Source organism: Salvia hispanica, chromosome 1, assembly GCF_029641045.1.
Source record: "Salvia hispanica isolate PSC_SH4W2 chromosome 1, Shi_PSC_v1, whole genome shotgun sequence".
Taxonomy (NCBI): Eukaryota; Viridiplantae; Streptophyta; class Magnoliopsida; order Lamiales; family Lamiaceae; genus Salvia; species Salvia hispanica.
In genome coordinates, this window is record NC_142692.1 from 62,049,390 (window position 1) to 62,121,478 (window position 72,089).

The 72,089-nt window shown below is 39.0% G+C and overlaps 4 protein-coding genes, 1 non-coding gene and 4 pseudogenes across 5 annotated transcripts; 4 read left to right on the forward strand and 5 right to left on the reverse strand.

Annotated features, from left to right (window-relative positions):
* Positions 1–1,096: 1,096 nt before the first annotated feature.
* On the reverse strand, positions 1,097–1,199 carry LOC125185728 (U6 spliceosomal RNA). The gene has a single exon (XR_007170230.1). It is a non-coding gene; the product is annotated as a U6 spliceosomal RNA (small nuclear RNA).
* A 5,913-nt stretch (positions 1,200–7,112) lies between these two features.
* Positions 7,113–8,036, reverse strand: LOC125217900 (uncharacterized; annotated as a pseudogene).
* A 90-nt stretch (positions 8,037–8,126) lies between these two features.
* LOC125220271 (F-box only protein 6 pseudogene) lies at positions 8,127–11,763 on the forward strand (annotated as a pseudogene).
* A 15,625-nt stretch (positions 11,764–27,388) lies between these two features.
* On the reverse strand, positions 27,389–30,802 carry LOC148934325 (uncharacterized). The gene is made up of 3 exons (XM_089062269.1): positions 29,783–30,802; positions 29,080–29,216; positions 27,389–28,046 (listed from the first exon to the last, which is right to left on the reverse strand). The coding sequence occupies exons 1-3, from the start codon at positions 30,800–30,802 to the stop codon at positions 27,389–27,391; spliced, it is 1,815 nt and encodes a 604-aa protein (XP_088918395.1).
* Positions 30,803–36,035: 5,233 nt separating this feature from the next.
* LOC125220270 (uncharacterized) lies at positions 36,036–36,805 on the reverse strand. The gene has a single exon (XM_048122430.2). The coding sequence runs from the start codon at positions 36,780–36,782 to the stop codon at positions 36,036–36,038; it is 747 nt and encodes a 248-aa protein (XP_047978387.1). The 5' UTR covers positions 36,783–36,805.
* A 1,735-nt stretch (positions 36,806–38,540) lies between these two features.
* On the forward strand, positions 38,541–39,635 carry LOC125220269 (F-box only protein 6 pseudogene; annotated as a pseudogene).
* Positions 39,636–40,910: 1,275 nt separating this feature from the next.
* Positions 40,911–43,162, forward strand: LOC125219296 (P-loop containing nucleoside triphosphate hydrolases superfamily protein). The gene is made up of 7 exons (XM_048121236.2): positions 40,911–41,245; positions 41,388–41,534; positions 41,615–41,689; positions 41,805–41,992; positions 42,071–42,233; positions 42,317–42,727; positions 42,819–43,162. The coding sequence occupies exons 1-7, from the start codon at positions 41,009–41,011 to the stop codon at positions 42,948–42,950; spliced, it is 1,353 nt and encodes a 450-aa protein (XP_047977193.1). The 5' UTR covers positions 40,911–41,008; the 3' UTR covers positions 42,951–43,162.
* Positions 43,163–43,246: 84 nt separating this feature from the next.
* LOC125220268 (F-box only protein 6 pseudogene) lies at positions 43,247–44,452 on the reverse strand (annotated as a pseudogene).
* Positions 44,453–61,247: 16,795 nt separating this feature from the next.
* Positions 61,248–62,147, forward strand: LOC125220272 (uncharacterized). The gene has a single exon (XM_048122431.2). The coding sequence runs from the start codon at positions 61,280–61,282 to the stop codon at positions 62,024–62,026; it is 747 nt and encodes a 248-aa protein (XP_047978388.2). The 5' UTR covers positions 61,248–61,279; the 3' UTR covers positions 62,027–62,147.
* The last annotated feature ends 9,942 nt before the right edge of the window (positions 62,148–72,089 follow it).

Below are 72,089 nucleotides of genomic sequence, written 5' to 3' on the forward strand. Positions count from 1 at the left end.
CCGCAACTCCCTCCCTTCCAACATCCCAGGCTGCGGGCCACGAACCAAGTGCGGTTTGGGCAGTAACGTTAAGGACGCTCTTCTGATTTATGAAGGGGGAAGACTGATTTCCATCAAAAATATTTAGGATCTAAATTACATGTACTTATACTAATGTTTTATGAATTGATTTTCATAATATGTTTAATGGAATCATTTTTAGTTATTATTTGTAGTTTATCTTTTTTCATTTTTATTTAGTTACATCGATAATTAATACTCCCTCCATCTCGAAAGAGTATGAACTTTGGGTTCGACATGAATTTTAATGCATTATTGGTAAAGTAAAAGAGAGATAAGATAGAGAAACCTTTTTTAAATATTGTTAGTGGAGAATGGATCGAAAAAGGAAATAATGCATACTCTTTAGACGGAGGGAGTACAATAATTGATTTTAGTCCGATAAACTATTTGTAAGTACTATGAGTTTTTTTAATTTTAATTATAGGAATGTCAATCGGATTAACTTGTTCGAGTTGTCCATAACCATGGGTTTCAATGCAAGAGATCTTGTAGAACTTATCAATGAGGCCCTATCGACTAGTATTACACATAAGAAATCAATTATAGACACTAATACAATTAGATCGACTCTTCATAGACAAGCTTGTGAACTATTTAGATACGGGATATTTGGGTTATGAATTTTTCAGGTTGTAAATTTTCAACGCTAATTCTTATCTATCAGGTTTCGGTCTAACCCATCAGACTATTTGGGCCAAAAAATCTTTCAAAAACAATATTTCGTAATCAAAATATTTTCTTTATAAAATAATTCTAAATTTTAAATATTTTTTTCTTCTTAGTTTTAGAATCACATAAAATCTTAAAATTTTCATGGTTTTCAATAAAAATTGGAGATGGGATAAATAAAAATCAAAGCAATCAATCGAAATTAAAACTTTTGTTCGTGTCATTATTTTGGCATTGGTTATAATCAATTTTTCATGAAAATTAAAAATCATACCTTACATAAATACGAAAAGTGCAATAAAACCCCTAAAACTTATTACTCTCTCATATGTGAATAGGAGTCACGGTTCATTATTACTATAAAAAAAAATTGGACCATTTCTCGATTTATGCATGTTATACTTGCTTAGGGGACATGCTAATCTTCTCTGTATCGTTCCAATTTTATCGGATGTCCCCGAAGGGACTTCATTATTACTATGAATTGTAAAAAGACCTCGCATTCATTAACTCGTTCCTGTCATATATTATTTAAAACTAGAGTGAACTACATAAATGGTACTTGATCTTTCACACATAAATGATACCCGATCTTTATTTTATATTATTTTTTGTATCTATAAATCACATTTCTTTTACCTATGCGATTTTAACCCAAAATACCCTCTAAACAAATATTTTATCCCATATGTGTCATAGAGGGTATTTTGAGCATACGCAAACCTACTACCAAAAGTGATATTATAATATCTTCTTTCATTCTCCTCACTCTTTATACTATTATTATTAATCAATATTAATATTATTATTTTGATGTTATAAATTGATAATTAATTTTTTTTAATATCATTCAAATATAGTACTTAATTATAATTATAGTTATAATTATATTTAATTATTAATAATATTATTGTTATAATACTCCCTCCGTATTAAAAAAAATAGAAACATTTGAAAGACACCGATTTTAATGCACAATTGGTAAATTAAAAGAGATGAAAAAAAATGAGTTAAGTAAGAGAGGGGAAGAGAAAAAGTAGTGAAAGTAGAGTGGATTGTGGGGTCCATTTTCTAAAAATGGAAATAGTTGCTATTTTTAAAAAAACGGAGGGAGTACTAACTGGTACTCCCTCCGTCTCAGCTAAGATGACACAATTTCCTTTTTAGTTTGTCCCAAATAAGATGACATGTTTCTATTTTTGGTAACCTTCTCTCTCCAATTAATATATACAACCACTCTTTCTCACTCCTATTAAAATATTCAACTCTCTTTCTCTCTGTATTTATTACTTACACCCACTCTTTATCTCTCTAATTATACACATTAACCAACAACTCATAAAATCTTGTGCCGAATAAGAAACGTGTCATCTTAGCCGGGACAGAGGGAGTAGTAATTAATAAATAATTATAGTATAATTATTTAAATTATGAATCATATAATATTATATAATAATATTATTTAGCCCTTTTTGTATATGGGTTGCGAAATTACAGCTCCAACCCACTAATTTTTTCGGGCTATTCGGACCGATCAACGGATTTCGAGTTAGATTGACATCCCTACATGCCTCAATAATCTCATTTACTACATTAAGAAATTTTTTGACTTTGTGACTCCGTCCGTTATTTATAGTCTCATTTTGACTCGGCACGGGTTTTAAGAAATTGTTTGACTTTGTGAAGAAAAATGGGGAAATGAGTTAGTGGAATGTGGACCCCCCTTTTATATATTACCTCTGTCCGGCATTAGGAGTCCCGGTTGACCATTTTCATCCATCCGGCATTAGGAGTCCCCCGGTTAGACATTTTCATAAAAAATGAAATAAAAATATTATAAAATAAAATACTAAAAAGCACAAGTAAAAACACATGCATAGAATAAAGCAAATAATAATGCAAATAATAAACACATCCACAGAGGGAGTATTGATTATATAATAGAATGTGAATGAAATGTGTTAGGTGAATGGTGGAGTCCATTTGCTTATAACGGAAAAAGGTAAATGAGACTATAAATTGCGGACACCACGAAATAGCAAAATGGATCATTATTTCACAGATGGAGGTAGTAGTAATTTTTAATCACTTAAATACATTTCTCGTTTTATCACAACTGATTGATTTCCCTTTTTGATTGTCTTATTATAAGTGGTTAATTTTCATTTTAGCTAAAAACAAATGCTAATCCCTACACACAAATTACATGCACTACACACACTGTATGTGCGCGCGCGCGCATTGTGTGTTGTGTGTTTGTGCACGAATTCTTTAATTTTATATCAATTCTTTCATTTTAGTAGACATAAAATTTAAAATTAAATTATAATTTAATTATTTTTAATTAAATTGCATAAAATTCTAATTCCAACTCCATCTAATTTCATGTACCAAATATCCCTTCTAAGGAATTTTGACTCGTAAATACTTTTGCTTCATAAAATATTTTAGCTTGATTTTGTAGGAAAAACAATTTATAGTAGTACTGCACCCCTTTGGTTCCATACTTTTGATTCCAGTTTCCAACCAAATCGATAAAATGGTACTGCTTGTACCTACTTATTTTTATTCATAAACCAACATATCCTTTGTTTCATCCTTTTAGGTGAACTTCTTATACGAGATCACACGCACCAACATTATTGTACTCAACATTACATTCTTAGATTCATATAAGTTGACTCTAGTTAGATATACTCTGTGGATAGAGATGAAGTTAAGATAAGATTTGGTCGGCAAGTATCAGGGGCGGAGCCACGGTGGGGCCAGGGGGGCCCTTGGGCCCCTCACCCATTTTTAGAATTACTATATATATATATTTGTATGCTGGTTATAACATATAAACATTCTAGTGCAGTTGGTCTAACTTTCGGTCACTTGCTTCCGCGGTGCTGGGTTCAACCCTCTCCAGCACCAGTTTTCATATTTAATTAATATATGCTCCTTCCAACTTTGAATCATCATTTAGTAAGATTTATGCTTGTAGTTCATTTGCTTTTCTTTCTTCTCAAATTAGTATTTTTGTTTACTTTCTCATATTCATTTATACTCATTTTCTTACATTAAAAACTTTTGTTAATTTTTTTTCATCTGTAATTTTGTATAAATCATTTTAAATTGTAATAGTAAGAGATGGTTTTCAAAATTTAAGAGTAGAAAATAATTCTTTTGACTATAAATATTTTTACTATTAATAAAATCAATTTTAATATTATTTCCTTTATTATAAAAAATTTGGAATAATAACTCTTTGATCTAATAAATATATAAAATCATATTTAATTAGTAAAATTGGTATTATACTCTAAAAAAATTCATCATCCATTTTTCACGCTTGGCTTTTTATATTGCTTATGTCCGAGTTGTTTTCGTGTCATTAGCACTGAAAACAATCAACAAATTTTAATGCTCGTATGGGCCCCCCACAGTAAAATTTCTGGCTCCGCCACTGGCAAGTATAGATATATTCTAAATGAATCATTTCTTTTCATAGACTTATTTTGTTCGGTATTGTTTTACGTGTTGAATGTAAAATTATTTTTTGAAACTAGAAAACACAAATTTAGTTCACTATAAAAGCGATTTAGTTCACTATAAGAAGGATAGAACCAAAGCGCCATTACAGTGAACTAAATTCTTTACAGAGTAAATACTTCACTATAATGGTGTTTTAGTTCACTCCTTGTTTTCAAATTCATATTGTAAACTAAAACGCTCATATAGTGAATTAGATCGTTTTGATCTAATGGCTGAGATTTGTTCTCTAATTATTGTTGGAATCGTAGTCCGGTCAACGCAATTGACCGGGTCGTATAAGTGACAGATTATTTAATTATTCAAAATTAAATAATCGATCTACGCTCCGAGTAGATGATTGGACACTTAGATAAAATAATGTGGCAAATGAGCATACGGAGAAAGCTTCGTAGAATGCATGCACATTGATTGAGTCGTCCATATACATTTCTGGAATGAACAACTACGTGAAAGGTGTCTAGGTACATCCGTCCAGGTTCATGCTCCATGGTTGACGTTTGTGTTAAAATGACAATACCTCTTAAAGTGACACTGTGACACCACGTATCCAGCAATATTATAAACGCTATACAACAATATTATAAACGCTAGACAACAATCTATAGCGTATTGGATATTGCTGGCCGAGAAAATTTACCCTTGAGCATTTTTTATGATTGTCGCATGGCAGCTGATTATTCGTCCACGTGTATAAATGATTGGCTAGGAATAATGGTATGGTGTTACTTTAAGAGGTGTTGTCATTTTACTGCACCCCGATATATATATCCATATAATTGTAGTAGGATTAGAAATTATATTAGGATTAGGATTAGAATTATATTTTGCCTATATAAAGAACACGTGATACGTTGTATGAAATAGATCCAAGAATAATACAACGTGATCTTTAAATTTCTTTCGTCTTTTATTTTAGGTATTAGTATTTTTCCGCATTATATTTTCTTACAAAGATATGGGTTAGAAGTTAGAAGTGATGATGATTGAATGAAGACAATAGATGAATCTTCATTATTTTTATAATTTGCTTTTTAGATCAGCAATCTAAGTATCTGTATATCACAGAGTCTAACATGGCTGGCAGCAAGATCACAGTTGCGGACCCAAGGCTAACAATTGTACCCCAATTTTTTTTCCTTCAATACTATGTTTGTACTTATATCAGTACTATTGATCATTTAATCATGTATTATATTTAATATTTGCAACGAATATGTAGAAAATTAAGATAAGGAAACCAAACATAAAATTTGGTACCAAAAAGCATTAAAAATTGTAGTTAATGTGCAACAGAAGTTTAATTATGATTTTTTGTTTAGAGTGTCATTAGTAGGTTCGCATGATACTAGTCATTGATTTTGTAGCATGCGTTTTCATTTTTTAGAAGAGTTGTCTAGTATATCATCTTTAAATAGTAGAGATTTAAATAGTAGAGATGAAGAGTTTTTTGTAAGTTTAATCATTTTCAAATCAATTCAAGAATAAGTTTTTCTCCTTGCAAAAACTCATCTTCATAATAGCTCCTAGAACAGAAACTATACAACCATTATCTCAATCAAAACAAAGTGAAATCCTAGTGCCAACAATCCAACATTTGGTATCAGAGCCTAGTTAAAATACTAGGATTTCTCCAGCAAAGAAAAGCCTCAAGAAGGTGAAAGAAAGAACAATAGTTGCTTACAAGTTTCAGCAGAGTACTCTTACAAAATGTAGAACTCACAACATAGGGCTGACAATTTTTGGCATGACACGATAACCTGCCATCAATTCGCATGAAATTAATGGGTTTGGGTCAAAGCTTATTGGGTTCGTGTCCTCATCAGGTCGACCCGTTAAGAACACGAAAAATTTGTGTCGCGTTCTTGGTGAAGATAAGGGTTACAAAGTGATGATGATTGAATGAAGAGAATTGTGACGCCTCCAACAGAAACTTTGCTAACTCATCAATGCAATGTTTTAATAATGTCAACACAATATTTTAATACATTGTGTTAGACTTTAATATTTAAAATGTTGTGTTGACATTTTAAAGTGATTGTGTTGAAAATTTTAATACACTGCGTTGATGAGTTAACAAGTTAGCAATCGGAGAAAACTTAGCATTATTACGCATCCCAAGAAACAAGTTTGTAATGTTTCAAAGCATAGTGCATCGTCAAGTAATTAAAATAAGGACGCAAGTTGGTGAACTGAGTCTTGGAATTGAGTAGATGAATGACAATTTGTGATGTTTCAAAGCATAATGCGTCGTCTCTATACATAAGAAATCTACATTATCTCCTCAACCATAGGTCGTGTTATGATCAATGATTATGACGATGTCTACGCAATGTTCCCTCCCATCAAAGTTAATATAATTGTATATTGTTGAGAAATCTGCATTTTGATCCACATTATTAGCCACTGTAGGTGTATTGTTTCTCTATCCATTAATTTCCCATTTCTTCAATGTGATCATACAATTTTAAATTTTCTAATAGGTGATTGGTGGTTTTTATCTTGTGAAAGCATGTGATACAAAATCAATAATAGAGACAATTGGAATCTCAAAAAATGTGATGACATTAAACTATGTAAGTCCCTCGTGTTCATGAATTCATCATATTTGTTGTGTTATTATTAATTATTATTATTATTATTATTATTATTATTTTAATTTTTATCTCCCGTTCTAAGTACATTTATCATTTCTAGACAGCAATTTAGAAGCATGCAGATAAGAATCTAAATGAGAGTTTAATGATTTTTTTACCATTTTTATCTAGATATTTAGAAATTCTTTATCTTGGTTTAATGAGAAAATAAAGAAAAGAGAAAGCAAGAAAATATAAAGACAAGCCATGTAGTAGAAATCTTTGATTATTTTGTTAGGTTAAATGATCAAGGAAAAATATACAACTATACATCATACTGTTTCTTATTTTTCTAATCTACAAAATTGTTGTTCTCATAATGAGTCTAATTGTTGAGAATGTTCAGAAGGGAAACTCTGGTTTTGATCAGCTGCCTGAAGATTGATTCGAGATCTTCTTCAACAACTTGAATGTCTGAATCCATCTCTTTTATCCATCTCTTTTATGTGATTCACGAGCTCGTTTTCTTGGTTCAGTTGCAAGAATGATTCCACCTTGTTGAACTCATTTTCGTCAGCAGAATCTTTCTTTGAATGCATCAGCTTTGATAGCAAAGATCTCTTGCTTTCGTGCACCTTCGTTCCCAGCACGTAGGACAACAGAGACTCGAGCATGGAAATGGCAACAGACTCTGCATCCTTCAATATGGACCCATTATCACAAGTGGCCGAGGTGTTACGCCTCAAGTTCTTCAAACACTTTTGTATCATTTTCTTCGACTTCTTTCTGGAAGAAAGGTAGGCATTGATGCCTTGAACGTCCTTTCTCCTTACTGCAGACAGAAGATCTCTTAAATCTTCCTTTGCAAGAGAGATGACATCTTTAACTGAACTGCAAGCATCCAATAGCTTAATGTAATCATTCACACATTCCTCAGAAACAATCTGTTGAATGTGAGACAAAAGAAGGAAATCGTCAATGCTCTCATACAATTTTCTCAAGCCATTTATTTTTCCATTGAATGATGAGAGCGATGAACAAGTAGCTTCTGATGACCTCAATCTGGATAAGTTGTCTTCGAACTGTGAAACAGCAGGATGGGATGAAGATGGGAAACTAAGAGAGCGGCCGTGATGAAGAGCCATTGTTTTCTTTTTTGTTTTTTGTTCTTGGTGAAAATAAGGGATAGAATTGAATTGATGATTGATTGAAATAAATTGTGATGTATCTGCTAAATATATAGTAGTAGGGAAGAGGACACGAGGAATCTTCATTATTTTCTCAATGACAGATGATGGTGAGTTTGATTGTCTTAAAATATAGTTATCATAAAAAATGTAACGCATGAGGGTATTGCCGGTTCTGCTCTTGTGGAAGAAACAAAGGATCAGAATATAACATTATATTGTCTGTAGATCAACAATCAAAGTCTCATCATTATCTCTACAGCACAGTTGACCTTGCAATGAATGAGAGAGGGGGCGAGATCACACCTGTATATCGTTCATTCATGGCGTTGTGTACATATTATATAGTTTTGTACCCTCCAACAGATGCACAGATCTGCCAAATAGTAGTAATATTTTTTTCTTTGTTTTGTCTGAGATGCACACAAACTTCGTTATTGTTTAGCCAGCCTGTAATACTCCACTTTGGATCTGAATTCATGCATGAAAATGTGTTTGTCATAATGGTGGGAAACAATGCATAGACATAGCCCTATATGATGCGTGATTTTCATATGATTTGGCATCAAGAAAATTGTAAACAGCCAGATCATAAAATAAATAGTTTGAGATTGTGCTCTTGGAGAAGAAACGTATGATCAGAATATAGTGTTATTTTGTGTACAGATGAGCAATTCAAGTAGTCTCATTATCAATGAATATCCTTTAATACCTGTATTTCATGTTCTGTAAAAATATATTGTCCATCCATCTGTATATGTATATATATATATATATATATATACAACCATTTCTAGGCAGATGGCTGCAGAAATATGTCAGTTTAGTTTGCAGCCCTGTTTTGTACATTGAACAAGAGCAAAAACTGGCAGTTATTGCTTCAGCTTGACTCTAATTTCTCAAGAGAATGTGTGATAAGGTGCAAATACCGGAGTTTTTGAGGCCACAATTTATGGTCAAGGAGAAAACTGAGTAAGTTGAGTTGAAGAAGATAGAAAGAAACTTTATCAAGGCAAGGAAATCAGTTCAATAGAACTCACAGATTCATGTGTGATATTCCATCAGCCTCTAAGGGCTTAGAGATTTTCTTCCTAGAATTTTTTGAAGCCTTTAGATGAGGAGCTCCAAGAAGGCATGAGAGCTAAGTGAGCTAGACACATAGATAGGATGCAAGTTTTTTGAATCTGATTAACATTTATTTTCTTGCATCCTACACAAGTCAAGTTTTCTGAAGAAGGCTTCAGAGCGTTTCTTCTCATCAGAGCTCTTCCTGCAGACTTAGTTTGCTTGTTAGAGTTTTTGACGCGTTTACAGGCATCCAAACAAGGAGGTATTCTATAAGCTCCCCTTTTTCCTGTCTCGATTTTCGACAACTTGATGGCTACCTCACAGCCCATTTCTAGCTCCTATACAGTAGCAACAAATGATTATATATATCTATAACCTCTTTTTCCTGTCTCGATTATTAGTTATATTGTGTATATCAAACATGAATGAAAATTGTCGAACGAAGGATAGATTGTAAATTTGATGGATTTAGCCAAATGTGATAGTGGAATGAAAGATGACATAGTGAGATAATGAAAATGTGTGTGCAAGAAATGGCACGTGCAGTGAGACCGTAGAGCGTCCTTGGCCGAAGCAGCTAGCCGGCATTTCTTGGGATGCAGAGCTCTCTATCCTCGGAGTTCTCTACCAAGAGTTGAAGTAAATGCTCAGTTAATAATCGAGAGTTGATCGAGGAAGGTTACCTATGTCTATTGATATTGAAGTCATGATATTATGTATCTATTGTTTGTTAGTGTAATACAATAGTTATGGTTATTCATTGTTGTTATAGTTCATTTTAGTTGTGGGGCGGTAGTGATGTTTCTTAAATTGCATATATTGTTTTAATATTTATTTGATTTCTTAGTTAATTAAAATTGTTGTGACAAATAGGGCAATTGTGAATCAAGAAACAAAAGAATGTAAATAGAAACAGAATTTCCGTGGTTCACCAACGTTGTGTTGGCTACGTCCACGGACAAGAACGGAGAACAAATTGTATTATGACTGCGGTTTTTCAAATACAATGATTTCGTACCCTATTTCTATTTAAATAGGTACAAACGACGAACTGGGCCTAATACAACAATTAAGGCCCAAACAGAAAACATATCATACCGTCGGGTTGAAGTTTGGTTAGCGTCAAACAGTAATGATTCTTCCTAACAAAAATAAATATATATATTGAAAGTTATGATTAGATTTTCTTTCCATTCTACTTACTAATTGGGGTTGAAGTTTACGCTATTTCCTTATATCTTTGAGATAGGGCCTATATAAATAAAGACTTTATAATTAGTACTAATATTTTTGTTAGTAGTCTTTGAATTCACGGAGTACTAATATATTAAATTCCATAAACTGTGTTGATATTTATTTAATTACCTAGTTAATTAGAATAAATATATGGAAAGTTGTGATTTGATTTTCTTTCCATTCTAGATTAGGGGTCTTAGAGCCTATATTCTAATATTTTTGTGAGTATTCATTGAATTCACCGAGAAAAATATAAAAATGGTTGAATCGGGCAAAGCTAGAGCCTCAAAGAAAGGTAGAAAGGGGCGTAGTTGTGGAATTGGAAACGAGATCTGGAAAGATTTTCCTGAGGATCTGTTTGAAGGTGTACTAGCCAGAGTTCCTATAGCAACGTTTTTCCGGTTGCGTTCAGTTTGTCGGAAGTGGAATTCATTGCTTACTTCTCAAAGCTTCACCCAGCTATATGGTGAAGTAAAGCATGAAAAGCCTTGGTTCTATGGCATCACATACGAGAACGTATATACAAGAACGGGAGCAATGTAGGATCCTTCATCGAACAAGTGGCACCATCCAACTTTGCCTGCTTTTCCAACCGATGTGATCATGTCACCAGTGGCATCAGCTGGAGGTCTCATCTGCTTCGCTGACTACAGCCACATAAGCTTATACGTGTGTAACCCTCTGACAAGGTCATACAAGGAGTTGCCAGCCAGCTCTGTGAAGCCGGAGTGGCAGCGTATAGTTGTAGGGATGACGCAGACGCAGAATGGTGGGTATAAGATCCTTTGTGTTGATAGTGAGGCGGACTACCATGTGTACGACTCTGCAAATAACGCTTGGATTAGTCCAGGAAGCATGCGCCCGCATATCAAGCTTCCACCAGGGCTCCCGGTGTTCATGTGTGGGCGGTTGCAATTGAGGGGAGGCTGTATTTCATGCAGTCAAATCCGGACGGGCTCCTATCATATTATGTGGACACCGGGATGTGGAGGCAGTACATAGTCTCTGCCCCTCCTTACATGAATCTGTATGATTACGCATTGGCAGAGAGCAGGGGCAAGATCATGCTGGTGGGGCTGCGGAAGGATGATGCAGCGTCATGCGTATGCATGTGGGAGTTGGATATGACGACTCTGCTGTGGAAGGAGGTTGACAGAATGCCAAAAATATGGTGTGGAGAACTTTATCGAAAGAAGTACGTTACAATGAGTTGTCTGGGTAACAAAGCCTTCCTTATGCTAATCCTCACAGTAAACCAGATGGATCGATTTTTTACGTACGATCTATCCACCCGCGAATGGCGCAAGCTCTATACCCGGACCCAGAAGTCCCCTTCGATTGACGCCGGCTCTACTTTTCACCCTTGTTTGACTGCACTTTTATTTAATTGTTGGATAACGCTGCACTTTTATTTAATTGTTGGATTGTGATCCTCTACTGATAAAACTAGGAATTGTATTTCATTGAGATGATTTTGTGATACATTGTACATCCAATTTATAATACTAGAGAAATAAATGCATCTAGAAACTATGCACTTGGAACTACAACATTATTAATGTTATATACCTTGAAACTCTAAAGTGCCTCTTACCAATATTCTTGAGACCCCAATATTCTATTTCCAACACTCCCCCTCAAGTTAAGTTATGGGATTTCCGATACTTAACTTGCGAAGAGTCTGTGAGAAATCTTTTGCTTCAACTGCCTTTGTCAGAATATCTGCAAGTTGATCTTTAGACCGAACAAATGGGAACTCAATAATTCCCCCTTCAATATTCTCCTTGATAAAATGTCTATCTACTTCAACGTGCTTTGTTCGGTCATGTTGAACTGGATTTTCTGCGATACTGATCGCGGCTTTATTATCACAAAAAATCTGGCAGGTCTTCTGTGATAAAAAACCTAGCTCACCCATCAATCTTCTAAGCCATAAAACTTCAGTTAATCCATTCCGAATTCCTCTAAATTCAGCCTCTGCACTTGACAATGCTATGACCTTTTGCTTCTTGCTTTTCCAGGTGACCAGATTCCCTCCGACAAACGTGAAGTACCCTGAAGTGGATCTTTTATCAATCGGATTTCCAGCCCAGTCAGCGTCTGTGTAACCATGGATTTCTAGATGTTTTCCACGTCTGTACACTATCCCATGATCAAAAGTTCCTTAGAGATATCTAACGACTCTCAATGCTGCTTCTAGATGATCATCTTGAGGTTGGTGCATGAATTGGCTTATCACGCTAACTGCATAAGCTATGTCAGGTCTGGTATGTGAAAGATAAATCAGTTTTCCTACCAGTCTTTGATACCTCTCCTTATCTGCCAAATTAGCTCCTTCTGTGATTTGAAGCCCATGATTAACAGCAATTGGCGTGACTGCTGGCTTGCATTCCATCATGCCAGTTTCTGCCAGTAGATCTAATGTATACTTCTTCTGATTTATGAAGATTCCCTCTTTTGATCTTAGGACTTTGATAAGTCGAATTCTAAGCCTTGGTTACTGGTCAGTATGTCGTGAATTGCATGTATTATCTGCAAAACAGTTGCTTAAGTGTGCAGGATTGAAGGATCCAAGTCAGTAGGTGATGATTCGGGTGACGCAAGTGAAAAGGGCGCCAGAAGGGTGCGATACTGACCAGGATGCATGCCAGAGAAAAGGCTCGAGATGGAGAAGGAGGATAGCTGGGATGATCATTGACAAGGGCAAAAAGGTCAAAATGCGGGAGAAGTCTACCCTAAAAGCAAGGGCAAGCCTCCCTATAAAAGAAGCCACTTGGAGAGAGAGAAAGAGTTGGGTTAGAAGCTCTCCGTTCGTAATTCGAAATTAACACTTAGTAGAATTCTCTCTAGAAGATCCATCCTTCAGCATTATCCACCCTCTCGTTCCTCGCCACAGCCATGGTTACTTGACGTCCGGAGTCTGCCGGAGAAGTCATCAGTCCGCGTTCCAGCCAGTTATCGTGGCAGTGTAGGAGTATCATCGCCCGGAGTGGCACAAACAATCTTAATCGCTTTCCTAGTTTAAGTTTACTTGTTTTCATCGTTGGTTATTTGCAAACACTCATCGCTGTTGCTCTTTTGAAGTACTTTGTTATATTCTAACATTTACGTTATGAAGTTTCTATTTCGCATGTCGCTTTGGTTCGAGTTTGCTTCATTCTGCCTAGGAAAGTTAGATCTAGTTATTGCTTTCAATTTCTAAGTGTTTTCTTATCGAGGGTTGTTGATTCAAGGTGTAGCCATGTTTAGTCAAGCTTTCGTGCATGAGTTCTTTTCCGCGTTGTGATTACCACCTTGCATATCAGCCAGTAGAAGTCAAGTTACAGTTTCATTGTTTAATCTGAGTTTGAGCGTTTTAATCGATGGATCTTGAGTTTTAATTTACGAATCTGAAGTTCAGTTATGGTGTTTGTGCTCATATGATTTCTGTCAATACTTGGTGAAGAAGAAAACGTGGAAATCAACTTTACTTGGACCACTTTACTTTTAAGTTACTTTTGCTTTTGTTCCCTACTTTTCAGATGTACTGCCCAGACCTGTCAGAAGCCCCAGCCATCAGATATACCTTGTTGTCTAATTTTCCTCTTTTAGTAACTGTCTACTTTCCATAAGTCTCTGATACACCTTGTCCCCTATTTTCACGAACACTCCCACATGTCTGTTATTTTTCCGCCGACTAGTCAGTAGAGTACTACCTTTACTTCCTGCCTAGGTAAAATCTCAACCCAAGCGTGGTAGCTAACCAAACACCCAGGAAAGTCACCAGAGTTATCTAAACGTGTCCATCCTCGTGGGATTCGACCCTTACCTCCACTATACTAACCAGTAGAAGTGGGTTGAGGAAATTTGTTTGAAGCCAGGTCCCGGTTATCGTACCAACGACTCAGCTGGGTCGGGAATCACTTCCTAATTAGTTGGATACACTCAAATTTTCATACGAAAAACTAGGGAACAAACCTAACGAGCATCAAAATGGCACCGTTGCCGGGGATGGATGGCGTTCATACCTGTTATTGTGTGTGATCTTTTTGGTGTACATACTGTTTATAATTTTTCTTTTCTTTTCGTTTTCAGTTTATGAGAAGTGGCTCGGCTCCTGGCCAGTGGAGACCAAGGATACTTCCCCGAGGAACAATACTCGTTACCACTCGTTCTGGCCTGTCAACGGCACTGTCCGACCTAGGCACGAGTAGCGACGAAGAAAAGGAGGAATTAGAGTACCAATTCCTGGAGCTTCCACCCCAACCAGTAAGAACACTCGTAAGGATGGCTGATCAAGGTGAGGACGATCCCGAGCTAGCAACACTTACCGCACACGCTGACGGAGATCTCCCACAAGCCATAGTGGTCACCCCAGGCCAGACCGACTGTGATGTGAAACCCCACGTGATTGCAATCCTACCGACGTACTGTGGGAAGAGTTATGAAGGACCCTACGAGTTCTTAAATGAGTTCTGCAAGATCTGTAAGGCGCAGAGACGGCCAGCAGGAGCGAGCGAGGATGATTACAGACTGCAGGCCCTACCTTTTGTCCTAAAGGGAGAGGCCAACACTTGGTTCATGCGCCTGCCAGCCGACTCTATCATTACATGGGCCGACTTCAAGTCAGTTTTCCTAACCGAGTTTTTCCCGTCTTCGAAGACAAGTGCATTGAAGAGGAAAATATCGTGCATAAGGCAAGAATATGATGAAACCCTGAGCGAGTACTGGGAGAAGTACATGAGCCTTCTGGAGTCATGCCCCAACCATCGCATGAAGGAGATAGAGGTGCACCACACCTTCTATGAGGGGATGAACAAGGAAACCAAGGATATGGCGAATTCATCATCTGGAGGAGATTTCACCCAGTTAAGAGTAAGTGAAGCCAAAAAGGTGTTACGCAAGCTATTGAATGCGAAGAAGACGTACGACAACGCGAGAGATGGGTACATCAGAGAAAGGGTAGCGAGTGCTTCGGCTACTGACCAGGAGGAATGGATGGACTTGAAGATGGAGGAATTAAAGAAGGAATTGCTGACTGCAATCAAACAGAACACTCCACCACCTTCTCCAACTGGAGGCCAAGAAGCCCCAGCACTACTATACGATCAGCCGGACAACTCACTGGATGTGGAGCAAGCAAATGCCGCAGGATACTACAATTCCAACGGCAATTGGATTCCGGGGAAACAAAGAGATGCACCATGGAGGGACCACCAAAATTTCCGATGGGGAGATGGAAATCAGAATCAGAACCAAAATCAAGCTCCAAATCAACCCAACCCCCAACCGAACCAATATCCCAACCGCGGACCAACAAACCCTGACTACCAGTCTAACTGGGTAGGAAGAAACCAGCATCCTTAGAACCAAAACTCTCAAAACCAGAACCTGAACCCTCCGAACCCTACCTATGTGCCACCCCATCAGCGAAACTCTCAAAACCAAAACCAAAACCAAAACCAGCACCAATTTAACCCAGGGCCTCAACATAACACCCACCACCAAAACCAAAGTCAGTACCAGCACAACCACGATCAGTATAACCCTCCTGCCCAGTATAACCAGTACCCACCGAACCAAAACCAACAAAATTTCTCAGGCTACCAGTCAAACCCACCACCTCAGTATAACCAGCATCAGAGCTCGAACCAATTCCATCACCCAAACAGGTCGAGGAGGTCCGTGGAGGACATGATGGGAGAGATGCTTGCCTCGCAGCAAAGCATTAAAAATGACTTGCAGTCCAGTAATGAAACAATGCAAGGAATGCAAAGTGCCCAGAAGGTGCATAGGGCAAATATGGATATGATGAACAGGCAGTTGGCCCAGCTCGCTAACTCGGTGGGCGAAATGAAGGGGAACTCAGGGAAACTCCCGTCTACATGTCCATGTACCGGAAAAGGCAAATGTGAGCAAGATTACACTGCGGTCCGGAACAGCTTACAACGGACCTCAGCTCAAGAACCCTGTTGGGGAGTCTAATAGAGAAAGGGTGTTGAGCGACGTCATTCCAGCGGAAGAGCTCAAGAGGCCTCTACCTCAGATGGAGGATCCATTTTTTCTAAACAAGGAACCCACCGTGGAAGAAAAGGAGGGAGAAACACAACCTGGAAATGAGCAACCGGGAGGAGTAATGCCCACATCGGAACCTCAAACCCAGGAGGAGCCAAAGGGAATTCCACAAGGACTGACTGGAGAGGCTAAAGGAGAAAAACCGTTTCCATATCGGTTTGTGACGAAGAGGAAGAAAGAAAACCCTGTGGATTTCATGTCGATCTTTAGGAAGCTGGATGTCACCATACCATTCCTCCAAGCCGTGAGACTGCCCCCTCTGGGGAAGTTTATAAAGGAGTTCATAGCTGGGAAGGCCCAGGAGGATGGAAAGATCATGGTGGAGGGAATAGCGTCAGCCATTGTACAGGAGAAGCTACCACCCAAGAGAGCCGACCCAGGTATGTTTACCCTGCCCATAACGATTGGAGATGTGAAAATCGAGCATGCAATGTGTGATTTAGGAGCATCCATCAATGTTATGCCGTTATCCATTTATAATCGGTTAAAGGGGGTAAAATTGTCGAATACTAGGGTGTTGATCCAACTGGCTGATAGGTCATGTATCAATCCTGAGGGTGTGTTAGAAAATGTGCTGGTCAGGATACAGAACTTTACTTATCCCGCTGATTTTTATGTCATTAAAATGAGTGAACCAGAAGCTAGGGAGTCTAGCGGGATATTGTTAGGTAGACCATTTTTAAGAACGGCCAAAACAATTGTGGATATGGCCGAGGGGACAATATGCATTGACTTTAATGGTGAGAAATTTGTATTTGACATTAATGAAGCCATGAAAAGACCAATAGATTCTGAAAATCTATGTTATGTTGATGTAATTGACCCCCTAGTCCAAGAATTTCTTGAGACCGAATTATTGCAGGAAAAGCTCCAAGCCTTGGATGTGTATGCCCAGGCTGATGTGGAAGCAGCCGCATGGTGTGATCTGATCAGTAGCCGAGGGTTGACTGACGAAGAGATCGAAGAAGCAATTACGGAATTCTGTCAGAAGTCAGAACTAGCAGGATCCGTAGGGGCCGTGATACCGGCCAGTGTGGAGGAATAATCAGATGCTGAACAGGAACAAGAGGAGGATTCAAAGAAGAACCCTCTACCTACGGACACACTACCCCCGCAAGTGGAGTTGAAAAAGTTGCCAGCAACCCTTAAGTATGCCTACCTAGGGGAGGAAGACTCATTCCCCATAATCATCAACAGCGGGTTGACTGAAGAACAAGAGGCAAGACTACTGACCGTGCTGAGCAAAAATAAGAAGGCTATTGGATGGAGCCTTACGGACCTGGTAGGTATAAGCCCGGACGTCTGCATGCACCACATTAGGCTAGAGGATGGAGCCAAGGTGCATAGGGACTCTCAAAGAAAGGTGAACCCAAACATGCTCTCACTGGGCATTATATACTCGGTGCCAGACAGTGAATGGGTTAGCCCAATCCATATGGTCCCCAAGAAGTCAGGGATCCAGGTGATTAATAATGAGAGGAATGAACTAGTGCCCACCAGACTAGTTACTGGGTGGCGAATGTGTATAGATTACCGGAAGCTGAACGCTGCAACCAGGAAAGACCACTTCCCCCTGCCATTCATCGATCAAATGCTGGAGCGACTGGCTGTGAGGAAGTACTTCTGCTTTTTGGATGGGTACAGTGGATACTTTCAAATTTATGTGAACCCGGAGGACCAGGATAAGACCACGTTCACGTGCCCGTTTGGAACCTATGCGTATAGGCGTATGCCATTTGGTCTATGCAACGCCCCCGGTACTTTCCAACGGTGCATGATGAGCATATTCTCGGACATGATTGAAGATTGTATAGAAATCTTTATGGATGATTTCACTGTCTATGGAGACTCTTTCGACTCGTGCTTGCAACATTTGGATATGGTGCTAGGAAGGTGTCAAGCAAGGAGTCTGGTCTTGAACTTTGAGAAACGCCACTTTATGGTTACAGAAGGAATTGTTCTAGGACACGTGGTATCAGAAAAAGGAATCTAGGTGGATCAAGCTAAATTGGATGTCATATCCAAACTACCCTTCCCTACTGATCAGAAAGGAATAAGAGGTTTCCTTGGCCATGCTGGATTTTATCGAAGATTTATCAAGGATTTCGCCAAGATTGCCCAACCGCTTACCAGGCTTCTCCAGAACGAGGTGGAATTCGTCTTCGATGAGCATTGCAAGGCTGCTTTCAACCTCCTCAAGGAAAAATTGATTTCTGCACCGATCATTCAGGCTCCTGACTGGGATCACCCCTTCGAGGTGATGTGCGATGCTAGTGACTATGCAGTGGGGGCCGTGCTGGGTCAGAAAATAGACGGAAAAAGATACGTGATATTCTATGCATCAAAAACCCTGAATCAAGCCCAACGGAATTATGACACCACCGAGAAGGAGATGTTGGCGGTTGTCTATTCGTTCGAGAAGTTCAGACAGTACCTACTGGGATCCAGAGTCATCGTCTATACTGATCATGCGGCGATCAAGTATCTCACCGCGAAGAAGGAGTCAAAACCCCGACTGATCAGATGGGTGCTGCTTCTACAAGAATTCGACTGGGAGGTAGAAGACAAGAAGGGAGTTGAGAACAAGGTAGCAGACCACTTGAGTAGAATAATACAAGAAGGGAACAGTGAAGATGTAAGGGATCGATTCCCGGAAGAGCATTTATGTGAAGTAATTTTCTCCGCGAAAAAAATCGATTGGGAAGAGGTAATGAGACTTACTGGTCAGGACGCAACAACCAAGGGCAAGGAGAAAGTGGGACAGGAACCCTGGTATGCGGACTTGGGCAAACTACTTAGTAACAGGAGAACTGCCAATGGTGCCAAACGTAACAAAGGCTCAGAGGATGAAGATCAAGAGCGAAGCAAGGTATTATTTCTGGGACGATCCATACTTGTGGAAGGTAGGAGCAGACCAGGTCATTAGAAGATGTGTTCCTGACTGGGAGCAACGGGATGTACTGACGCACTGCCACTCCTTGGCATGTGGAGGACATTTCGGGCCAAGAAAGACTGCCAGGAAGGTGCTAGATAGCGGATTCTACTGGCCAACCCTGAATAGAGATGCATACGAGTTCTGCAAAGGTTGTGACCGTTGCCAACTGACCGGTGGAATCTCCGCGAGAGATGAAATGCCACAAGTTCCAGTGATAGTTTGTGAGGTGTTCGACATCTGGGGTATGGACTTCATGGGTCCTTTTCCCTCATCTTATGGGAACTCCTACATCTTAGTGGCAGTTGACTACGTGTCAAAATGGATAGAAGCCAAGGCCACAAGCACTTGTGAATCTAAAGAAGTCACCAAGTTCCTCAAGAGTCATATATTCAGCCGATTTGGGATACCAAGGGCAATCAACTCCGATCCAGGGACTCACTTCTGCAACCGAACGGTCGAAGCTTTGATGAAGAAATACGGAGTTCATCACCGCCTATCCAGTCCTTACCACCCCCAAGCCAACGGGCAGGCAGAGATCTCAAACAGGGAAATAAAGAGCATTTTTGAGAAGACAGTCAACCCCTCCAGAAAAGATTGGAGCATAAGGTTGGAAGATGCTCTGTGGGCATATCGGACAGCATACAAAACTCCTATAGGGATGTCCCCCTATCGCATCGTCTTTGGGAAGATTTGTCACTTGCCAGTGGGAATGGAACACCGAGCATACTGGGCAGTACAACAGGTTAATATGGATGCTAAGGCCTGTGAAGAGGAAAGGAAGCTACAACTACAAGAACTGGAAGAACTCAGATTGGAGTCGTTCGACTCAGCCATGTGGTATAAAGAGAAAACAAAGATGTGGCACGACAAAAATCTGAGAACCAAGGATCTCCAAGTTGGTCAGAAAGTACTACTCTTCCAGTCAAGACTGAAGCTAATGCCTGGGAAACTCAAATCCAAATGGGCAGGACCTTACATTATCACTGCATTACGTGCTAATGGAGCGGTCGAAATTTCAGGGAGTATCCCTAACTCTGAACCTTTTGTCGTTAATGGACATAGATTGAAAATATACAGGGAAAATGAAGAGGTGTGTGTAGTGGAAGAAATTCCACTACATTTTAAGAGCGTCTAAATGACCAGTAGGAAAGGGATTTGAAGTTTCACTTGGTCAGCGGCATATGTAATGTACTTACTGACTAGGTAAAACATCAAATACCCTTAGTAATTATGTAAACATTGTAAATATTTGGTAATTTAATTTAAGTCAAGAAAGAAAAACAACAAAAAGATTTTTTTTCGGATCTTAAATATTAATTCGGAGTTCGTACTGACCACGAAAATACCACTTGGGTGAAACTTTGAATTATATTAAAGAGCCATTTATTTACTTTTTCTATTTCTAGATAATTGAGAAGAGGGAGTTGAGTAAAGTTTGAATTTTGGGTGTGTTGCAGCTTTGCAGGCGAGTGCAGAGACTGGGAGGCGCGTGAGGCAAGGACGTGACAAGCAACGTCCAATCGGCTGCCAGCAAGCACAACCGCCTCCCACACGAAGCGTCTCAACCGAGCGACCGCCTACAACCGGTCAAAACCCTCAACTGCCCACCACTCTATAAAGCACCCCACCGCCTACTCCCCTTCACTTTACAAACCCTCACCCGCACTCTCTCTCCCACAACCGCAACCCCCACTCCGAAAAACTACCACACACTAAAGAAACCACCGCAAACCACCACCGGTACAGCCATGGCAAAGAAAAAGGCAACCATCAACCGAGCATCTACCACCGGCGGGGCCTCGTCTGAACCTCAGCCAACAGTCGAACCGCGGCCGCCAAGCCCACAACGATCACAACCACCGCCGACGACACAAATTCCGGCGATGATTCCTCTAGACGCACTGGCGGCGTTTCTAAGCCAACAGGACCCCAATAGAGACTGGACAGCAGCCCTAGCCGGATTTGGCTTAACCGGAGGAGCACCGGCGACATCAAACCCTACCCCAACCACAACCACAGAACAACCACCCACTACTACCCCAAAAACCTCAATTCCAACGTCCGAAAATATTCCCTCAACAATTGCTGCACAATCAGAACCCTTCCACCCTTCTCCCATACACCAACAAACAGAGCCGCTGGACGTCAGCCCTCTTTCAGCCTATTAGGATCCCAACTGGAGAGAAACAGAAGACAAGGAGAGTGAAGGGAGAGCAAGCGAGAGCGAGAAAGGTGAAGCAGAGGAAGAGATAGATCTGAACGAGACGGCAAGGAAGCAAGGAATAATGACGGATGAAGAATTCCAAAAGGTTTTAGGCAAAGGAGATCGAATCGTGATAAACCCTGAAGGGGTGGCTGAGGTACTGGACCTCGCATCCCAGGCAGTAGGAAAGGGGGAAGCAACAAAGGAAACGGAAAGGTCGGAAGAGGTAGCCCACCAATCAGTAGAGGAAAAGACAGACGAACAACCGAAAGGGGCCGAACACATTGAAGAGAAGAGACAAGAACCAGAAGCACATCAAGTGGAAGCCTCAGTGGCAACAAAATTGAAACCTGTAAAGAGGAGGCTAGTGTTGAAAAACGACCCCAAGGCAGAAAGGCAGAAACCCCAAAGAGTGTCACAGAGATGCTTAGGGAAATGGACGTCCAACAAGGCAGGAGCAAACACAGCAGCGGACGCAGTGGAGGTTTCGAGTGATGACGAGAGGACTACTCCTACAAAACCTGGGGAGGAGCCCTCGAATGCTAGCCAGGAGGACACCCAATTGGCAACAGGGACAGTATCAGCAACGCCGACTGACCAGGAGGAGAATACTGACAAGGTGGCTGAGGGTCTGGACCTCGCATCAGAGTCAGTAGGTCGGGAGGAGGCAGCAAAAAGTGATACTAGTGCCCGCATGGTGGCCGAGCCTACCGCCCAGGAGGACACTTCAACAAGCCGACGAGGAAGCAGAGGCAATGGATGTCGAAGAGACCAAATACATTCAAGAAAGGGAGAGGAAGGGGAAAGCCCCTGTCAAGAAGAAACAAGTCATGAAGAAGCAGCGCACTGCCAATGCAAGCATAGTGATCAGAGAGCCGGAAGAGAAAGAGAGATCAAGCGACACAGACTACAATTCCAGCGAGGATTCTGACTTAGAAAGTGATATCTCTCTGGAAGAAGAAGACTATCACGAGCAACAGCTCCCAGACGACCACCTTGAACTAGTCCACCCTCCGGTAGAAAGGATCGTGTACCGGCGGTGGAGGGTAACGCTCAATGATGAGCTTATGGAGGACATGAAGCACTACGACACCCAAAAGCTTCAAGATGCATTTGACGACAAGGATGACAGTAGCAAGCAAGTCAAGTGCGGAAAGGTACTCCATATACCCTCTTTGGATGAGTTGTTTGTTCGTGATTCATTCCTGGCTAGTATGGAAGCATTGGGTTTTGAATGGCTGTTAGAGAATAGGGACCCAGAGATATCTGTGAGATTGGCGAAGGAGTTCTTCACCACGTTTAGGTTCCAACTCACTACGGACCTAGACGAGGTGTCAATCTCTTTTAGGATATTTGGTGGAGAACTGTCGATGAGTCTGATAGAGTGGACTGTGCGATTGGGTATGTGTAGCCTGGAGGAGGCTATAGGGCCGGACTGGAGAAGCCGTGAAAGGGGGGGTACCGAGGCGACATATAGAATTTGAGCCCCAGGAAGCCTGGGAGGAGTTAACCCACCCCAATGCTGGCCAGTTCGCCTCCACAAAATCCAGATCCACCCACTTCAACAATTCCATGCTGCGATTGGTGCAGCTCTACTTAGGTTACAACCTACTGGGGCAGAGCAACTCCGCTGCAAGAACGTCCATGACCGAACTATACTTGGTATGGTGCGCTAAGCATGGAAGGAAACTGCACCTAGGGTTTTGGACAGCCTACCAATGCCACCTGATAGCCACCTACCCAGCTAGAAACTTGTCGCTCTGCCACATACTAGGAGCCTTCGTCCGCAACAATATCATCATAACAGAGGCAGAGGACCTGTCTCCAATGTACATGGTCGACGCTCCTGGCCTATTTGATATACCCTTCTTCGTCCGCACCAACTTGGTGTACTACAGAGAAGGTGTACCCCAGTTCTACCCTATGGGAGAAGCCCCTGGAGGAAGGGCACAACAAGGCCAGGAAGTGCAAGCTGCCCAGATCGACCAAGCGCAGAGGCTGAGACAAGAAAACCTGGAGCGGGCAGTGACTGAGCTGGCTGAGGAGAACAGACAATCGCGGGCAGAGATGGCAAAACTGACAGCCCTAATGCAGAGTATACTAAAGGAGTTGGCACGAGGGAAAGCAAGCAATGGAGCTGGACCAAGCGGACATGGAGGACAGGAAGAAAAACCCACCGGACCTGAGGAAGAAGACGGCGAGGGACAACAAGAGGATGGTGACAACCAAACCGGACCTACTGAAGAAGAACAACCGGACCCACCTGCACAGAACCCTGCCCCAAGAAGGAGCAGGAGGAACATCTGACCGAACCACCCCCAACTGACCAGTTAGTTTTCTTTTTAATTTTTAAGTTTTTTTTCTTTTGTTTATGTTTTCGTACTTTTATTAAATAGGTAGATTTATGTGTTTTAATTGTATGCAAACCCCATTCATAACACTTAGCCTATTTAATAGTCTAAGTGTGAGAAGTAAAGGGTTTGCTACTTCGGTGCATGTATTTTATTATGTTTTTCTTTGTGTTTTGTAGTGGCATGTCACCTCACACTTAGCCTACTGCGTAGTCTAAGTGTGAGGAGTTTATATGTTTATAGTTCATGTTTGTAAATATATTGCTCTGTTGTGTTTATAAATCTAGGTATATATCTGAAACTCTCCCACTAAGCCTATTGCATAGTCTAAGTGTGAGAAGTTTTTAGATATAATATGTGTTTGTTATAAGTGTGTGTCTATCATACTAGCCATTCCCAATTTTCACTTCACATCACGTATCTGGGGCAGACACCTGTGAAGTGAGGGGGGAGCAAATGGTCAGTATGACATGTATATATGTGTTATTTGAGTCAGTGCATGTTAGTTTTTTTTAGGGTTTGTTAGGTCTAGGAATTATGTGTTATGTTTCATGAATGGGCTTAAAACTCAACTGCCTCGAACTGACGGTGAGGGGAATTGAGGGAGATAGGGCATGCCGGAAAACAAAAAACCACCCCCTTCAGTAACCCCTAGTCAGTATAGATGATGCGAGTATGAAGGAAAAACTCATCCCTTAGGACAGACACGAAAACCCTCTTAAAAGGTGAGTTAAAGGCCTAAAGAGGAACCACTTTCCACTAAATACTGAAAAAAGAAGAGAGGCTACCACATGATGTCTAGGGTAAGGTGACCGCGTGTAGCAAACCCCGAAGGCAGTAGGAAACCCCCTCCCAAAAAAAAAAAAAAAATAATCTACCCTTAGAACCCCATTTTCTAGCCTAACTTATACCCCGAAATAACCCATCAGCCACTGGAACTGTGTGCGTGCAAGGCATGAGGCAAGGAAGCAACTGCCCAGGAGGACATACAAAAGAGACCAACTGAAGAAAAGAAAAGCAAGGAAAGAAGGAGAAAATCGATCTGAGATTTCCAGATCCAAAAAATAGAAGAAGGAATAAGGGTGGCAAAGCCACAGAAAAGGAATTTGAAGAAAATGGTCGCAGATACTTGACCACAAAAAGAGAAAGGAGAAGAAGGAATAAGGGTGGCGAAGCCACAAAGAAGCTACTGACCAGTTGGAAGCCAATGTCAGAGATTGTCCAGCCGAAGAAGAAGCCCTAGCTAGAAGCCCGAATGCACACAGTTCTCCCTCATCAAATAAGTAGTTATTGTTTGAACCTTAGAGCCTTAGGGACAACTACCCCAAACACTACAAGCCACTAGCCCCATTACAAGCCTTAAAGACCTTCGGGAGCTGCATGTGAGATCTGAGTCCGAAACATCTGTGGTTAAGCATTGAGAGAAAACACTCCTAACACCCCCTGTGAGGAATGAGTGACTGAGTGAACCCAATGTTTGGCCTAGAATTGGGTGATCCTGACAAGCGGATATACTGATTGGGGAAGAAAAGGGGGGCGGCGGAAGTTCAAGGCTGCCTAAGGCCGGATTGCACCTGATCTAGAGGGGAAGGGTGGTTGAAAATATAGCCTGTTCTATGTGTTTAAGTTGACTATATGTGTTATGTGTTTGTGCCGTTATTTTGTTTTTTTTCTTGTGCGTCAGAGTCTTGGGTCTAGTTAGGTAGAGTCGGTCAGGGGGAGTAACCAAGCTCGAATTCGACTTATTTCTTTTTGTTTGTCTTCACGCTTGAGGACAAGCATGTGGTAAGTGTGAGCAGTTTGATAAGTCGAATTCTAAGCCTTGGTTACTGGTCAGTATGTCGTGAATTGCATGTATTATCTGCAAAACAGTTGCTTAAGTGTGCAGGATTGAAGGATCCAAGTCAGTAGGTGACGATTCGGGTGACGCAAGTGAAAAGGGCGCCAGAAGGGTGCGATACTGACCAGGATGCATGCCAGAGAAAAGGCTCGAGATGGAGAAGGAAGATAGCTAGGATGATCATTGACAAGGGCAAAAAGGTCAAAATGCGGGAGAAGTCTACCCTAAAAGCAAGGGCAAGCCTCCCTATAAAAGAAGCCACTTGGAGAGAGAGAAAGAGTTGGGTTAGAAGCTCTCCGTTCGTAATTCGAAATTAACACTTAGTAGAATTCTCTCTAGAAGATCCATCCTTCAGCATTATCCACCCTCTCGTTCCTCGCCACAGCCATGGTTACTTGACGTCCGGAGTCTGCCGGAGAAGTCATCAGTCCGCGTTCCAGCCAGTTATCGTGGCAGTGTAGGAGTATCATCGCCCGGAGTGGCACAAACAATCTTAATCGCTTTCCTAGTTTAAGTTTACTTGTTTTCATCGTTGGTTATTTGCAAACACTCATCGTTGTTGCTCTTTTGAAGTACTTTGTTATATTCTAACATTTACGTTATGAAGTTTCTATTTCGCATGTCGCTTTGGTTCGAGTTTGCTTCATTCTGCCTAGGAAAGTTAGATCTAGTTATTGCTTTCAATTTCTAAGTGTTTTCTTATCGAGGGTTGTTGATTCAAGGTGTAGCCATGTTTAGTCAAGCTTTCGTGCATGAGTTCTTTTCTGCGTTGTGATTACCACCTTGCATATCAGCTAGTAGAAGTCAAGTTACAGTTTCATTGTTTAATCTGAGTTTGAGCGTTTTAATCGATGGATCTTGAGTTTTAATTTACGAATCTGAAGTACTTGGTGAAGAAGAAAACGTCAAAATCAACTTTACTTGGACCACTTTACTTTTATAAGTTACTTTTGCTTTTGTTCCCTACTTTTCAGATGTACTGCCCAGACCTGTCAGAAGCCCCAGCCATCAGATATACCTTGTTGTCTAATTTTCCTCTTTTAGTAACTGTCTACTTTCCATAAGTCTCTGATACACCTTGTCCCCTATTTTCATGAACACTCCCACATGTCTGTTATTTTTCCGCCGACTAGTCAGTAGAGTACTACCTTTACTTCCTGCCTAGGTAAAATCTCAACCCAAGCGTGGTAGCTAACCAAACACCCAGGAAAGTCACCACAGTTATCTAAACGTGTCCATCCTCGTGGGATTCGACCCTTACCTCCACTATACTAACCAGTAGAAGTGGGTTGAGGAAATTTGTTTGAAGCCAGGTCCCGGTTATCGTACCAACGACTCAGTTGGGTCGGGAATCACTTCCTGATCAGTTGGATACACTCAAATTTACATACGAAAAACTAGGGAACAAACCTGACGAGCATCAGACTTCAACTCCCAGAAAATAATTGAGGGCCCCCAAATCCTTCATTTCGAATTATGTCGCCAAATTCTTCTTAAGCTGCTTTATCTCTTCAAAATCGTCTCCTGTGATGATCATATCATCGACATAGATTAGTAGACACGTGATTTTATCCTCTCTCTTCTTCAGGAATAGAGTGTGATCGGCATTACTCTGCAGATAGTCGTACTTCTTCATGGCTTCTGTAAATCTCCCGAACCAAGCTCTCGGAGACTATTTTAACCCATACAAGGTTTTCTTCAATTGGCAGACTTCTCCATCTTCAAAGTCATCTTCGAAACCTGGCGGAGCTTCCATGTAGACTTCTTTTTTCGGTTCACCATGCAAGAATGCATTGGTGACATCGAACTGGTGCAGGGGCCAATCCTTGTTTGCAGCTATAGAAAGCAGAACTCGGACAGTATTCATTTTTGCCACTGGTGAGAAGGTTTCAGAGTAATCAACTCCATAGCTTTGAGTATAACCTTTAGCCACGAGGCGAGTCTTGTATCTCTCGATGGTTCCATTAGGTCTTCGTTTGATGGTAAAGACCCACCTGCACCCCACAGTTCGTTTCCCTTTTGGTAACCGACATTTCTTCCACGTCTTATTTCTTTCCAGGGCTCTCAATTCTACCATCATTGCTTCTATCCAGTGTTCGATCTTTAGGGCTTCTTTTGCAGTCTGTGGGATTTCTTCTTCTCCATATAAGGCTGCCTCAAAAGCTCTTGCCAGTTTTGTTAGATTTGCCTTTGCCACACTTCCAATTGGGTATCTTGCCCGTTTACTTGGTCTCTCTGGTGTGTATCTTTTGGGAGGAATACCACGGGTACTCCGAGGTGGCATAATATACTGCCCCGTATCTTCGTCTATAATCTCTTCATTCTTTTTTCTGTATTGACAGGGTCAGCAGTAGCAGTAACAAAGTTCTCGACAAGATTGTTTACCTCAGATATCGGAGAGGACGGTGTTGGAGCGCCACCTTGAACCACAGGTTGAGATGTGTTTGAGACAGACTCGGCGGCAGTATTATCTGGCTCTGGTGGACCTTTAGTGGGATTATGGTTATTTGACATAAGCAGCCAACTTATCGAGTCAACACTAGTTATTTCCCTCTCCCCCTGACTGGTAAGTTGGGTAGTGTAGAAAATTCAAATTCTAAGAAGGTGCAGTTTATTGTGGTAATCATTTGATAAGTTTTTGGATTGTAGCACCTATATCCTTTCTGATTGACCCCATATCCAACAAAAACACATTTGGTCGCACACAGGAACAGTTTTGTCCGCTCGTGTTTTGGAACATGGGTAAATACCGAACAACAAAAAATGTATGGCTTAAGAGATAGGGGTGGAGGAACTTTAGACAAGCTAGATATCATCTGGATAGGATTTTTTAAGGCCAAGGGCTTTGGTAGGAAGGCGGTTGAGGGTGTAAACCGATGTAGCCACGGCTTCAGGCCAGAAAAAATTTGGTACTTTTGAATCTAGGATGATGGCTCGGGTCATTTCAAGGATTATTCGGTTTCTCCTTTCGGCTACTCCATTCTGTTCGGGGGTGTAGGCGCATGAAGTTTGATGGATTAGACCATTGGTGGTGCAAAATTCTTTCATTTGGGTATTGACAAACTCTCCCACATTATCAGACCTAACACATCTGATTTATTTTTAAGAAAATACACCCATGTCATGCGAGTGCAATCATCAATAAATAAAACAAAATATCTAAAACCATTTCCACCCACAACTGGAGACGGACCCCACACATTAGAATGAATTAAGGAAAAAATATCATCAACTCTAGAATTACTGGGTTTGAAAGATTGTCGATGGATCTTAGCCAAAACACAAGTCTGACAGTGCAAAACAGAATTTGTATCTAGATGCGGAAATAAAATTTTTAAATAACTAGAAGACGGATGCCCTAACCGCCTATGCCATAACCAAGCTTCCCGTTCTGAAGTTCCGTGAGCCAGCATTCCTTTGCCAGTTTGAGCCGTCTCGTCCACATAGTATAACCCATGATGCTCAGTGCCACGCCCAATAGTCGTCCCCGTCCGGATATCCTGTAGAAAACAAAATTTTGAATGCATTAGGAGAGTGCAATTGAGTTCTCGTGTGACGTGACTGACAGATAGTAATTTCTGAGACAAAGCCGGCACAAAGAGACAATTAGAAATTTTCAAGGATGGTGATATCTGAATAGTTCCATATCCCTCGACAGATGTAAATTACCCATTGACTGTTTCAATGTAAATCCTTTTCGATTTAGTCAACTCTTCAAAGTCGGACCTATCGTAGGACATTGTGTCAGTTGCCCCACAATCAAAAATCTATCCTTTTTCATCTATCGGATCTATTTTTGTGACTTTACAGGCAGTGGATATTTCGGGATTATCTCTCAACACAAAAACAATTTTGGATTGAAATAGGGGTGTTATGGCACTTAACACTAATTCTGGGGTTATCAAATGATTTTGGATAATTATGGGGTCTGTCATGTAAAAGGGTGGGGCAGAAATATAATTATGAAAAGTTGAAGTTTTTGAGGGCAAAGCCCCAAACCCTTTACACTCCTTGGTCATCGCCTCCTCCATTCACACCCCACCACCCGCCGGCCGCCGGTCGAGACCTCCACCGATCCGCCGCCATCGTTTTCGGCGTGCGTAGCCCCTTGGCTGTCCGTCGGGGCGACAAATCCGTTGCCCTCTTCTCTCCCTACCGCCATTTTTCCTTTTCCGGTTGAGCTCCGATTCAGTTTATGCCCATCCTCCCACCATTCCGGAAATCCAACCAATTTGATACACGTTTCTTTGGTGTGCTTCGTCATCCCGCAATGGGTACAATACAACTTTGATTTGTCGATTCCTCTCCGATTTGAAGAATTGTTGCGAGATTGTGGTGGTGGCAGTGGTCCCCGATGAGGTGGCGGTGGCTGCGTTGCTCTGTTTTGGCCGCCGAACTGAGGCGACGGTGCTCCCTGGCGAGCACCAAAGCCCGCGCCAATGTCGGCGTTGGTGGGCTTGGCAGTCGGTCTCCAGATTCCAGCCCTTGCTTCTTCTTGTTTGATGATGCCGAAGGCTGTCTCGGCAGTCGGTTCATCCTTCAACATCTCCCTTCCGAGGTTGTCATACTTGTCATCCAATCCGGCAAGAAATTGGTAAAGGCATTTAATTTCTTGTTCCTTTCGGTAAGTATTGATTGCTTTGTTGCAACAATCATACGGACAAGGTTTCCGGGCATCTGTGTTCACCCACAGATTTTGTAAATCGCTCCAGTAACTTTCAAGGGACTCGTTCCCTTGTACTAACTTGTTCGCCTTGATTTCCAGATCGTAAACTTGCACAGGGTCAGCCCTGACTCCAAATGTAGTGTTGAGACTTTTCCACATCTCCTTTGTTGTCTGATGTTGAGCGAATTGAATCACCAATTTTTGATCCATATTCTGGATCAACCATGAGATAACCGTGAAATCTGCTACCTGCCATATTTTGAACTTTGGGTCGTCGGCTTTTGGAGGATCCTCATCTCCTTCGAGATGATGGATTTTCCCTCGACTGCCAACGTTGATTCGCATGATTCTTTCCCAAACAGGGAAGTTACTCCCATCGAACTTGAATCCAGTTGAGACGTTTTCAAAGGTGTTTGTCATGTTAAATGATACTCACTTGATTTTGGCTGTTTTTGGGTGTAGGTTTGAAAGATTTCTACCGAATCTGTAGTTGAAAGGTTTGGGAGGGTTTGAACAATGATGAATCTTAATTCTGAGTTCGATTGAACCACAGAACCGTTGCTGCTCTTGATACCATGATAAAACTAGGAATTGTATTTCATTGAGATGATTTTGTGATACATTGTACACCCAATTTATAATACTAGAGAAGTAAATGCATCCAGAAACTATACACTTGGAACTACAACATTATTAATGTTAAATTCCTTGAAACTCTAAAGTGCCTCTTACAAATATTCTTGAGACCCCAATATTCTATTTCCAACATCTACAAGCTATCAATTGTTTGTTTCTTATTTGTTCTTGGTGAAGATTGTTAGAAGATATACATAAATCAATAGAAGATGAGAATAGATTTATTTACCTTATGGATATATCCATATAATTCTACTAGGATTAGGATTAGGATTAGGATTAGGATTATATTTTTCATATATAAAGAACATACGTGATTCGTTCTATGAAGTAGAATCAAGAATAATACAATGTGATCTTTAAAGTTTATTAGCCTTTTATATTTTGTATTAGTATTTTATTTCCACATTATATTTTTGAACAAAGATAAGGGTTAGAAGTTAGAAGTGATGATGATTGAATGAAGAAAATTGTGATGCATCAAACAACCATGTATAGGCGTGGGAAAGAGGACACAATAGATGAATCTTCATTATTTTCACTATTTGTTTATTAGAATAGCAATCAAAGTATCGTCATTATCTGTATGTCACAGAGTCTATCATGGTTGGCAGCAAGATCACAGTGGCGGACCCAATGCCAACAATTGTACCCCAATTTTTTTTTGTCCTTCAGTGCTATGTTTGTTATTATATTATTATTATTAATCCTTTAATCAAGTATTCTTATTTAAGATTTGCAATGTGTCGGGGATCGGTGGTGCAAACCCGAACTCCATATTAGCATGATATTGTCCGTTTTGGGCAAAACCCTTACGATTTTGCTCTTAGGATACTCCCAAAAAAACCTCATACTAATAGCGTTGGAGTAACCCATATATATATGCTTACAATTTTTGTTCATTCTCCAATGTGGAATATTGTTTGCACTTCCACAATGAATCGGTTACAAATTAAGATAAGGAAACTAAACATAAAATTAGATATGAAAAAGCATTAAAAATTGTAGTCAATGTGCAACACAAGTTTAATTATATTTTTTTTGTTTAGAGTGTCGTTAGGAGGTTGACTAATTATGACACAAGTCATTAATTCTCAAGCATAGGGATGACAAATCGTGCGTGTTGTGTCGTTATCGTGTCGAACGGCACGATAACAAAAAACACGAACACGACCCGTTAAGAAAACTCCAAACACGAACACGAACACGACCCGCTACCCTTAGACACGAACACGACACGAATCCATTAACGACACAAACCAATACGGGTCAACACGACACGATAACAATAAATTTATGACACGACACAATAACGACATTGTAATAATAATATAATAATATATAAATATTATTTCTTATATTAAATTTTAAATTTTAATTTTAAAATTTTAAATAAATAAAATAATAATAATATTATAATATATTAATATTATTTCTTAACATGTAACACGAACACGACACGAACACGACACAAAGTTTTCGTGTCGTTATCGTGTCGACACGATAAGGACACGAAACCAATAAGTCTTGACACATACCCATTAATTTCGTGCGGGTTCGTGTCGTGTTATCGTGTAGTGCCAAAAATTGTCAACCCTACTCAAGCATGCGTTTTCATTTCCTAGAAGAATTATCTAGTATTTCATCTTTAATTAGCAGAGTTGAAGAGTCTTTTGTAAGCTGAACCATTTTCAAATCAATTCAGGAATCAGTTTTTTCTCCGTGTAAAAATTCATCTCCGTAATAGCTCCTAAAACAAAAGGTATACAACCATTATCTCAATCAAAACAAAGTGAAATCCTAGTGCCAATGATCCAACAGTTTGGTGTCAGAGCCTAGTTAAAATACTAGAATTTCTCGAGCAAAGAAAAGCTTGAGGGAACTTTGAGTTTTGGTGTAAGAAGATGAAGACACTATTTGCCTCATTGGACTTGTGGGAGCTCGTCGATGAAGGCTACGACGAGTGCTCAAAAGTGATCGGAACTCCTAATGGCGGACGGAGGGAGTAGTATGTAACTAGAGACACGCATCTTCAAAGTGAAGAGGTGGGAGTTGTTGGGTCGCAAACCCATACCACATCGGAGAATGGATGAAAGTTGGAAGCACTAAAAATTGTTACTCGACCTTAGTTTAAGTTCTTTTGGGAGCGACCCAAATAAAAATCTACGCGGGCATGGCTCCGCCAAAAATGGACAATGTCAAACTGATGCGCAGTTGACAATCCTAACTATAGGTTGGCTTCGGGTCAGGCCTGGATGAACCTAGTTTAGGAATCAGGTTAGAGTCGGACTCAGGATGACCTAGGGGGGATTAGCTGAAATAACTTACTCCCTCCGTCCCAGATAATTCGACCCAGTATTCCATTTTGGATCATCCCACATAATTTGTCCCACTTCACTTTTACCATTTTTGGTAGTGGACCCCATATTCCACTAACTCATTCCTACTCACATTTTATTATAAAACTAATACTTTAAAAGTAGGACCCACATCCCACCAACTTTTTCAACTCACTTTCCATTAGATTTCTTAAAACCCGTGCCGGGTCAAAGTGTCCCAAATTATCTGGGACGGAGGGAGTATATTCTAGTTAGCGGAATATGAAGTTCAGGGCCGGATCTAGTAGGGCCTCACGAGGGGCATTTGCCCCTCCTCAATATATTTCATGTAGTACTAATTTGTTACTCCCTCGTCCCCTATAATTCGTCACCATTTGACCCAGCACGAGTTATAAGAAATGTAATAGAAAGTGGGTTGAAAAAGTTAGTGACATGTGGGTCCTACTTTTATATATTAATTTATAATAAAATATGAATGAGAATGAGTTAGTGGAATGTGAAGACTACTGCCAAAAGTAGTAAAAGTGATAGATGACAAAATTTTAGGGACGGACGAAAATGGAAATAAGTGACAAATTTTCAGGGACGGAGGGAGTATATAATTTTAAAATATTTTTTATTTCCCTTATAAATGCCCGACCTCAAACTTTTAATATTTCTTTTAATATACTCCCTCCGTCCTCCATTAGGAGTCTCATTCATGGGCGGCACGGGTTTTAAGAAATGTTATGAAAAGTGGGTGGAAAAAAGTTAGTGGAATAGAGGTCCCACTTGTATATATTAGTTTTAAATGAAATGTGAGTGGAATGAGTAAGTGGAAGGCGAGACCCTCTTACCATTTAAGGTAAAAATGAACCGGGACTCTTATTCGCGGATGGACTAAAATGAGAAAACAGGACTCCTATTCACGGCAGAGGGAGTATATTTTTTCCCACGTTGAATTAAAATCCTGGATCTGGCCAAATCCAAGCCCAGAAAATGGAGGGGGGATTTAATATTTTAAATATTAATAAATTTAATATTTTAAATATTAACTACAATTTAATGTTATTTTTAATAATAAAATGAATAATATTATATTAATATTTAAGTAAACTAGCTTCATTAATAAAATAAACTTGCATTAGCTTCTAATTTGCAAACATGTACTTATTATTCCTCTAAAAATGTAAAATCATTGTACATATTATATTCATTTAAAATTATTGTAAATATTAGATACAAAAGTGATATAAATAGAGTACTCCCTCCGTTCCAAGGAAGATGACTCCTTTCTTGGGCGGCACATAAATTTATGCAATTTTATTCGTGTGTGAAGTGGAGAGAGTAAAGTAAGAGGGAGATAATAAAGTAGAGACCAAGGTGTTTTCATTTATACTAATGGATCATCTTTGTCGGGATAACTCATAAAGAAAAGTGGGCCACCTTTAAAAATGTTTATTTTAACTCATAGAGAGTAAGATGCGTTTATATTCTTGTTGAGGGTTCCTACACCTCTTAATAAAAATCTAATACCTAAACTACTGGACTACTACATTTATATACTCCCTCCATCCAAAAAAAATAGACAAAATTGTATATGACATGAGTTTTAATGAATAATTGGTACAGTAAGGGGGGGGGGGGGGGGGGTATGTGGTGGAAATAGTGTTAGTGGATTGTGGGATCCACATTTAGAATGATGTGATGTGTAGGGTAAGTATTGGTTTAAAACTTTCCATTTTAAGACTTAGTCTAATTTTGATGGACGACTAAAATAGTAAAATTTGTCTGTTTTATTTTTGGACAGAAGGGGTAACTGAAAACAAATACATTACGCTCTACGTAGGGGGTAGATATGCTACTTTAGGCTCGATTTAAGGAAAATTAAGGCTCTCCGAATGCATGTGCCCTCATTCTTCTTCCTCCCCTTCCCCCTAGATCTGTCAATGAGTATAATGCCAAAAATGGTAAAAAGTGAAATGTAACAAATTTTATGAGATGATGGAAAATGAAATATGTAACAAATTTTCAAGGATACATTTGTCTATGCAATGTTTCCTTTAACATTTGTATATTGTAGAGAAACCTGCATTATGATCCACATTATCAGCCACTGTAGCCTGTAGGTGTGTTGTCTCTCTACCCATTAATTTTCCATTTGTTCAATGTGATCATACAATTTTAAATTTTCTAACAGATTTTCTACATAAATAGAGTAGTATATAAAAACTCAACAACTTGTGTGATTGGTGATATTTAACTGGCGAAAGCATGTGATACAAAGTCAATAACTGTTCTCTCATGAGAGACAATTGGAATCTCAAAACAAATGATAACATTAAACAATACAACTATGCAAGTCCCTCGTGTTTATGATCTCATCATATTTATATTCTTTGAAATTTTTCTTCGTTTTAACTACATTAATCTTTTCTAGACAGCAAGTTAAAAAACATGCAGATAATTATGAAAATCTATCTACATGAGAGTTAGAATGATTTTTTACCATTTTTTTATCTAGATATTTAGAACATCTTTATCTTGGTTTAATCAGAAAATAAAGATAAGAAAAAGCAAGAAAATAAAAAGACAAGCCATATAGTAGAGATATTTGAGAATTTAAGAAAAAATATACAACTATACATCATTCTGTTTCTTTTTTTCTAATCTACAAAATTGTTGATCTCATAATGAGTCTAAATGTAGAGAATGTTGAGAAGGGAAACTCTGGTTTTGATCAACTGTCTGAAGATTGATTCGAGATCTTCTTCAACAACTTGAATGTCTGAATCCATCTCTTTTATGTGATTCACGAGCTCGTTTTCTTGGTTCAGTTGCAAGAATGATTCCACCTTGTTGAACTCATTTTCGTCAGTGGATACTTTCTTAGATTGCATCAGCTTTGACAGCAAACATCTCTTTCTTTCGTACACATTTGTCCCCAACACGTAGGCCAACAGAGACTCGAGCAAGGAAATGGCAACAGACTCTGCATCCTTCAATATGGAACCATTATCACAAGTGGCCGAGGAGCTATGCCTCAAGTTCTTCAAACACTTTTGTATCATTTTCTTCAACTTCTTTCTGGAAGAAAGGTAAGCATTGATGCCTTGAACATCCTTTCTCCTTATTGCAGAAAGAAGATCTCTTAAATCTTCCTTTGCAAGAGAGATGGCATCTTTAACTGAACTGCAAGCATCCAATAGCTTAATGCAATCATCCACACATTCTTCGGAAACAATCTGTTGAATGTGAGACAAAAGAAGCAAATCGTCAATGCTCTCATGCAAGTTTCTTAGGCCATTTATTTTTCCATTGAATAATGAGAGCGATGAACAAGTATCTTCTGATGACCTCAATCTGGATAAGTTGTCTTCGAACTGTGAAACAGCAGGATGGGATGAAGATGGGAAACTAAGAGAGCGGCCGTGATGAAGAGCCATTGTTTTCTATTAGTTTTATGTTCTTGGTGAAAATAAGGGCTAGAATTGAATCTATGATTGAACGAAGAAAATATTGATGTATCTGGTCAATATATATAGTAGGGAAGAGGACACTGAGGAATCTTCATTATTTTCTCAGTGACAGATGATTGTGAGTTTGATTGCCTTAAAATAACAATATTTTAGTGTAACGCATGAGGGTATTGCGGGTTCTGCTCTTGTGGAAGAAACAAAGGATCAGAATATAACATTATATTGTCTGTAGATCAACAATCAAAGTCTCATCATTATCACACGTGCATATCATTCGTTAATCGTGTGGTGTACATATTATATAGCTCTGTGTCCAGCAGATGCACAGATCTGCCAAATAATATTTTTTCTTCGTTTTGTCTGAGATGCATACAAACTTCTAGCCAATTAACCTGTAATACTTCACTTTGGATCAGAGTTCATGCATGAAAATGTGGAGTTGTAATAATGCGTTTTTTATCCTATATGATTCTTGGTCAGAATTGCATATAGTGTTGTTCTTTCTACAGAAGAGCTATTAAAGTCGTCTCACAATAAAAGTCAGTCTGCATCTGAGATACATGAAGATATGGGATCAGTTGTAATTTGTTTAGGAAAATGTAGACATAGCCGGAACAACAGTTAATCTCCTTTAATACCTATAATTCTGGTTTTGCAAAAATATATTGGTTCAGTTTGTAGCCCTGTTTTGTTCACTGAACAAGAGGAAAAATTGGCAGTTATTGATTCACTTCAGAGCTCTTCCTATAGACTTAGTTTGCTTGTTATAGTTTTTAAAACCCAACATGCTAGAAGCTCCCATTTTTCTTGTTATCTCGATTTTCGGTTAAATTGTGGATATCAAACAGGCATGGAAATCGTCGAACGTAGGAAGGATAGTAAAATTGATGGATTCAGCCAAATGTGATAGTTGAATGGAAGACGACATAGTAATATAATGTTAATGTGTGTGTGTGTGCAAGAAATGGCAGCAGATACACATACATACAGCTTCTTAATTTCCCCCAAGTAGCCAACATTTCATGGGATGCAGAGCTCTCTATCCTCTACCAAGAGTTCAAGTAAATGTTCAGTTAACTATCTCACTTCTTCGAGTTAATTACCTTCTGGAAACTGAAGACAGATTTTGTATATTTTTTATGTGATTTAGTATAAAATATGTTATGTAATGTAATGTTTGAGATGTTTCTGCAGTTGATTGACGATCAAGGATATGAAAACTATATAAGTTGCCTAATGGTATTGATTTGCATAAAAATTGTTTTGATATATAGAGTATTGGATTTCCTAATTAATTTTGGAGTAGCATTAAGTTGTATATGGAAAGTAGTTGTGCTTTGGTTTTCTTTCCGTTCTAAATTAGGGTTAAGTTTTACAGTATTTTCTAATGTCTTAGGCCATCTCCAACCATTTATGTTAAACTCAAATCCATTTTTGAGTATACCTCATACCAAAAAGTAGTTTTACTCCAACCATTTACATCATATTTAAGTTTTACACCATTTTTGAGTATTTGGCTAACAAAATTTTGGAGTAAACACCATATTTGGTGTTATTCCATTGAAAACCCCAAAAACGGGTTTGAGTTTGGTGTATGGTTGGGGAAATTATCTACACCAAAAATGAGTTTTGGTGTATGGTTGGAGATGGTCTTAGAATTAGGGCCTGTATAAATAAAGACTTTATAATCAATATTAATATTTTTGTGAGTTGTCATTGAATTCCATGGGAAATTGTATAAAAATGGTTAAATCGGGCAAAGCTAGAGCCTCAAAGAAGTGTAGAGAGGAGCGTAGCTGTGGAATTGGAAAAGAAGATGAAATAATGGAAGATGAGATCTGGAAAGATTATCCTGAGGATCTGTTTGAAGGTGTACTAGCTAGAGTTCCGATAGCAACGTTTTTCCGGTTCCGGTTCCGTTTGTCAGAAGTGGAATTCATTTATTAATTGTCAAAGCTTCTCCCAGCAATGTGGCCAAGTAAAGCATGCTAAGCCTTGGTTCTATGGCATCCCCTGCGAGGACATATATACGGGAACGGGAGCAATGTACGATCCTTCATCGAACAAGTGGCACCATCCAACCTTGCCTGCTTTTCCAACCAAAGAGTCCCTGTTTCCAGTTGCATCAGCTGGAGGTCTCATCTGCTTCGCTGACTTCAACTACAGAAGCTTCTACGTGTGTAACCCTCTGACGAGGTCATTCAAGGAGTTGCAAGAGAGGCCTGTGAAGCTGGTGTGGTCGCCTGCAGCTTTAGGAATGACGCAGACGCAGAATGGTGGGTATAAGATCATTTGTGTTGATAGTGAGAGGGACTACCAAGTGTACGACTCTGCAATAACTCTTGGATTAGTCCAGGAAGCATGCCCCCGAGTATCAAGCTTCCACTAGCGCTCACGGCGTTCATGTGTGAGGCGGTTGCAATTGAGGGGAGGCTGTATTTCACGCGGTCAAAGCCGGACAGGCTCCTATCATATGAGGTGAGCACCGGGATGTGGAGGCAGTACGTAGTCCCAACCCCTCCTAACCTGAGTCTGTATGATTGCGTATTGGCGGAGAGTGAGGGCAGGATCATGTTGGTGGGGCTGCTGAAGGAGGATGCAGCGTCATGCGTATGCATATGGGAGTTGGAGATGATGACTCTGCTGTGGAAGGAGGTTGACAGAATGCCAAACATATGGTGCGGAGAACTTTATCAAGCTCCCCGGCTCTGTCCACCCGGGAATGGCTCAAGCTCCCCGGCTCTGTGCTGCTGACTAGGCGGAAGACCCAGGTGATTTATCACGGCACTGCTTTTCACTTGTTTGACTGCAATCCCTTAGTTTAGATTTCTAACTCTACACTTTTATTTAAATATTGTTGGATTCTGATTCTACAAGCCATCAATAGGTTTTTTCTTGTTTGTTATTGGGGTTAATGCAGGATTTTTACGTAGTGGGGTAGAGGACACAACAGATAAATTTTTATTATTTTCACAATTTGCTTATTAGATCAGCAATCAAAGTATCGCTATTATCTGTGTATCACATAGTCTAACATGGTTGGTAGATTAGGTCTTAAATCAGGGTAAACTAACGATTAATCGACACTCTTACTTTTTACAAGTATTTTTGGTAATTGAAATAATACATGACTAACGCGTCTCACTTATATTTTATTATAAGACTACTATACAAAAGTAGGACACACATTTGACTAACTTTTCCACCTAATTTCCACTGTGAATCTTAAAACTTGAGTGAAACAGTGTCAATTAGTGTGGACGAAAGGAATATATAACTTCAACTTTTATTGGTTTTTTATATCTTTTCTTTTTTTTTTCAATTAATGTTAATAAATATAGACGGATACAGCTGAAAATGTACTCCCTCCGTTCCCTCATAGTTAAAGCGAAATTTTTTGGCACAGAGTTTAAGAAGGGATGATGAGTGTGTTAAATAAATAGATAAAAAAGTAAGATAGAATAAAGTAGAAGTGAATAAAGTACAAAGAATAAAGTAAAAGAGAGTAAAATAAAAAATAGAAAAAATTTACTCCAACTATATACTCCCTCCATCACATTCAAGACGACCATATTTCCTTTTTTGTTTGTCCCAATCAAGATGACTACTTTCCAATTTTGGAAATAACCTCCTCTCTCCTCTCTCATCATTAAAATATTCAACTATTTTTTTTTCTACTTTATTCTATCTAACAACACTTCATAAAATTTCGTGCTACTCAAGAATGTGGCCATCTTGAGTGGGACGGAGAGAGTATGAAAATAATTCAACTAAAAGTGAATTTTTCGAAATGGAAAAATGACTTAACTATGAGGAAACTAGAAGAGTATTTATTCAACAATATACTTTTAGGTGATTCAATCATTCATAATCCTAATTCTTGAATGTCAATCAATTCAGCAATGCATCTATGGCCAATTTATTAGTCTGTAAACACAAAAAATATACATATAATTAAACAATATTAATAAATATGAAATACTGAAACAATCAACAAATTAAATGAAATTGGTATGTCTATGGGCAATTTGCATTTTACCAAGAAATTAAATTAAATTCAACGGTACAAATTGCATTTCCGAAAAGCTGCTGGCCTAATTTGTAACTTCTTCTTCCCCATTCAATACTCTCACCCTTTTATATCTTCCCCAATTACTTCATTCTGATTAAGCAAAGAATCAATCAAGCAATCAATGGCATCCTGCCCTTCGCCCCTTCTTCCTCGATCACTATTTCCGCCTCAAGATTTCCGCTATTTTTCTCCGGTTAGAACTGCTCAGATAAGAAGAGTAAATAAGAAACCAGAAAAAGTTCACCCTATGATTCTGGCCGTCGCCGCCTCCAATGCTGAGTTTCAACCGTCCAAATTGGTGACTTTCCTCGGTAAAGGCGGCTCCGGAAAAACTACCGCCGCTGTGTTTGCAGCTCAGGTATGCCTGAACTTCCAATGTAATCGAGGACCGCTCAATCGTATTTTCCAGTCGAATTACAGCTTGATTAACTAATCGATTTTCGAATTATTAGATCTCTGGTTATGAATCTGAAAATGTTTTGCTGATTGTCTGCATCCAGCATTATGCTACATTAGGGCTCAAAACATGTCTGGTGATACAATCTCAAGATCCCACCGCTGAGTATCTTCTAGACTGTAAAATTGGATCATCTTCACCAGTCCAGTGCAATGCCAATTTGTCTGCTGTTAGACTAGAAACCACTAAGGTCCGTTCATTCCATCCTTCATTTCTGCATACCGAGTTTAGTTGTTTTGATCGTCTAATCAGAAGTAATCTTAATCGCAGATGATTCTCGAGCCCCTTAAGAAGCTCAAGCAAGCTGATCAACAGCTCAAAATGACACAAGGTATTCTTGAAGGGGTAGGTACGTAGTAGCTTCTGTAATCAACTAGTATACCACATGATATTGGCTTTTCTTTTCGGTTTTATGTAGAAACTTGCTGATCGGTTATTTCGTGCATCACTGTTCTTGTAGGTAGTTGGTGAAGAGCTCGGTGTTCTTCCCGGTATGGATTCCATATTTTCTTCTTTGGAACTTGAACGCCTCGTGGGATTCTTCCTGTCTGAGAGGAAAGGTGGGAAAGCAAAGTATGATGTAGTCGTCTATGATGGTGTAAACACTGAAGAAACTATACGTATGATCGGTGCTACCAGTAAAGCAAGGTTATTAGTCAACTGATAATAGCAGTTTTCTTGGTGTCCTTTATTTGCTCACATCGTTTGTTGTTTCTCGTTGTGAAGATTGTATTTGAAATATATGAGGATGCTGGCTGAAAAGACTGATATGGGGAGGGTGGCCGGGCCGTCTCTCTTGAGACTTGTCGACGATGCCCTGAGTCTAAGTGGCAATGCTGTCAATCGAACAAGTTCAGAGATATGGGATTACTTAGAACAAACATTGGAGGTGGGAGTGAGACAAGTTTCTGGATAAAATCTCTGTAGGCGTTTAAAGAATTTTCTGATACTATCTCCATGTTGTTTCTACAGAAAGGATCTTCTATCTTTGCAGAACCTCATAGATTTGGCTGCTATCTTGTGCTGAACCCAGATAATCCATTATCGCTAAATTTAGCATTGCGCTACTGGGGTTGTGTGATTCAAGCTGGCGCACAAATATCTGGTGCATTTGGGATACCTACTCAAAATTCCCCAACGGCATCAGCTGAAGCCGTCAAGAACAGCTTTGCACCATTGCCTTATGCTCTCATTCCACATCTCAAATTCAGCAACCACCCCCATTGGGATGAGATCATCGCTAGTGATCATAGTACATATGCGAGAGAACTACTTTCAGACACTACCAACAAGATCTTATCTTCGGTCACGTTTGATATGCCCAATAAATCTGTGAATCTGTTCATGCCAGGTTTTGACAAGTCAGAGATCAAGCTATACCAAGTATGTGTGTACAATGTAAATTGTTTTATGTACTAATGTTTCTTTTCTCATTATGTTAGAAGAAAGTTTAATTTGGTGTTGGAAATTGCAGTATAGAGGTGGAACAGAGCTGCTAGTAGAAGCAGGCGATCAGAGGCGCGCAATTCGTCTCCCTCGTCAAATTCAGGGGAACGTAGGAGGTGCCAAATTTGTTGATAGGAGACTTGTGATTACAATGCGATAGATGTGTACATTCATGTATACACACTCGTATGTGTATTTTGAGGCACAACAGAAACAAAAAAAGATGACGTTTGTGTCATATTCTTGCAAAAACCCATTGTTCAAATTTCATGTTCAATTTGCAACATTAAACAAATGACGACCAATTGTGAAGATTGGTGATCAGTCTAATAAGCAAATTGTGAAAATAATGAAGATTCATCTATTGTGTCCTCTACCCCACTATATAATAAGCCTATACATGGTTTGTTTGATGCATCACAATTTTCTTCATCTAATCACCAAGAACAAACAAGAAAAAAACAATGGCTCTTCATCCCAATAGAAGTGTAGAGTTAGAAATCTAAACTATGGGATTGCAGTCAAACAAGGGTGAAAAGCAATGCCATAGGCAACCCATAGAGTCTTCCGCCTCCCGGTGCAGGTATTCGGCAGCACAGAGCCAGGGAGCTTGAGCCATTCCCGGGTGGATAGATCGTACGTAAAAAGTCGATTCATGTAGCTAGATCTGAGGGACAGCATAAGCAAGGCTTCGTTACCCAGACAATGCATTGTAACGCACTTCTTTCCACGAAACTCCAAGCACCATTCGTTTGGCATTCTGTCAACCTCTTTCCACTGCAGAGTCGTCATCTCCAACTCCCATATGCATACGCATGACGCTGCATCCTCCTTCCGCAGCCCCACCAGCATGATCCTGCCCCCGCTCTCTGCCACTGTGTGACCACTCCAACACATATGAGGAGGGGCAGGGACTACGTACTGCCTCCACATCCCGGTGTTCACCTCATAAGACAGGATCCCGTGCGGATCTGACCACATGAAATACAGCCTCCCCTCAGTTGCAACCTCCCTACACGTGAACACCGTGAGCGCTAGTGGAAGCTTGATACTCGGGGGCATGCTTCCTGGACTAATCCAAGAGTTATTTGCAGAGTCGTACACTTGGTAGTCCCCATGAATACCAACACAAAGGATCTTATACCCACCATTCTGCATCTGTGTCATCCCTACAACTGCACGCAGCCACACCGGCCCTGGCCTGGCTGGCAACTCCTTGAATGACCTTGTCAGAGGGTTACACACGTAGAAGCTTCTGTAGCTGAAGTCAACGAAGCAGATGAGACCTCCAGCTGATGCCACTGGTGACTTGATCACTTTGGATGGCAAAGCAGGCATAGTTGGATGGTACCACTTGTTCGATGAAGGATCGTACATTGATCCGGTTCCCATAAACACGCCCTTGCGCTTGGTGATGGCGTAGAACCAAGGCTTAGCATGCTTTACTTGGCCACATAGCTGGGAGAAGGTTTGAGAAGTAAGCAATGAATTCCACTTCCGACAAACTGAACGGAACCGGAAAAACGTTGCTATCGAAACTCTTGCTATTACTGCTTCAAACAGATCCTCTGGAAAATCTTTCCAGATCTCACCTTCCATGATTTCACCACTACGCCCCTTTCTACCTCTCTTTGAGGCTCTAGCTTTACCCGATTCAACCATTTTTATATTTCTTGGTGAATTCAAAGACAAGTCACAATAATATTAATATTGATGATAAAGTCCACCCTAAATATACCGTAAAACTAACCCTAAACGCATATATTTATTCTAATTAACTAGGTAATCACAAAATTAATAGATGTAAATCTAAATCTATTCATGATTCTAAAATACAAAAAAATTTCTCAAAATTTGTGATCCTCTAATGTATACGCACTTATATTAAAACTTTTAACTTTAAAATATATACTCGTATATCACTAATGAAATATCCATACATTCATTATAAAATAATAGCTAAAAGTATTTATTTTGTCCAGATTGGTAATAGAAGAAATTTAATTAATTAATTACGTGGTTTTATAGTAATATTGATAAATTATTATCAAATAAATTAATACTATTTCACAAATCTACCAATTAGAAAATTTATTCTAGCTATTATGTTATAAAGAATAATTTTTTAAAATAATTGATAATTGTTTAAAAATCACTTGTCAAAAACGCTATTATGTTATAAAGAATAATGTTTTTAAATAATTTATAATTGTTTAATAATCAATTGAATTTTTGACATGTAATCATAAAAATATTAATTAATAGCTACATAGCTATATATAATAAAAAATGAAAGCATTATCTTCGACATTTGATTCATCACAAGTTCTAAAATTTCAGTCATGATTAATTCTACTATTCTTCTACTAATCTTTAGAAAACTACCTAATTAAATAAGAAATAGTTTTCTAGCTATTGAGTATATAAATTTTATTCCACCAAAGATAAACGTTATTTTTAAAAGTTTCATGTAGGAGGATTATAAGTGTATATATGGCTATATAAATAAACGGGAGTATTAGGGTCCTATTACCCCCTTAGTGTCTTTTTCCTTCTTAATATCAACCATTAGATTGATGGAATGGACGGACTAGATTAAAAGGGCAGATCTGATCCCGTGTTGCATTATTAGTTCATTTTCGTGCATTATAATGGTAAAGCTGTAAAATAACATAGGATCCCACGCGTTTCAAAACTGAAAAAGGCGCGATAATTCAGCGAGATATTCATTGAAACCGATTGACCTTCCATCTTCTCACTCTCTCTCTCACTCCACCCCATCAACCCACGATCAAAACAGTTCTCCACCCCTTCAAACCTCTCAAACCCTAGCCGCCTCTAAATTCCAACCATTATCAACTGCATCGTCGATTCTCACTGTGAAGAGCGTCGTCGATCGACGATTCAGAGCTACAAGTTCCGGTTTTGATTTGTGCGCGCCGTTGGTCGTCGATTCAGTTTCAATTAACCAAAACAATGTGCTTCAAACCTCCTTTTTTAGTTAGAAACACTCCTAAGCGTCGATTGTCAACTTTTAGGAGACCATATAGTAGCCGAATCACAGTTTTTAGCGTCCATTGACTTTCGATTTGGATTAATGCACAAAAGATTTGATTGCTTTTTTATGGAGAAGATGATATTGTGAGCATTTGATTTAGGGTTCTTACCATTATTGAAGTGTTTAGTTGATTTCTGAGTTATATTTGGTTTTTTGTCGATTTAGGGTTGAAACTGTTAGAGTTTGTATACTAGAAATCACCTTTCGAGTGATTGAATACTGTTAAAACTCTTATTTTATTTTCCAAATGAATAAACAGATTATTTTTGTCATAATGTTGTTATGTTTTACATTTAATGGATGTTTATTGCATATTTAAATGTATAAGTAACTTAACAAAGTCTAAGTCTTTGTTTTAGTAGACCGGTTGTGGGCGTCGTCCACTTTAAGGTAACACGGTCAGTTCTAAACAAAGAAAGAGAATAATTTCACAACCTAGATAGGCTTAGACTACCTATCGTGAAAGGTTGCAATGTCAGTCCGATTATTTCTAAGCCTTACTGAAATAAGATGACGTTGGTGTGGTATAGCACTGAATGGATCTAACAGCGAGACAGTCTTTATGCTATCTACTGAAAGGCGAGGTCTCGTAAATTATTTCTCAATCAATGTACGTTAGCATTGAGCATACGGTATTGATTATGCACTACTTTGACTTACCAAATGGTGCGGGTTTTTCGCAACCCAATAAACCTGGTATATTGGGTAGTGGTGATTAATATCTAGCGGTGCTAGGATTGCTATTATGTTGAATCATGTGCGAGGTGAGTCTCGTTTGATAACATCCTCAAGAGAAGCTTGAAATAAGGTTTTATTATTCGGAACCAAGCTAGTTGGAGTTTAATTACTCTATGAATAATAAATAAGATTTTCTTGCTGAGTCCTCTCTTGGAATAAATAAGATATTAATTAATTAAGTCCATAGCAGACAATAATTAATTAATGGATGTTTCTATCTTAAGCGCGGGAAATAAATATAAAGTATTGGAAACCCGAAGTACTTGTAATTTCGGATTTGGATGGGGAGTGCAGTATTACTTCTGTAGTGGCTGCTCGTAATATTCCAATTTTAAGCTTATATTAAATTGGGTTTAATTTAATTAGTAAAAAGCTAATTGGGGGAGCCCATATCCAAAGCCTTCCATAGATCCCTGACTGGGCCCAATATGTGACTTATTATAAATAGGAGAATAAAGGAGACATAAAATATACTTGTTTTTCTCTCAAAATTTTCGGCCCTCTCTATTCCTAGTAGAGGTCGAATTTTTCTCCTCCGTGGGAAAGGATTTCTGTCTTCTCTATTTAAGTCCTAGTGCGCTGGTGAGATCAGCCCACCCTGATATCAGTTCACAGTCCGGGAACCAGTCAGAAGATCCGTGGTTTTGTACTGAAGATCTTCACGTGGAGAAGGCGCTAGCTATCTTCGATTCTTTGGAGAATCATCAAGGTATAATGGCTAAACCTTAGAACAACATGTTTTAGGTTTCATTTAATTTAAAGCATGTTATTATTTGAGTTATCAGCATGATATGTGAGATAATTACGCGAATAGAATTTGTCTAAATAATCCGCTAAATAGATCTGATTATTATGTAATTGATTTATGCATGCGCTTCCGCTGCAAACCCCTTCAATTGGTATCAGAGCTAGTCTTTGGCTCTGATTATTTGGATTTAAATTTCGCGAAATTCATGTATGCATGCGTTTTTGTTTTCGAAGCATGTTCTTGTTTTTAGTTGTTATATTCTTATGCATGATGAACCCAAGAACTATTGAAACAAAGAACTCAAATAATTGGAACGCACGAGACGTGCGATTCGTCGGCGCTTGCGCCGAGACGAATCGCACTACGCGCGATCCAGGAAAGGGTAGTCGAGCGAGTAGGAGACGTAGCGGCGATCAATCGGCGACGCGCGAACGAGAATGGACTCGTGCGCGCCGCCGGGATGACCTCCGATACCGGTGCTCTCCGGCAAATCGCGCAGATCAGTGGGAGAATTCCGGCGATCAGGCGGCGACGTGAATGCGAGCGAGGGCTCGTCCACGCCGCCGACCCGACCGCGTTGGCGATCTTCCTTGGACGTCCGGCCTTCGACGGCGGTAGAAAGAGGCGGAGCTCGCTGCTCGTCCGAGAGCAGCGGGTGTCTCCTTCGCCGTGGCAAAACCCTAACCCTAGGCATGCCCTAACCGAGCGACGCTGAGCAGGAGCTACGCCGCCGAGAGCGGTGGCGGCTCGTTCATGCGAGTCGTCGCGCGCTAGGCGACATCGGGCAAGGGAGACGCGGCGCGTTAGCGCCGCAGTGGGAGAAAAGGAAGCAGCCGCCATCGAGCGGGCTGCCGGCGGTGGCTGGGCGGCGAAATCGCCGTCCCGACGGATAACCCCGGTGTGATTTTGTCGTTCATCGTACGTGCGAACCTCGTTCGATGAGATAACGATGGAATATTATTTTATTGATTATTTAATTCCTAAATTAATAGAAATCATTAAAATATTATTATTTAATTGAAATAAAATATTTTGGGAAGATTTCCCTAGATTTTAGGAATATTTTGATTATTTTCTATATCTATGAATATTTTATATCCTAGATGATATAGATGAGAATAATTAAATAGTTTCCTAAATTATATTATATATCTAGAATCCTAATAAGGATAGATATGTAGGATTTCATTAAATAATAAAATATATTCTCTTCCCAATCTTAATAAGGAATTAATTTAAGTTTATTTATTCATGTCCGTAAAAGATATAAATAATTATTTATTTTAGATAAATCTTATAGAAGACATGAATATGGATTAAACTTTAGTAATTAATAAATTATCCTTTAATAAGATGTTTAAAAGATTATAAAAGATTTAATTATCCAGTAAATTAAATACCAACAGAATTTAATTAAGCCTTTAATCTGCACTAAGGCTAAGGATAATTAATGAAAAACCATAACTTAAATATCTAAGCAATAATTACGAACTAAGTTTGTATATGGTCTCCATCGATTGGTCCACAACTTATGAAGCTGATTTCTAATATTATCGCCACCCATGCTGTGGGGACAATAATCCTAAGAAATAGCGAGTTCATATAGGTAGACTTCTCATTTGTAAATAGTATGGACTAGAAAGTAGTTTCCAATATTATCGTCACCCATGCTGTGGGGACAATAATCCTAAGAAATTACAAGTTTCAGAAGTTCAAACAGAATTTACGAGATAGCTTGGTCTTGTTATCAACACATGAGCATTGTTATGGGAATGTGTTGTAGATACGAGATTCTGTAATGCTAAATCTGATGGTCGTGCTTAGGCAACATTTGGCGGCCATGCCGTGCTGCGGTCTCTGGACTATTCGTCGGTGTTGTGACCAGTAAAAATGTTAAAATTTTAATGCGTATTGACCTCTGCTTGAGGGTACAAAATTTTAATTTTACAGTTGTGAGAATTTGAAAAGTTTTATGGTTTAATCTACTCAATCTCTTCACATAAGTTTATGACAAATAGTAAATATTATGTTTTGCAGTGCAACCTAAATCGTCAAAATGTCTCTTAATCCTCTTTCTGCAATTCTTAAAGAAAACAAACTCGAGGGCCAAAATTACATAGAATGGAAACAAAATTTGGACATCGTTCTCACGGCTGATGAGTACAAGTTTGTGCTCAATACTCCTCGGCCCCCAGTGCCGGCGGCTAACGCCGCGCAGGCAGCGCGAGATGCCCATAGACGGTGGCACAAGGCGAATGAGATGGCTAAGTGTTATATGTTGGCCTCCATGTCAACAGTGCTTAGACATCAGCATGCCGCCATGGCAACTGCCACCGAGATTATGGAAAATCTCACGAATCTCTTTGGTACTCAGAATCGAACGGCTAAGTCTCAAGCCTTTCGGAGTATCATGTGCAAGACTATGAAGGAAGGCTCGTCTTTGAGGGATCATGTCCTCGAGATGATGAGCCATCTCAATCAAATTGAGGTTTTGGGAGGCGTCATTGATGCCGAGTCCCAAGTTACTATTATCCTTCAGAGTCTGCCCCCTAGCTTCCAGCAGTTCAAGCTCAACTTTGAGATGAACAAAAGGAATTACACCTTGGCTGAGTTGTTGACTGAACTTCAGTCGGCGGAAGATCTCATGAACCAAGCTAAGGCTGCGATGGTTAGTTCGTCACATCGTTCCTCTGGCCCTAGGCCTGGCGCAGGAAAGAAGAAAGTGACAAACCAGGTCGCACCTAAAGATGCTAAGGGAAAGAAGAAGAGGAGGTCGGGAAAGAAGCAAACCGGAAAGTGTTTCAAGTGTGGAGAGAAGGGGCATTGGAAGCCAGATTGCCCTAAAAGGAGCAAGGCTACAGGTATGCACCAAGCTTTAGTTGTTGAGTCATGTTTGGCTTCGACTTCTTCTCATACTTGGGTTATTGACACTGGAGCTACTGATCATATTTGTTTTGATCCTGACTTAATGCAGGTGACAAGACGGCTATATGATTGAGAGATCGAAGTCCAGCTGGGCAACGCTACTAAAGTGGCGGTCGTTGCAGTGGGAGACGTTTATTTGCGTTTTAGTAGTGATAGATTTTTTATTATGAAGAATGTTTTGTTGATACCTTCTTTTAGAAGAAATTTAATTTCAGTTTCTAAATTGGTTTTTGATGGATATGCGATTTCTTTTAATGACAGTTGTGTTATTAAGAAAGATGGTTCTTATATCTGTCGTGGTATTATGGAAAACAATCTGTACACAATCATATCTACACAATATAATGATCGCAAATTAGAACTCAATAATGCATCGAAAATTTCAAAGAAAAGAAAAGAACCTTCAAGTTCAATGAACGAAACGTACTTATGGCACCTTAGACTTGGTCATGCCAACCAAAAGAGGATTCAAACACTCGTGGATCAAGACCTTCTTAAAGGGCTAGATACTGAATCATTTTCCACGTGCGAATCCTGTTTGGAAGGCAAGATGACCAAGAGACCTTTTAGAGTGAAAGGTAATAGGGCCAAGGAAGCACTAGAACTCGTTCATACTGATGTGTGTGGACCAATGTCAACCGAGGCAAGAGGCAGCTTTCGCTATTTCATCACTTTTATTGATGATTACTCGAAAGTTGGATATGTTTATTTGATGCGCTTTAAGTCTGAAGCTTTTGACAAGTTCAAGGATTTTAAGGCTTATGCTGAGACGCATCATGGAAAACGTATCAAGAGCCTGCGATCTGATCGTGGAGGCGAGTACCTCAGTGCCGAGTTTTTGGACTACTTATCAGTAGAGGGAATTGAATCCCAAACGACTGCGCCGGGCACACCTCAGCAGAATGGCGTAGCTGAAAGAAGGAATAGGACCTTGTTAAACATGGTCGGATCGATGATGAGTTATGCACGACTGCCCATTTCGTTTTGAGGACATGCCTTGCTTTCCGCAAGTCATATCTTAGACAATTTACCGTCAAAATCTGTTTCTGCTACTCCATATGAGTTGTGGACTGGGCGTAAGCCCAATCTAGAACATCTAAAGATATAGGGGTGTCCAGCTCATGTTTTGGAAAAGGATCCAACTAAGCTGGGCTCAAGGACAGAGGTATGTTTGTTTATAGGGTACCCCAAAGGTTCGAAAGCTTATGAATTCTCTAGTCTCCGAGACAAGAAAGTCATTGTGAGTACTCACGCGACATTCTTAGAGGAAGACTTTGTTATGAATCATAAACCCAGCAGTGAGGTAGCTCTTGAAGAGCTTACTTCAGTCACAAGTTCCATTAACCAAGAACAAGTACCTATAGTACAACCAATTCCCGAACCTTCAACTTCTACACCTAATATTGTAGTGCCGCGCCGCAGTGGGATGGTCTCTCATGAGCCCGAAAGGTACATTGGTTTGGGAGAATCCATGGATCACTCCTCGGACAGTAGTGTACCAGATCCCTGGAATTTTGCAGAGGCGCAGGCGGATATCGATCATTGCGAATGGGTGAAAGCAATGGATTCGGAACTACAATCTATGATAGACAAAGACGTCTATGATTTGTCCGTCCTACCCGAAGGCTGTACTGCCATTGGGAGCAAGTGGATATACAAACGTAAACGTGGACCCGATGGACGAGTTAAAGTCTTTAAAGCAAGACTAGTGGCTAAGGGGTATACCCAAAAGGAAGGTGTCGACTACGACGAGACCTTCTCCCCAGTGGCCATGCTCAAATCGATCCGGATACTGTTGTCTATAGCAGCTTACATGGATTGGGATGTGTGGCAGATGGACGTTAAGACTGCGTTCTTGAACGGTAGTCTTGAGGAGACCATCTACATGGAACAACCCGAGGGTTATGCCGTCAAGGGCAAAGAGCACATGGTTTGGAAGCTTAAGAAGGCCATTTATGGTCTCAAGCAAGCATCTAGATCATGTAATCAGTGCTTCGATCAAACTGTTCATAAGTTTGGATTCGAGAAATGCCCTAACGAAAGCTGCGTGTACAAGAAGGTAGAAAAAGGGAATGTGGTGTTCTTAGTTTTATATGTAGATGACATTCTTCTAATTGGAAACAATAAAAAGATGTTGTCATCGGTTCGAACTTGGTTGTCTAACCAGTTCGAGATGAAGGATATGGGAGATGCGGGTCACATCCTAGGTATCAAGGTCCTTAGGGATCGTGAGAAAAGGACGTTGTGCTTATCCCAAGAACCCTACATCGACACTGTACTTAGTCATTTTAGCATGCAAGATGCCAAGAAAGGTTTCTTACCTTTTAGACATGACATCCATTTATCTCAAGAGATGTGTCCCAAGACAGCATCTGAGATAGCATAGATGAGAAGGATACCATACGCTTCGGCAGTTGGTAGTCTCATGTATGCTATGCTTTGTACAAGACCTGATATTTGCTTTGCAGTTGGCATGGTAGCAAGATATCAATCAAATCCTGGCCAAGGACATTGGACTGCAGTAAATAACATACTCAAGTACCTTAAACGGACTAAGGACTATGTTCTAGTTTACAAAGCAGGCGAGCTATGCCCTTTAGGATATACTGATTCAGACTTTCAAGCTGATCAGGACTCGAGAAAATCTACTTCTGGTTATGTGTTTACCTTAGGAGGTGGAGCAGTAATTTGGAAGAGTGTAAAGCAGAAATGCATTGCAGACTCTACCATGGAAGCCGAATATGTGGCCGCTTCGGAGGCTGCAAAAGAGGCTGTATGGCTCAAGAACTTCCTTATGGACTTAGGTGTGGTTATGAATCTGCCCAAGAGCATCACCATTTATTGTGACAATTCTGGTGCTGTGGCAAATTCAAAGGAACCAAGAGCTCACAAAGCGAGCAAACACATTGAGATGAAGTATCATATCATCAGAGATATAGTGCAGAGAGGAGACATACAAGTGGTCAAGATTGCCTCAGAGAACAACCTGGCAGATCCTTTTACTAAGGCATTGGCGGTCAAACCGTTCGAGCGCCATGTAGAAGGAATGGGAGTTCGACTCGCTCGAGACCTCAACTCGCTTTCAGTATAAGTGGGAGAATTAGACGTAGTGCACATTTTTTAATTAGACGTAGTGCACATTTTTTTTGTATACTCGAAAGCTGTTTTGAGTATAAGTGGGAGATTGTTAGAGTTTGTATACTAGAAATCACCTTTCGAGTGATTGAATACTGTTAAAACTCTTATTTTATTTTCCAAATGAATAAACAGATTATTTTTGTCATAATGTTGTTATGTTTTACATTTAATGGATGTTTATTGCATATTTAAATGTATAAGTAACTTAACAAAGTCTAAGTCTTTGTTTTAGTAGACCGGTTGTGGGCGTCGTCCACTTTAAGGTAACACGGTCAGTTCTAAACAAAAAAAAGAATAATTTCACAACCTAGATAGGCTTAGACTACCTATCGTGAAAGGTTGCAATGTCAGTCCGATTATTTCTAAGCCTTACTGAAATAAGATGACGTTGGTGTGGTATAGCACTGAATGGATCTAACAGCGAGACAGTCTTTATGCTATCTACTGAAAGGCGAGGTCTCGTAAATTATTTCTCAATCAATGTACGTTAGCATTGAGCATACGGTATTGATTATGCACTACTTTGACTTACCAAATAGTCCGGGTTTTTCGCAACCCAATAAACCTGGTATATTGGGTAGTGGTGATTAATATCTAGCGGTGCTAGGATTGCTATTATGTTGAATCGTGCGCGAGGTGAGTCTCGTTTGATAACATCCTCAAGAGAAGCTTGAAATAAGGTTTTATTATTCGGAACCTAGCTAGTTGGAGTTTAATTACTCTATGAATAATAAATAAGATTTTCTTGTTGAGTCCTCTCTTGGAATAAATAAGATATTAATTAATTAAGTCCATAGCAGGCAATAATTAATTAATGGATGTTTCTATCTTAAGCGCGGGAAATAAATATAAAGTATTGGAAACCCGAAGTACTTGTAATTTCGGATTTAGATGGGGAGTGCAGTATTACTTCTGTAGTGGCTGCTCGTAATATTCCAATTTTAAGCTTATATTAAATTGGGTTTAATTTAATTAGTAAAAAGCTAATTGGGGGAGCCCATATCCAAAGCCTTCCATAGATCCCTGACTGGGCCCAATATGTGACTTATTATAAATAGGAGAATAAAGGAGACATAAAATATACTTGTTTTTCTCTCAAAATTTTCGGCCCTCTCTATTCCTAGTAGAGGTCGAATTTTTCTCCTCCGTGGGAAAGGATTTCTGTCTTCTCTATTTAAGTCCTAGTGCGCTGGTGAGATCAGCCCACCCTGATATCAGTTCACAGTCCGGGAACCAGTCAGAAGATCCGTGGTTTTGTACTGAAGATCTTCACGTGGAGAAGGCGCTAGCTATCTTCGATTCTTTGGAGAATCATCAAGGTATAATGGCTAAACCTTAGAACAACATGTTTTAGGTTTCATTTAATTTAAAGCATGTTATTATTTGAGTTATCAGCATGATATGTGAGATAATTACGCGAATAGAATTTGTCTAAATAATCCGCTAAATAGATCTGATTATTATGTAATTGATTTATGCATGCGCTTCCGCTGCCAACCCCTTCAGAAACCTCACTGATTTCGTCGATTTTCCTGTAAATCACGAGTTTGTGTTTAGTTTTTTTTCGAGTCGGTACAATTGTTACATTTTTGGTAGATCTCTGAGTTATTGCCGGGTTTTTGGTCGTTTTGGTTGACGAAATTATATTGAATTTTGTCGATAATTTTATCGGTTTTCGATTTTTGGTGTGTCTCGCAGATATGGAATGACGAAAAGAGGCCGACCATTCAAAGTTTTGTGCATCATTTGTTCTGTACATTGTATGGATTGGTATGCATAACTGTTTTTTGGTTTAGTGAATGTTATATAAAGTCGTGCATTATTTGATGGAACGTATACATTACTGTATGAAGTTTTGTGCATTATGTTTTTACTGACATTTGGTTTCTGCATTACACAATACTCATCTTATACAACTCTATTTTCTATTCTGGACAGCATCTAAGCAGCGTCGGTTTGATTTTGACGAAGCGGTTGATGATTTTATTCCAATCGCATTAGCCTAGAAGCTTCGGCAAAGATTAGCCGAGAAAAAAGCTGAGACTAGTACAGCCCGTGAAGACGCAGAGAAGAGGAAGCCGAGGGGAAAGAAAGTCGACCACTTGTACTATCGACAGAACCCCCACCGAGTTCATTTCATGTATATTGTGTTTGCTGTAATACAAGCATTATATATAAAGTTTGGTACATTATTAGTCAGTTACTACTCATTATATGAACTTCTTGGTACATTACTGCGTTGCATAGGAAAATTTAAATTTCTTTTGGTACATTATTGATATGTTGTCTTGCATTATATGTTATTTATCGTACATTACTGACTCGTTATATTAACCATTACTGTTGTTGCTATTACACATGCATTATACATATTTTTGTATATTATTGATATGTTATATCATTGATACATATAATTTACTTTTGCAATACCAGGAGGTGTTGGAGGAACTTGGCAGCAATGGCAATCTCAATTCACCAAACCAGGAAGTGTTCGAGGAAGATAAACCAAATAGGCTTGTTTGGAAATGCTCATGCCCATGGATCAACTTCATTCCTTGTGCGCTGCGGCGGCGGCGACGGCTCTGTGGCGGTCCGAGTGAGAGAGGATTTTGCAGCACCTAGTCGAAACAAGAAAGACAATAACATGTATTTCAGGAGGTGTCCAACTGATTTGAAATAGATTTGTAGGGTATTTTGTCTAGATTTATGATGATGTAAAGCACTTGGGATGGTTTGAATTCAATTTCCTTTCAACATTATTCTCTTCAAGCTGTATATTATTCACTGATACGAATGTGCATTATTATATACTATTTGTACTGTACCAAATCTTAAACGCATTAAAAAAATGAAATTTAATCCATATGGTGGTACTATACCCTAGCCTTATAGGTTGCTAAACCCAAGGGGAATGATTCAAACTCTCTGCCCTTTGATATGGTTCCGTTTGTGAGTGGGTACTACAACCTAGCCCCATGGATTGCTAAACCCAAAGGGTATGAATTCAATTTCCTTTTAACATTATTCTCTTCAATCTGTACATTATTCACTGATACGAATGTGCATTATTATATACTATTTGTACATTATTTATTGTACTAAATCTAAAACACACATTAAAAAATGAAATTCAATTCATGTGGTGGTACTATACCCTAGCCTTATGGGTTACTAAACCCAAGGGGAATGATTCAAACTCCCTGCCCTTGGTGATGGTTTCATTTGTGAGTGAGTACTACAACCTAGCCTCATGGATTGCTAAATCCAAAGGGTATGAATTCAACTATCGCCAATAAAAGTACATCATTAAGCATTACGCATGTACATTAAAGCCACTTGGCGTACATTATTTAGTTCTACTTAGCCTAAACATTATTCCTTTAAACACGTACATTACTTACATCCGGACCGTACATTATTAGACATTAGGCGTACATTATTTCTTGTAAAAGACATATGCATTACTCAGAAACTGACGAGAATATTGAACTCCTATTTCTCCAATATTTTTTAGAGGAAAAAAAGTTAGAATTTGAGTAAAATCAATGAATCATAGAAAGAAATAAGCATGTTGTGATTTAATAAAGGAAAAGATATAAAAGATAAGTGGGGCTGAAATTGAATGCGTGAATTATGGAAATGCAATAACAGCCGCCTATTTACTACTCCCCTAAATGCCCTTTTCGAATTTTTTTTAATAATTTATTAAATTTATGTGGCAAAAAAATCAGCCATTAGATTTTGAAAATGGAGGGTCGATATTGAGAAGGACAATAGAACAAAAGATGGAAAAAGGATACATCCCTATAAATATATATATATAAAACAAGGGGAGTGGTCAATTGTTAACTCACTCTCTAGTGGCTAACTACAACTAATTTAAGACCATATGATTTTAGAAATCTAGTGGTCTAAAATTTGCCACATGTAATTTTTTTTATTAATTAAATCAAAAAATAAAAAAAAACTACCAATTTAGGGTTTTGGATGAAAATGTCAATATAGTGTTTTGAAAATATCAACACAATGATTTGAGAATGTCAACACATTGCTTATGTCAACACATTGCTTTAAGAATGACATTCTACATGTATTATATTTACATATTTTATATATAATATTTTGAGAATGTCAACACATTGCTTATATTGTACGAAAAAATTGAAAATTTTCAAAAATATTTCAAATTTTGACATTAGAACATATGCAAGTGAGATCTCGTTAGAATCCTTATGAAATTATCTTTAATTTGATATATGTTGTGTGAAAAAATAATTTAAATCGAGAAAGTTATATGCGTTTTAAAGTTATGAGATATTTTTCCAAAGTTAGTTACAACTAATTTGTTGTAAATTGACCTTAATACCCTTATTGACATTTCTTATTGATCGTATTGACATTCCGAGCTGATGATCTAGGCCTTGATTTGAATATCTAAGGGCTATTATTTAAGTAATTAATTAGTATGGTATGTTATATTGCTAACTAATCTCTAAATTGCTAACTACAACTAAATATAGACATTGGATCATTCATCAAGACACAAGATCATTCATCAATACATATCAATACAATGCATGGAAAAATGTCAAGGTATTAATGTCAATTGACCAAAAATTAGTTATAACCGACTTTCAAAAAATATCTCAGAACTTTAAATGATTTTAGCTAACTCAATTTAAATTATTTTTTTACACAACATATATCAAATTAAATATAATTTTATAAGGATTCCAACGAGATCTCACTTGCATATGTTACAACGTCAAAATTTGAAAAAAAAATCTTGAATTTTCGTATTTTTCAAGATCTAGCCAAATGTCAATATAGCTATCATAATATTTCAATATAATACATATATATAATGTCAATACTAAATTGTGTTGACGTATTCAATGAATTGTATTGATATGTTTAATAGACTATATTGACATTTGATATAAAACCCTAATTTTAGTAGTTTTCTTACATGTGCATTATCTCACTGTGTCATCTTCCATTATTCTACTATCACATTTGGCTGAATCCATCAATTTTACTATCTTTCCTTCGTTCCACAATTTCCATGCCTATTTGATAATATAACAAAAACTCGAGACATCAAGTTGTTCTCACCCGATACGGAAACTGAGACAGGAAAAATGGGAGGAGCTTCTAGCATGTTGGGGACGCTTCAAAAAACTATAACAAACAAACTAAGTCTATAGGAAGAGCGCTGAAGTGAAGAACTCTCTAAGCCCCTTGAGGTTGAGGCTGATGGAAAATCACACATGAATTTGTATATATATCTTCTTTTCTCATTTGCAGGACAGAATCTGTCTTGGAAGGATTCTGTTGAACACTTGAACCTATTTCCTTGCCTTGATAAACTCTCTATTAGAAATGGGCCACTCACCCCTTAAAAGGCCTCATAAGGGGGAGGGTTATCCACACTTATATAGATTAGATTGGATCATCACCAAGTCGATGTGGGACAGAATTTAGAGAGTTTTAACACGCCCCCTCACGTGTGGGCCGGAAAGGACATCGGTCTTCCATCACGTGGGTAGGCAATGCTAGAGATAAGAGAACCATCATCGATGTGGGCCGGAAAGGACATCGGTCTTCCACTCGTGAGGTAGATAAGAGATAAAGAGAAAACCATCATCGACTTGGGCCCGCTCTAATACCATATTAGAAATGGGCCACTCACCCCTTAAAAGGCCTCATAAGGGGGAGGGTTATCCACACTTATATAGATTAGATTGGATCATCACCAAGTCGATGTGGGATAGAATTGAGAGAATTTAACACGCCCCCTCACGTGTGGGCCGGAAAGGACATCGGTCTTCCACTCGTGAGGTAGATAAGAAATAAAGAGAAATCCATCATCGACTTGGGCCCACTCTGATACCATATTAGAAATGGGCCACTCACCCCTTAAAATGCCTCATAAGGGGGAGGGTTATCCACACTTATATAGATTAGATTGGATCATCACCAAGTCGATGTGGGACAGAATTTAGAGAGTTTTAACACGCCGCCTCACGTGTGGGCCGGAAAGGACATCGGTCTTCCATCACGTGGGTAGGCAATGCTAGAGATAAGAGAACCATCATCGATGTGGGCCGGAAAGGACATCGGTCTTCCACTAGAAATGGGCCACTCACCCCTTAAAAGGCCTCATAAGGGGGAGGGTTATCCACACTTATATAGATTAGATTGGATCATCACCAAGTCGATGTGGGACAGAATTTAGAGAGTTTTAACACTCTCTTCTTCAACTCAACTTACTCACTTTTCTCCTCAGACCATAAATCAGCGCATTTGTGGCCTCAAAAAACTCCAATATTTGCAGTTTCTCAGATAATGTCCGAAACTTGCTTACAAGCAGGATAAGAATGGTAGAATCTGCGGTTCAAGAAGTAATCTTGTTAAATCTTGAAGATTGTAAGAAATTAGTTGGCCTCCCTTGATGACGAGCAAGGAAGCTGTACGATCTCACAGCACTGTATGCGTGTCTGCTGCCAATTCTTGCACACACACACACACGTGCATTATCTCACTATGTCTGATAAGACATCCGACTCACAAGCTGAAGAACCCCACCGTGAAGACGAGAACGTCGTGGATGATGGCCTCCGGACTGACGAAGGGGAGCTTTGGCGCAAATCGACCAAGACCAATAATGGCCTCCAATATTTTTGCAGTTTCTCAAATAGTCTTGAGTAATGAGAGGCAAGCTAAGTGAAGATCCATGATGTTTTCAACTCCAAAAAGCCAGTTTCTCCTCTTGTTATAAATATGGAGTACAAAACAGGGCTATAAACTGAAGCAATAAATATCTGCAGCCATCTGCCTAGAAATGGTTGTATATATACAGATGGATGGACAATATATTTTTACAGAACAAGGAAAATAGGAGATTCATTATTGTTCCGGCTGTGTCTACATTTTCCCAAACAAATTACAATTCATCCCATATCTTCATGTAGTAAATGTGGTTTTACTTTGTATCTCAGACAAAATGGAGTATAAAATATAGAGTATCATTCTGCCGATTTGTGTTTATGTCAGACAGAGGGCACAAAGCTATATAGTTTATATATACTGCACAAACGACTTTTATTAGAAGAAATGCACGTATGATCTCGCCTCGATTATGTTAGAGTCTGTGCTGCATTGATAATGAGACTACTTTAATTGCTCATCTGTACAGAAAATAACACTATATTTTGATCATATGTTTCTTCTTCAAGAGCACAATCTCAAACTATTTATTTTATGATCTGGCATTGAGATGCATGTTTACAATTTTCTTGATGCCAAATCATATGAAATTCTAATCACGCATCATATAAGGCTATGTCTCTGCATTGTTTCCCGCCATTATAACAAACACATTTTTCATGCATGAATTCAGATCCAAAGTGAAGTACTATATTACAGGTTGGCTAAGCAATAGTGAAGTTTGTGTGCATCTCAGACAAAACAATGAAAAAAAATATTATTTGGCAGGTCTGTGCATCTGTTGGAGGGTACAAAACTATATAATATGTACACAACGCGATGAATGAACAATATGCACGTGTGATCTCTCTCTTTCATTGCAAGGTCAACTGTGCTGTAGAGATAATGACGAGACTTTGATTGTTGATCTACAGACAATATAATGTTATATTCTGATCCTTTGTTTCTTCCACATGAACAGAACCGGTTCTGCTCACCCTATATTTTAAGGCAATCAAACTCACCATCATCTGTCATTGACAAAATAATGAAGATTCCTCATGTCCTCTTCCCTACTATATATATTGAGCACACATCACAATTTTCTTCATTCAATCATCAATTCAATTATAGCCTTTATATTCACCAAGAACAGAAATCAAAAAAGAAAACAATGGCTCTTCATCATGGCCGCTCTCTTAGTTTCCCATCTTCATCTCATCCTGCTGTTTCACAGTTCGATGACAATTTGTACAGATTGAGATCTTCAGAAGCTACTTGTTCATCGCTCTCATCATTCAATGGAAAAATAAATGGTCTGAGAAACTTGTATGAGAGCATTGACGATTTGCTTCTTTTGTCTCACATTCAACAGATTGTTTCTGAGGAATGTGTGGATGATTACATTAAGCTATTGGATGCTTGCAGTTCAGTTAAAGATGTCATCTCAATTGCAAAGGAAGATTTAAGAGATCTTCTTTCTGCAATAAGGAGAAAGGATGTTCAAGGCATCAATGCTTACCTTTCTTCCAGAAAGAAGTTGAAGAAAATGATACAAAAGTGTTTGAAGAACTTGAGGCATAGCTCCTCGGCCACTTGTGATAATGGTTCCATATTGAAGGATGCAGAGTCTGTTGCCATTTCCATGCTCGAGGCTCTGTTGTCCTACGTGTTGGGAACCAATGTGCATGAAAGCAAGAGATCCTTGCTGTCAAGGCTGATGCATTCCAAGAAAGTATCCACTGACGAAAATGAGTTCAACAAGGTGGAATCATTCTTGCAACTGAACCAAGAAAACGAGCTCGTGAATCACATAAAAGAGATGGATTCAGACATTCAAGTTGTTGAAGAAGATCTCGAATCAATCTTCAGGCAGCTGATCAAAACCAGAGTTTCCCTTCTGAACATTCTCAACAATTAGACTCATTATGAGAACAACAATTTTGTAGATTAGAAAAAAAGAAACAGTACGTATGATGTATAGTTGTATTTTCCTTGATCATCAACCTAACAAAATCCTCAAATATTTCTACTACATGCTTGTCTTTTTATTTTCTTGCTTTTTCTTATCTTTACTTTCTCATGAAACCAAGATAACGAATTTCTAAATATCTGGAGAAAAATTGTAAAAAAAATCATTTAACTCCCATTTAGATTCTTCTCTGCATGTGTTTAACTTGCTGTCGAGAAAAGATTAATGAAGTTAAACGGAAGATAATTTTCAAAGAATATAATACTAACTCACAACAAATATGATGAATTCATGAACACGAAGGACTTGCATTGTTTAATGTTATCATATGTTTTCATATTCCAATTGTCTCTCAAGAGAGAACAGTTGTTGACTTTGTATCACATGCTTTCGCCAGATAAAAACCATCAATCACACAAGTTATTGAGTATTTATACACTACTTTTATTTAGAGAATCTGTTAGAAAATTTAAAATTGTATGATCACATTGAAGAAATGGAAAATTAATGGATGGAGAGACAACACACCTACTGTGGCTAATAACGTGGATCAAAATGCAGATTTCTCAACAATATACAATTATGTTAACTTTGATCGCAGGGACAATGCAACACTCTAAGATCTGATGCACAATTCCAAGCTTATATCCAATTAATTCATACCGTTAGATGTCTCTAGGGTTGTTATGTCAATCGCTTAGTTAGATTAAACCCCCTTCCAAGAAGAGAAACCCGTATATTAGGTGGTATAATCGAAGTCCCCTTCTAAACACCAACACCTAACTCTATAACCTTCAAGATTAATGAGCTCACACAAAATCTCAATTCTCATGTATTCTATTGAATTAAGGTGTAAATTACTCTAACTTCTAGGTTAATTAATTCAATTGACCCTAATACATTCAAAAATTAGCTATGCAATTGAATGAATAAAGCTCAAGAAACAATCAAACAACCCCAAGAGCAAGGTAAATACGAACTCACTCGGATGAAAACTATGAAATTCGTACCAAGAACTCTACAATGGAGGTTGAATTCCTTATGTTCACGGCTAATTCAAAAGCTAACACCATTAAACAAGCAAAAACATAGGAAAAGCTAATAAAATATTTCCAAGGGATGAATAATCGAAATTGAAGATTCAATATTTCAATCTTCGAGTCAAAGAAGTCAATCTTCAATTCTTCACCGTGAAGAGTGTTCTAGAATGAGATAGAGTGTTCAACAGAGTTGATAAAATTCGTGCCTGGTATTTGAACCAAGGCAGGATTTGGAAAGAAATCTGTAACGGCAGCTGCAACTCGGTCAAGTTGGATTTGGTCCAGGAGTGACTCGAACGAGTGTGGGTCTTCTGGGCGAAAAAATACGACGCCACTCAGACTGAGTGGAATCTAAGAAGAGAGCCACTCGGTTGAGTGAAACTGTATGCCCTCGACGAATTCGATTCCACTCGAGTCGAGCGGATTCTGGGGTGAAAGCCACTCGATCGAGTGCAGCACTTTGGAAATCGATTCAGATTGGCCAGTCGGACCGAGTGGGTTTCGGAAAGAACTCCACTCGGTCGAGTGGAAGTCTCTGGATTGGGACAATCTTCGTGCAGTGTCAATCTTCGGTCGAGTGAGATTCCCTTAATCTCATCCAATGTCGGTTTTCTTGTCTTTTAGTGCACAATTTAAACAAACTCATTAAACTCCCAAAAGTCATATAATTGGTCAAAGACTATAGAATTAAATGAGTAAACTCCACATTAATCCAACTTAGTGAGCAATTGAACCTATTCAAACATGAGTTTATCAAGCTTCTTCTTTGCTCCCATCAATCAATGCCACAATGAATGGCGTAAAAAACTTGTATGAGAGTATTGATGAGTTGCTTCTTTTGCCTCACATTCAATAGATCGTGTCTGAGGATTGTGTGATGGCTTGCAGAGATCTGCTAAAGATTTCATCTTCGTTGCATAGCAAGATTTAAGGGATCTTCTCTCTACTATAAGGAGAAATGAAAGTCAGTTGTAAGAATGTTTCCATGTTGAAAGATGCAGAGTCTGTTGTCATTTTTTTGCTCAAGTCGCTATTGTCCTAAGTGTTGGGAACAAAGAGTCGGAAAGGAAGAGCAAATTATATACTCCCTCCGTCCCACTTTAGGAGTCCCGGTTTACTACTTTTGGGTATCCCACTTTAGAAGTCCCGGTTAGAATATTCCACAGTTGGTAATAGGCTCCACATACCACTCACATTGTATTATAAAACTAATACTCCTTCCGTCCCAAGGAAGATGACTCATTTCTTAGCCGTCACGGGATTTTATGCAACTTTATTTTGTGTGTTAAATGGAGAGAGTAAAGTAAGAGAGAGGGGATAAAGTAGAGATAAAGGGGTTTCCATTTAAAGTAATGGGTCATCTTGGTTGGGACAAACCAAAAAGGAAAGTGGGTCATCTTTAATGGGACGGAGAGAGAATATAAAAGTAGGACTCACATTCCACTATCTTTTTTCACCAACTTTCTTATATATTTCTTAAATCCCGTGCCGAACTCAACCGGGACTCCTAAAGTGGGACGGAGGGGTACTACCTCCGTCCCCTAAATTTTGACACACTTTGATCCGACACGGATTTTAAGAAATGTAATGGAAAGTGAGTTGAAAAAGTTGGTGGGATGTGAGTGCTACTTTTAAAGTATTAGTTTTTTAATAAAATGTGAGTAGAAATGAGTTAGTAGAATATGAGGTTCACTACTAAAAATGGTAAAAAGTGAAGTGTGTCAAATTTTCAGGGACGGACCGAAATAGTAAACTGTGTCAAAATTTGGGAGACGGAGGTAGTATACTCTATCCGTCCCTGAAAATTTATCACTTACTTTCATTTTCGTCCGTCTCTAAAATCACCTTTCACTTTTACCAATTTTGGTAGTAGATCTCACATTGCACTAACTCATTCCTAATATATAGAAGTAGGACTCACGTACCGCTAACTTTTTCAACCTATTTTCTATTACATTTCCTAAATCTGGTGACAAATTATTAGGGACAGGGAGAGTACTATATTCTATTATTCCACATATATATGGTATGAAATATTCTATATATGTATGGACATATTTTATATATGTACAACATTCCATAATTTCCTTTATCATTCAATCTTCCTTCAATAGTGTTCCTTACCTTCTACCAGTGAAATCCTTTCCATGTTGACAGACACACCATGCAATGTAATCTTGCAGCACACGCAACGAAAATATAGTCGAAGATTAGTTGGTTTTATTAGAAAAAGTAGAAGAAAATATATGGTCAATTTAATTTGGTAAACCCTTAACCTAGGCATGCATGTAAAATACTTGGCACTAAACTATATATAAACCCCTCCCCTCCTCTCCTCCACCCAAACAACACACATACATTCCTTCATTAAATATCAAATACCTAAACCACAGGAAAAAAAAAAAAAAGTTGAAGCTACATTAATTCCATTCTACAATGCCTTCTTCTTCTCTCTCAAAAACCCTAACCATGGCCCTTGTTTTTGTTATCGCGGTTTGTATTCTGAGTTCCGACGTGGATGCTGGTAGGCCTGGGAGAATGACTGCAGTGGAAGCGGATAGTTCGGACTTCGGCGATGACTTTGAAGTATTCTAGGGAAGATAAGGATAAACTTTTCCTCGTCAGTCTTCCAAAGGGAGTGCCCATTCCTCCATCTGGTCCTTCCAAAAGGATCAATTCTGCTCCTCTAAATCGATGATTTCTCAATCACACTACCTATTATAGACTATTTCTATCTTTTTTCTAAAAATATTTTTGTTCGATTTTATGTTAGAGAGGCATTGATAGTTAGTTCTTTTTTGGAGTAGTTTCCTGCAACACTGTGTATTATTTGTTTCTCAAAAAAGGAGAAGTGAATACACGAATTTTGTGATCACCCCGGTTATAATCTATTTTGGTTCGATTTATGTAGATGCATTGATAATACTTTTTTAGCGCACGCAAAATCTAAATGTATTTAAATACTAAAGTTTAAGTTTATTTATTGATTTTGTACTTGCTTTAATTCTTCTGTTTTCCCTTTTTCCTTGAAAGGCATAAATACAAAAAGATTAAAGAATCACTATTGTTAGTTTTGGTGGTAAGTGGTAACTAACTAATTTTTTCATTTTCTTTCTTAAGATTAAACAATTTCTTAAAATTAGTGCCAGGAGGTACAGAGGGATTACATAATATTACTCAGAAATATTACATAATATCACATAATATTACTCCATAATATTATTACATAATATTATTCCATAATATATGTTCGACAAAACTCAGAAAACCTAAAAACCTTTTTTCTAATCCATCGTACAAACCAAGCAAAGATGTCATCAAGCATTTAGACGCCGATGCATGCAAACCTCCGAAGTCACAATTCGCTAATGGTCTAAACTGCATGATTCTATCTCCAGCCTTTACATCGAAATCAATTTGGAATAGTAGTCAACATTCACCACTTCCATCCCCACGTTGATCGAGTGCTTCTGTTCTACAACAACCCAGACCATGGCCATCCGATCCCAACTTGTTTTGTTTTTTAAAAATATTTCTATTTCAAAAAGTTTCAAAATTTTCAGGATGTGTCTTTAGCCATCACTATGTTAATGCCTTGGAAGTCTAAATTGTTGAGAGATTAGTGAGAAGGAGGGGCCGAGGGGCTGAAATTTAAAATTGCAGACAGAAGCTTAAAACAATGGCGGAGAAAGAGTATTTGGAAAGAAGATATAAATTAGGGAAGAAGAGGTTATAAAAAAAGCACTACACTAATAGTAATATAATAATAGCAAAACTTTGAAAGTCAATTTTTTTTACTTTTAATAAAATTTAAAGTGTCAGACGTGTTTCATTGGTAACGTTTTTTTATTGAAGGGTTATTTCATTTGTTTAAATTTTTATTTGATAAATTTTATGAATTACTAGTATTTTTTATATATTTCTATAGTTATTTTTTATTGTGATTTTTATACTACCTCCGTCCCCCTAATATTGACACACTTTGATCCGACACAAATTTTAAGAGATGTAATGGAAAGTGAGTTGAAAAAGTTGGTAGGATGTGGGTCCTATTTTTAAAGTATTAATTTTATAATAAGAGTGAATTACATAAATGGTACCTGATCTTTCACTTTCGCACGAAAACGGTACCTGATCTTTATTTTATATCGTTTATGGTATCTATTAATCACAATTTCGGTACCTAGCATAAATTTCGCCCCAAATTACCCCGTAAGGACAAATTAGGTAGATGGGGGTAATTTTGGAAATAAAAAATGTCTGATTTTTGCAGATATTCAGGGTGTCAGGAGCGAATTTCTGAAGATTTGATGCAAAGTGTTAGGAGCGAATTTTTGATGATTTGATCTCATGCACAGTAACATTATTTTGTCTTATGTTTTACTTCAATGGATGGTTGACACGTCAACAATTTCATTTTCACTAAACATCCTTCCACCATGCCACTTCATCTCACTTTCTCACTCTCTCACTTAAAACCTCCACCGTTTCATCTACCACTCTCACTCTACCTCCCTTCCACTCAATCTGACGTCCGGCCGACTGAAGAAATCGACCGTCGGTGTTGTGCTATTGACGTTAAACGGTGAGAAATGCCCCCCAAGAAAAGAGGGCGGGCGTCGTCTTCAAAATCGAAAGCTTCTAGCTCCGGGGTTGGCTATGAAGCTCCGCATATAATAGATGTAGACGAGGAGACGTGGGACATCCGTGGTCGTGGACAGAATATATTCAACCCGAAAAATGAATACGGTGAGTTTTTTTGGTTTCATTGCTCGATTTTGCAGTAATCTTAAATTCAACAGTCATAGTAAATATTTGTTTCCCCTTCGGCATTGGTGTTGGCAACAAAGTTAAAGGAGGGCAAAAAAAAAGTTTAGTCCGTAGCTGCAATTGTAAGTGAACAACTATTTTTCTATATCTATATACATATGACTGATTTTTTTGTTATTCTTAAACGGCTTTTTTTTTTTTGGTGAGTCTTAAACGGTTTTTTAATTGTTGTTTCTTTTGCTTTTTTGCACCATGAATTTAGCTAATGCTCCAATGTTTGTTTCATCCGCATTTCTTGGGCACTGCGAATTTTTTTTTTTGCACCATGGATTTATGAATGCAAAAAGTTGTCATTTTTTCTTATTTTTCATAGAATCTTGAGCATTTCATGTTTCTGCAATCTGCATTTGGTGATCATATTATTACCCTATATATCAAGAAATCAGTACCGTAGTCATGTGGTTAGAGTAACACATACACATTTTACGTTATTCAAGTTTATTTTATTTTTTATATATAATTCATTGATGAAGGAATGTAGTGGCATCGCCAGCTGCAATTTTTTTTCCATTGAATTGGGGTATTACTTGATTTGTTTGTTAATGATTTTTTACATTCATTGTCACTCAGCTGGAAGGCCTGATAGGTTTAGTTTGGCCGTTCACCATGGGGGTATATTTGTTGGCGAAGAATATGTAGGGGGTATGTTGAATTATGTGGATAATTGTACTATCCGGCAATTCGAATTGCTGGACTTGTCATCCATTGTGCTTAAATTAGGTTATCGCAGAGAATACATTTGTGAGTTCTACTACTGCCATCCTTCCCACAATCAAGCATGTCATGGCACTAAAGTTGGTCATCCTCTCGAACCACTTATTGATGAGGAACACTTGAAGAGATTCAAAAAGTTGGCTAACAAACTAGAGAGAATTGTGCATGTTTATGTTTTGGAGATCACCGAAGTTGAAGCGAGAGCCCGAAAGCATAAGGACCAAGAGGCATATATGAAGGATTATTTCAGTCCTAAGTCGAAGGGTGTAGTGATAGAGGAAATCGACGAGCCCCCTCTGGTTGTGTCGAAACAGAAGCCGCTGAAGAAGGCGAAGGTCAATCCTGGAATACCTTTGCTTGAGTGGTATGAGCAGGATGTAGAGTTCGAAGACTATTTAGTGAGTAGTTTGGCTAAAGCACGTGAAGAATGGAGAAAGAAAGAGGTAGATGAATCAAGAATTTTGAAATTTTTGATGGATGAATTTAGTGCAACTGTGGAACAGGTACTTGAATTTAGGGTACTGCATGTGTTATTATTTTGAACCTAAACTGAAATTTATTTTTTGGGTACTACATGTGTTATTATTTTTTCGCACTTAAACTGAAATTTATTTTTTGGGTACTGCATGTGTTATTATTTTTGAACTTAAACTGAAATTTATTTTAACTGTCTCTTCTTTTGCATTTTTTTGTAGTTGAGAGATGATCGGCCAACCTTACAGCCCGAAGCAACACTAGTTGATACACCTTCATCTGTGCAAGTTGAGGAGCAAGCCCCACAAGAAACAGTAGTTAAAGTAGTTGATGTTCAGCCAACTGCATTTGATTTTTTTTTTTTGAATTTAAGGTGTACTAACTTCATTTGAATTTTTTGTAGCATCGTGTGGCAGCGCATAGAGTAGAGAAAATTACTGATGTTCCATTTGAACCTGCACAGCCGCAACCATATGTGCAAGTTGAGGAGCAAGTTCTACAGGAATCATTTGTTCAGCCTGCATTTGAGGAGCAAGCCCTACAAGAAACCGTAGTTGAAGTAGTTGATGTTCAGCCATCTGCCTTTAAATTTTTTTTGAATTTAGGGTGTACTAACTTCATTTAAATTTTTTTGTAGCATCGTGTGGCAGCGCATAGAGTAGAGAAAATTACTGATGTTCCATTTGAACCTGCACAGTCACAACCAAATGTACAAGTTGAGGAGCAAGTCCTACAGGAATCATTTGTGCAAATTCAACCAGCCCCACAGACTGAAACAGTTGGTTATAAAGTGGGTATCGTATTTAATATTATGAAATTAGTGGTTACTAGGAGTTGATGAGTGTACTAACATTAGGTATCTACTGTGTTGTTACGTTATGTGGTATAGCCTGTTGAGTATCATCCGATGCACCAGGCAGTGGAGTGGAAAGTTGCTTGGGAACCGAGAATGAAGTGTATAGACCCGATTTGAATAATTTGTGTAATTTGTGTGAACCACATGAGTATTCGTTCATTGATAACTTGGTAGAAAATTGGGAAAATTGGGAGCAATACCTTGAAAATTGGGTTGAAGGTGGAGCAGGGCAACAGATGAAGGAGAATGTTGGCGGAGTTGATGTTCAAGCTTCGCAAAACTTGGCCGATGCAGCTCCTCTAGATGATAACTTGGGCGGGGGCAGACCCCAAGTTGAAGAGGAAAACCTAGCTGCAGCAGGGGAGAACATAGTGGGATTAGAAGCCCAGACGCCTCAAAGTTGGGAAGATTGCCCTCTACACAACGAGGGTAGTGATGAAGATTCAGACGATGATGTTGTCCAGGTCATATCTGTCAACAACATGTGTAGAGACGAGCAGCTCTTTTCTTCGTACTTCGAGGAGCTAGTCCGGGCAAGTACTGATGTTGAAGTAGATACTTCTGCAAACCCAAGCGGTCCCTTAATAGCATCTGGTTCGAATGCCTCCAAAACCACGAGGAAGAGATCATTCTCAGCAAAAATTACTAAAAGGAAGGATGATGGGTGGCAGCTGGCAGAAGAAGCCGACATGCTTAATGATTTGGTGAATACCGATCTACATGACACAACTGATCTTGAAGAAGGTAGGCGTAGGACCAATATTCGTTGTCGCACATTCACTCTCACTGATGGCTTGCCGGACTGGAGTGTTGGGGATGTGTTCGGTGATAGAGAGTACATTAGGGAGACACTCCGACAGTATTCAGTGTTGTCGAAGAGGGATATCCACATCAAGGTCAATAACAGGAAAAGGTTAAGAGCCGTGTGCCTTGGACGTGGCTGTCAGTGGTTCGTTTACTTCAGGAAGAATCTCATTCATAACATGACAGACTATGTTGTACAGACGATGAATAGAAGACATTCGCTCACTTGCTCCAGGGTACAGAATAATCGATGGATCACGTCGAAGTGGTTAGGGCAACGGTTCATAGAAAAGATCAAAGCGAATCCTCACATTCCACTGACAGCTATTCGACAATGTGTAGATGAGCAATTCGGATCAACTATCAGCAGAATGAAGGCAAATCGGGCTAAAGAAACGGCACTGCAAGGCATCTATGGAAAGATTGGGGATCAGTACAAGAGACTTTTTTACTACAAGGAGGAGTTATTGAGGACGCATCCTGGATCAACTGTCCACATACACTACGATGATGAAAGAATGAGCTCGAGCTCTGGCCCTCGGTTCCGTAGGATTTATATTTGTTTAGGGCCATTGAAGGTTGGATGGAAATGCTTTTGTCGACCAATAATCTTCCTTGACGCATGTTTCTTGCGTGGGATGTACAAGGGTCAGCTCTTCACCGCTATCGGCATCGATCCCAACAATGGATGGTGGCCAATAGCTTGGGCAGTTGCGAGACCGAAAGCTACGAGCAATGGCATTGGTTTCTGGATTTCCTAGACGAGGATCTGGATATATCGGCTAATCCTCCTAGATATGTTTTTATGTCGGACCAACAAAAGGTACAACATTTTCTATTGTATATGAAGTATAAATTTTGTATTTATTTCAATTTACTTTATGCAGGGCTTGGGTATGGTAATTGGTGAAAAATATCCACAAAGCGAACACCGATTTTGCGTACAACATATGTACAACAACTACAAGAAGCGCTTCTCCGGAGACATATTGAAGAAGAGGATGTGGAGGATTTCATCTAGCACAACGGTCGTGGAGTTTGACCAAAATATGGATGCAATGCAAGTGTTCAACACAAATGCACACCAGTATCTGACTAGAGTTGCCCCGAAGGAGAAATGGATTAAGGCCTTCTTCTCTGAGCACACTCTTTGTGATACACAGGTAACCTACTAACTGCAAGTACAGTACAAGGTATTCCTTTATATTGACTTCACATTGTCAATTATTTTAATACGTGACACGTCATGTAGCTCAACAACATGTGTGAGACGTTTAACTCAAAGATTGTTCTT

Coding starts and splice junctions, on each gene's coding strand:
- LOC148934325 (XM_089062269.1), bottom strand. CDS start 30,802: ATGACAAACACCTTTGAAAACGTCTCAACTGGATTCAAGTTCGATGGG. Junction 29,217..29,782: donor ATGGCGGCGGATCGGTGGAG/GTCTCGACCGGC, acceptor TGTTTTCTACAG/GATATCCGGACGGGGACGAC. Junction 28,047..29,079: donor GCTTGGTTATGGCATAGGCG/GTTAGGGCATCC, acceptor CTGTCAATACAG/AAAAAAGAATGAAGAGATTA.
- LOC125220270 (XM_048122430.2), bottom strand. CDS start 36,782: ATGGCTCTTCATCACGGCCGCTCTCTTAGTTTCCCATCTTCATCCCAT.
- LOC125219296 (XM_048121236.2), top strand. CDS start 41,009: ATGGCATCCTGCCCTTCGCCCCTTCTTCCTCGATCACTATTTCCGCCT. Junction 41,535..41,614: donor TTAGACTAGAAACCACTAAG/GTCCGTTCATTC, acceptor TCTTAATCGCAG/ATGATTCTCGAGCCCCTTAA. Junction 41,690..41,804: donor CACAAGGTATTCTTGAAGGG/GTAGGTACGTAG, acceptor CTGTTCTTGTAG/GTAGTTGGTGAAGAGCTCGG.
- LOC125220272 (XM_048122431.2), top strand. CDS start 61,280: ATGGCTCTTCATCATGGCCGCTCTCTTAGTTTCCCATCTTCATCTCAT.